Below are 72089 nucleotides of genomic sequence, written 5' to 3'. Positions count from 1 at the left end.
TCATAACTCTCTCATACAAACTCTGTTTTTGGAGTTCTAGTACTCAAAACGACCGGCTCGTCGTCCTCTTCGAGACGAGCTATAGGTCTTGAGGTGTAAGATTCAGCAAGTGCTCTCTGTTTTCACTTTTGTACTGGATTTTTTAGTCCCGAGCAGGAACTCGCGCCCAGAACACGACCCGAGATCACCGCTCCGTGACACTTGGATGTTGTTGATGTATGTGGAAATGTATTGACATTGCCATGAGTGGATGTGATGAAGGAAGCACTATGAACCATGTATTATGATATGAATGAGCATGAGTCATGCTATAAATCAATTGTAAGTCAACTCTACTCATTCATTTGAGCTTGTAACTCACGATTTTATTCCTAGAATCTAGAATGAAGTAAGGGTACCTTGGCATTTGGAGGAGAGGCCAAGGGGAGAATGTCTTGAATCTTCCTTGTCGTTAGTGCCGGGTAACGCGGTAAGGAAGAGGATTAGGTACTTGGTGGTAAAGAAATGGCCTCAACCTTCACCTTGGATGTAAACTTGGTGAAGGGGTGAGAAGTGCTTGGCCGGGAGATCGGCAAGCATTGACGCGCTTCATCGACCACTTCATTCGACTTGAGCAAACAAGCAAATCCTCTACATCGACTTCTTATGCAAAAGGACAAAATTGATGCCATAAGGTCACATGCTCAGATGGAAAAATGATTGAGGATTGATTTGCTTACAGTGGTCAAATGCATAAGGATTTTAATACTTGATTGAGATGCTTTGATTTGATTGAGATTTGGTGCAAAAAGAGGGGAGACCATGGCAAAATTTTTGCAAAATTTGCCTACTTGCAGCCAGGACAAATCCTTGAATTTCTAGGGTTTTTCAAAAGCTTTTCAAATCTGTCGTGAAAGCTCTTCAATCTACCCGAAAACCTCTTTCAAACAAGCTAAAGATCACTCAAATCGGAGTAGTATTGAGCGGTCAAAGTTAAGAGTTAACTTTCAGCTAGAATAGTTGACTGGTCAAAGTCTGTTGACTTTTTCAAATCTATTTTTGGGGATCCTTACTCGTCTCGTCAAGAGCTTCGCATCGATATAAAGATCACCCAAATCGGATAAGAATTGAGCGGTTAACATCAAGAGTTGACTTTCAGTCGGTATAGTTGACTGGTCAAAGGCTGTTGACTTTTTCAGATCTATTTTTGGGGATTCTTATTCGTCTTGTCAAGAGCTTCGCATCGATATAAAGATCACTCAAATCGGATACCGTTTGAATAGAGAAAAAAAAAATCAAGTAAGTGGTCTTTGCAAGGAGGGATCAATTACGCGCATGGAAATGACTAGAGGAGGTCAAAACAAGGGAGCCCGGAATGAAAATGATCAAAGACAACCGGAAGCAATGATGGCAACGAGTTCATCAATGAGGAATGAAGAAAGTTCAACCATAAAAGCACCATCTCCATATGAATCTCAGCCAGTGGAAATGCCTCAATCTTTGGGAACTACTCCGCTAACAGTGGACATGATGTTAATGGCTATGGAGAGTATGTTTCAAAGGATTGAAAATAACCAAACAAATCGGCAACAACAATTTGGTGAACACCTCATGGAACGGTTCGACAAGCGACACCACTACCTGGATGACGTGATGCAAAGAGGGTTAAAAGACTTGGAGAAAGCCATTAGTGCATTGGCTCCTCTCAAGCTCAACCAAGAAGCCGATATGAATGCAATGGATGGTGTACATTATGATGCCAAACATGATGGAAAGCCTTCTATGCCAGAAGAGAACAAAGTAAGACAAATGATGCCACCTCAAATGATGCCACATTCTTCTTACATGGACAAGGGCAAGAGACCTATGGGTGATGCTTCTCATGAGAGATCCAATGCCAGTATTCCAAGAACTTCATCCTTTATGCAAGATGCAAGAAGAGGGTATGAACAGAAAAGATTTAAAGATGCAGGTGATTGGCAATTGGAAGATGAGCAAATGCATTGACACTTGGGTGAAGGAAGAGGATTTGATCATCCAAGATCACGGCAGAGGGGTTCAAGAATGCATGGTGATTTTGACAATGCTGTGAAGGACAAAATCATATTTAATAAGTTCAAAGGAGAATCAAATTCTATCGAAGACTTTGAAGAGTGGGCAAACAAGATGGATCTCTACTTCGAAATCAGCCCAAGGAGCGAGATTGCCAAAGTCTACTTCGCATCACTTCATCTTGAAGGTTTTGCTCACACTTGGTGGAGGAGGAAGCAATCTCATGGTTATGTCATCACTACTTGGGAAGAATTCAAGAATGACATGGCAGAAGAGTTTACTTCTCGCATGCAAAGGGACAATCACATTGTGGAATGGGACAAGCTAGAGCAAATCACTACCGTGAAGGAATATTCTCATAAGTTTCTAAAGCTTCTATTATACTTGGACGACTTTGATGAGCATTATCTTGTTGTCAAGTATATAAGGGGCTTGAAAGCTCCTATTGGTGGTGATGTCAAGTCTCATGAACCCGTCACTTTGAAGAAGGCAATGATGCTTGCAGAAATTCATGAAGAGAAGTACTTGACAAAGTGGGCTAGCAAAGGGAATATCAAAGGGGAAGTGATCACAAGGACTGACATGGGTTCTCATGCAAACACAAGACCTAATCTTCCAAGATTTCCTACCGTGTATGGTAGAGGGTCTAATAGACTTCCATTTAAACCACCATTTATGTCCAACAAAGCTACATACAATGAGTCCAAGCCAGCAAATGGGGGTTCAAAAAGCAAGGTTATCAAGGAGGACCGTTTGCATGAAATGAGGCTCAAAGGTCTATGTTTCAAATGTGGAGAAAAATGGAACAAGGATCACTTCAAAGTATGCAAATCCAAGGATATTTCCATAAGCTACATTATCACTGAGGACAATGCTAATCATGAGGAGGAGGAATTCCTTGAATGCAATGATGCCTTAGGATGGGGAGATCCTCATGAGGGTGGAGGTTCTCATGATGATGGTTTTGATGAAGAAAATCCCGAGTTTTCTTTTGATCCGGGTGGGAAACTAAATTTTGCTCATGACAAAATGGATGATGGGATGCCTCTATGCGTGTGGAATGAAAACAATAGTGCACATACTACCTTGTGTACAATCTCTTATGATACTTATGCGGGAAATAAGGGTGCCAACACATTGAGATTGAAGATCAAGGTGAATGGGAGAACAGCATATGCACTCATTGATACTGGAAGCACACATAGTTTTGTCAATAAAAGGTCTTTGAACACTCTCAAAATGCAACCAACTTCTTTACCAAACAAGCACATGGTGATTGAGTTGGGACCAATTGACATAGTACTTGGATGTGATTGGCTGTCCACTTTGAACTCTTTTACCATGAACTTACAGAAAAGTTTCATGAGTTTTGTGCATCATGGAGGGGTTATTACATTGAATGGAATGCAAGGGTCCAAGCTCTTCATGATCAATGCTACTCAAATGAAGAAAGAGTTCAAGAAAGAGGGCTATGTTTATGTACTACAGCTTTGCAAAGAGGAAGATAATAGCAAAAAGGATTGCATCGAAAATGTGGACATGGTTAAGCTACTCAAGCATTATGAAGATGTGTTTACCATGCCAAAATCAATGCCGCAAAAGAGGAGTGTTGATCACGCTATTGATTTGGAACCAAATGCCAAACCAATCAACAAGCCGCCCTATCGTTTGTCAAAGGTTGAAAAGGAAGAGGTGGCAAAGCAAGTCAAAGAACTCATTGACATGGGATGGGTTGAACCAAGTCAATCTCCTTTTGCTTCTCCGGTGCTACTTGTGAAGAAAAAGGATGGTACTTTTTGCATGTGCATTGATTACCGTGATTTGAATAAGATCACCATCAAAAATCGTTTTCCAATACCAAGGGTGGATGATCTTTTGGATGAGTTGAAGGGTGCCACATGCTTTTCAAAGATTGATTTGTGTTCCGGATACCATCAAATAAGGATGAAAAGTGGTGATGAGTTCAAAACAGCATTTCGTACAGAAAGGGGTCTTTACCAATTCATGGTTATGCCGTTTGGATTATGCAATGCACCGGAAACTTTTCAAGCATTGATGAACAAAGTGCTTCAACCTTTCCTCTACAAGTTTGTATTGGTCTTTTTCGACGACATACTTATCTATAGCAAACATGAGGAAGTGCATTTGAAGCACGTGAAAGAGGTTTTGGAGGTCTTGAGGCAAAACAAGTTGTATGTTAAGGAGACAAAATGTACCTTCATGGCACATGAGGTGGAATATTTGGGTCACATTGTGAGCAAGGATGGCATTTGTGTGGATCCAAAGAAAGTGGAATGTATTAGGAATTGGCCGGTTCCTTCAAACACTACTCAATTGAGGGGATTTTTGGGGTTATCTTCATTCTATAGGTGCTTTATTACCCACTATGCAGAAATTGCAGCCCCAATGACGGACAAATTGAAGAAGGAAACCTTCTTTTGGGATGCCATTGCCAACAAAAGCTTTGAAAATATGAAGAAGATGCTCACATCAGCACCTATTTTGGTATGTCCAGACTTCACCAAACGTGTTATTTTCATCAAAATTGATATTTATGCATAAATAGATGCATAAAAGAAATTTTTATTATTATAAAAGTGTTACTTTCATCAAAATTGATTTTTATGCATAAAATGATGCATAAAAGAATTTTTTTATTATAAAAGTGTTACTTTCATCAAAATTGGTTTTTATGCATAAAATGATGCATAAAAGAATTTTTTTATTATAAAAGTGTTACTTTCATCAAAATTGATTTTTATGCATAAAGGGATTCTCTTTTATATAAAAGTGTTATTTCCATAGAAGTTGGATTTTATGCATAAATAGATGCGTACAGAATTTTTATATCAAAATAAGAGTTCTCTTTAATCCTATGTTTAAATCCCATGAATATTGGTAAATGAATAAGTAAATACTCTGTGAGAGAAAATTCTACCGTTTCATATTCTCTAGGATGGTAATGAGAAAACTCAGAAAAACTATCGAAGTCAGAATTTTAGATAAATGATTAATTTATTCCTCATAGAATTTTGTGATTAGTTTTGAATTCAGTTAAGCAAATACTCAATGAATGAAATTCAGTAAAGTAGTAATTGAAATATTACCCTTGGAGAAAGATAGTTCAGGGGGAGGAGAACCTTTCCAGACTCAAACCCTGATTCAGACTATGACCAAGACATAACTCCTTTGTCAGTTTCAAGAAAAAACGATGTGACCAGTTTAGAAAAATTCACTCAAATCACCCACCGAATCTGAAACTAAGTTGAGACCCTTTGATTTTGATCTGAGGATCAAGGTTACAGAATTTGAGGAATTCAGACCTACGATCAGAAAGTCTTGGGATATGGATTTAAGTTATACTCATTGTATTCAAAAGAAACTCAAAACTGAAAACTTGCATAGAAACCCTGATTTTCTTAAAGGACTGTCTTACGCCAGAATGCTGGAGGGAGCATTTGGTATATGTGTTTTTATAAGGGAAGTTCGGTTGCAACAGCTCTGGCGGGGAGTGTTCAAAGAATGACTCACGCCGCGGCAAAAAGCTACGCAGGTCTTGACCAGCCTTGGTATGGTGAAAAATGGCGTGCTTTCGGTACGATGGGCGAGGGCCGACGAAGCGGTCCTTGAGTGAAGTGCCAGGACACCTAAGGAGGATCCTAGAGGGTTCTGAATGGCGATGCACGGGCTCGCGGTATGCATATGTCGTGGAAGATATATATGTATGATGACAAAAATTTATTGTAATCTGTTTACTGGATCTCGTTGCTGACCAGTTGGTCTCGACGGAGAGTCCAGAGTGATACCTATTTTTGAGAAACAAGGAACTGGATGGAAATTTTGAGTTATGATATCTGTAACCAATAATCAGAGGCTCAGGTAAAATATTTCCTTAGCCATGATTCTGATAAGGCTAGGGTTTGTTCAGCATGTACAACTCTTTAATCATTCACCCAAAAACTTCAAAATTTCATGCCGAGTTTTTAGGCTTCTTAGCCACTTTATCCCTAGAAGTAGAATTATAGCACCTCTTTCTGTAATGAATCGTGTGTACCATGGCATGTCTCCTTCGCAGTTTCGCTTCTTTATGCATACGCGATTGAGGCAGTGACTTTGGAGCCATGATACTCTATGTATATATGAAAAACTTTTGATAATAAATGAGGTTTTGCAAAAAATAATAATAATAATTCAAATTGCTTTCATGATTATGAATATGGTTAATCTTGTTCAAGAAGTATGATGAAATAATTATCTGTTTAAAGATAAATCTCAAAAATTAAATAATCATAAATCTATTGTCAAAGTTAAGCTAACAAAAATCTCGTTTTGTTAGAGTCATGAGGCGCGCGGCCCGTGCAAGGCAATCGGATCCTCTAACTGATGACGAAGAGTTAGATATCCAGATGTTCGAAAAGCACTGCACAGATCCCAACCTGGTCCCTTCAAGGGTGAAGGGGAGCAGTTAGGTGAAGTAGTGTAAAAGTGGATTAAGGCTATGGAAGAATACTTTGATGTAACTGGCTACAATGAGAGAAGCAAGATGACTCTCGCCAGATTAAAGATTGTGGAAACGGCTAGGGTCGCATCATGGAGGAACCATTGCGAGACAAACTGTCTCGACAGAAATACCCAGACGACATGGACCGATCTTAAAGCTTACCCCAGAAAGAGGTTTTGTCCTCCGGGATTCCTTGAAACTAAAATGAATGAGTTCTTGGAAATAAAGCAGGATAGCCGGACAATTCAAGAGTACCATCAAGCTTTTGCCCTTCTCCTCAAATATTCTCCAGAGTAGCGAATGGCCAGGTTCATTCGAAGAATGAACGAGCCATTGGACACCTTAGTAAAGAATGCCAAACCTGTCTCAATGGCCGAAGTAGTAAGAATGGCAAAGGACTTTACCAAAGCCTTTGTAGTTAAGGTCCCGCGCCGAAGCTTGCACCCTCTAATTTTAAAAGATTCCAAACCCCTGGAAGTACTTCAAACTTTCCACCCCCAAAGAGGCAGTAAGGCCCAATTCAGAATCAAGATGCGAGAAGATTCAGAAGTGAAGGAAGATCCTTCCCCTAGAACACTTTCTCAAGAGCCCCACCTCTTTCAAGGATTCAGAGGAACGAGCTCAGAAGTGAGAACCGGTGTTTTAGATGCCAGGGTTTTGGTCATCAGCTGAAAGACTGCCCGACTCCTGCCATGTCAAGGGAACAGGGAAGTCAAGGACCGAGAGTGCAGAGATCATTCCCGAGTATCAGATCAGGATTAATGAGCAAGATATCCCGAAGACAGCCACCATCAATACTCGGTATGGGCATTATGAATTCACTGTCATGCCATTTGGATTGACAAATGCCCCAGCTACATTCAATTGCCTAATGCAGGACATTCTCAGAGAATACTTGGATGATTTTGTTCTTGTTTTCTTTGATGATATTTTGATTTACTCAGCTGACCATGAAGCTCATGTCAGAAAAGTTCTTGAGATTCTAAGGAAGCACCAACTCTTTGCAAAAAAGAGCAAATGCACTTTCTCTGCCAACCATGTTGAATACTTGGGCTTCTTGGTATCCAAAGAGGGATTTTCTCTAGATTCCACAAAAGTCCAAGCAATCATAGATTGGCCTAAACCAAAAATAGTGAAAGAAGTTAGGGGATTCTTGGGATTGACTGGCTGGTATAAAATTTTTATATCAAAGTATGTTCTCATAGCTTCCCCCCTAACTAATCTTCTCAAGAAGAATACCCCGTTTCAATTGTCTACCAAGTGCCAGAGTGCTTTTGATAAGCTGAAGACCGCCTTGGTAACCAATCCCGTTCTGAAGTTGCCAGATTTCTCTCTACCCTTTGAGGTAGTAAAACTGATGCCAGTGGTTTTGCCCTGGGAGGTGCACTCATGCAGGAAGGTCATGCAGTGGCCTATGAATCCCGAAAACTCAGAACGCATGAGAGGAATTATGCTGTCCATGACTTGGAACTACTTTTAGTAGTATATGCCCTGAAGTTGTGGAGACATTACCTACTGGGTCAAAGATTCACTTTGATGACAGATCATTAGAGCTTAAAGTGGATCTTCACTCAAAAGGATCTCAACATGCGCCAAAGAAGGTGGATGCAAACCCTGCAAGAATTTGATTTTGAAATCAAGTACCGCCCAGGCAAAGAAAATGTGGTAGCAGATGCCCTCAGCAGAAAAGCCTCCTTGCTGGCAAAACCCAAAAATGGTCAAAAATTGACCAAACTGATCTGGAAAATTCTAGAATCAGTTTGCTTGGTTAGAAGCTCACTTTTTTCTACAAATAGAAGCCTCCCCCTTTGTAGAATCTTAATAGTATTTTATGCACTGATACTCTACTCCTCCCCAAAGCCAAAAACTGTATTGATAATTCATTAGTTTTTGACCATTTCCTCTTCAAAAGAATTAGTGGCCACTCTTGTTGCAAACAAGATTAGTTCCCTCAAACCATGAAGCCAAAGGAAAGCTCACAAAAATTCATGTAAGCTAGAAATCCTATTTTTTCTTTATTCCATTTAATGGTTTTCTAATTTTTATTTTCTTTAAAATGAAAAATGATGTTATGCCTTGTTGGAAAGGATTTCCCCCTCTCTTCATTCTTGAATTCAGCCTTTCTTTATCCTAGATATGTAATCAAATTCTTAGAAATTAAACTTTTCATATTGTTTCTCTTTAAAAAGTGAAATTTGATTAGTTTAGAATGATTTAAACCATTTGGGATAATTTCTAAGTAACTTGAGAATGAAAAAAACTGAAAAATGGTTAGCCATACAAAGGAGGTTATGGCAAAAGTTTTTTAAATTTTGTGAAATAAGTTTTATCTTTTATTATTCAAAAAGAGTAATCCCCATTGTTTGTGTATTCTAAAAGTGTTATTTTCATCCTAGGCATAGAAAAATGCATATTATAAATATTTTTATTATAAAAGTGTTATTTCCATTAGAATTAATTTCTATGCATAGAAAGATACATATTGGAGATTTTTTTTTTAATTCTAAAAGTGTTACTTTCATCAAAATTGATTTTTATGCATAAATCGATGCATAGAAGAATTTTTTTTATTATAAAAGTGTTACTTTCATCAAAATTGATTTTTATGCATAAATAGATACATAAAAGAAATTTTTTAAATAAAAGTGTTACTTTCATCAAAATTGATTTCTATGCATAAATAGATGCATAAAAGAATTTTTTTATTATAAAAGTGGTACTTTAATTAAAATTAATTTTTATACATAAATAGATGCATAAAAGAATTTTTTATTATTATAAAAGTGTTACTATCATCAAAATTGATTTTAATGCATAAATAGATGCATGAAAGAAATTTTTTTATTATAAAAGTGTTACTTTCATCAAAATTGATTTTTATGCATAAATAGATGCATAAAAGAATTTTTTTTATTATAAAAGTGTTACTTTCATTAAAATCTATTTTTATGTATAAATAGATGCATAAAAGATTTTTTTTATTATAAAAGTGTTACTCTCATCAAAATTGATTTTTATGCATAAATAGATGCAAAAAAGATTTTTTTTTAATTATAAAAGTGTTACTTTCATCAAAATTGATTTCGGGATGAAAGCGCGTTTCGGGCGCGTTTCGACCTCCGTTTTTCAGAAAGCAGGTGATTTCAAGCACTGCGGGTAAATCATCGATTCTCTGCATAACTCTATTTTTAGAACTGCACGAAGACAGATTGGTTGTGCAGACATTGTGTGTGCTGCAAGGAGGTCAACAGTTGCCATTGTGTGTATGTATGCACATTGAGGTCACTGGTTGTGACATTTGAGTGTAGTACAGTATCACTCCAGAAAAAACAACAGTTTGTGCAGGACAAACCAGAGTGCTGTTTCTAGTAAATTTGTGTGTCTGGAAAGATGTCAAATGATGGCATAAACCAGATTGTTGCTGAGAGGCTTGATAAGAACAACTTCCATGCTTGGAGGTTCAGGTTAACAAATTTCTTGATGGGAAAGGGTTAGCTAGTTAGTAAAATGAAAAGGTTATTGATTAGCTGGAATTCCAAACGGGGTTGGGGTTTTTATTCAGTTGATTATATTTTTATATTTTTGTGAGATTTTTTTATTCAGTTGATTACATTTTTATATTTTTGTGAGAATTTTTTTTTAGTGGGTATAATTTTTGCTCATTTTTTGGCAATCGTATGCAGAGCTACATGTTATTTGTTAGTTGGAAAACTAAGAGATGTTAATAATGTGGGAGAAGAGATCCCAACGAATGTAGACAAAATCATCAGAACGAGACTGTGATTCTCAATTCCTCATATGATTTATTGAGGTGACACTCATCACTTGAAGAATTTGGCCTTCAATGATGTCCCTTTGTGGCAGTATTCTTGTCAAATATTATTGAGTAGGACTTGTTCTTGCATGCTTCTTTCCATGTGCTTTTTATGCTTTTATATATATGTAAGTGTTCTATGAAGTAGATATACATGAAGTACATGAACTGAGTTAAAAAGACTTGAATTGAGCTACTATTGAGGTAGCCACTAGTTGGTGAGGCATGAAAGAATTAAATTAACTTGCAAGGTTAACAAGGACATCTTCACATAAATTGGATATCATTGTGTGGTGAAGATACTTGTGTCCATTGGCAAGGTTTGCAATTTGAAGGAAAATTCTAGGTGATGGGTTGTACCATTGACCAAGATTTTGCCCACCATGGCCCCCCCCATCCAAAGATGTACCTAGAAGGATGTCGATGGTGACAATTTGGTGCAAATGTCCTCCAAATCATGAGTATGAATATGTACTCATGGAGCAGCTTCATAGCCAAGAGAATAGCAAGCTCTAAGATTAACAAAAATGTATTGGCTATTGAAGATCATTAGCCATTAGATGGCATGCATTGATTTTTATGATCAACTATGGTTTTCATGGATTCAAGGAGCTTCTATGCTTTTATCCATGGTTTTATTAGGATCTTTTGGATAATCTCATGTGCTTTGAAGGTAGCATTTGCCTTCATTTTTTGCAGATAATTTTGGACTATGTTCCCTATACTTTTCTACATATTCCAACTTGGATATCTATTTGCTTATGTATCTAGGTGAGTCATTTTTCTACCCTAGCTTTAGTGTGTTTATTGGGTAGTTATCATTAGAAAGGCGCCAATAATTCAAAATTCTTTTCTAATTATGTACTTGGAAAGAGTTATTCCTTGATGTGGTCTCAGGAATATAGAGATAGGTTTTAGTATGTGAAAGTCTGGGATAAGGCCATCTTATTCCTTTTATACAGGATTTTATTCATTTTTTTTAGACGGCATACTAGGGAGTTTCAAATTGTTAAGGTATGTATGGGTGGTATCATGGTGGTATGGGACGCTAGCGATCCCTGACATATATTATCTTATAGGATAATTTGGGCTCAAGATTGTTGCTTTGCTAACATCACTTAGCATGTTGACCACAACATTCAAAGACAATCTCATTTTCTAAATTCATTTAAAGTTATTGTGTGGCCATTCTCTAGATAAACTTCTTTTATCTATAGCTTGCATGTATTGATGAGTGTAATCTCGTCAGCATTTTCACTTGCTGAAATCTCTTTCTTTAGAGTTTAACGAGTTTATCTTGTTGTGTTTGAATTAAGGAAATTTGGATTTTTCCTTTATTGGCATTTCTTTCTCTAGTTCCGTACTTTAGGTGATTTATACAGTCAACCTGATGGTTTACGGATGGACATATGTGACTTATCGAGATGTTGATGACTATCTATGTTGATATATTGGGTAACTCGAGCACCGATAATTCCATGTGCAGATGTGGGTACGTCGGGGCATCGATGAATCCTTGGTTCTTGCTGTTATAATGCCATGTTTTTCTACTTTATTCCGAATGGTTTACTACGAGGAAACTACTTCGAATATAAATTCCTCTGATCATCCGTAGTCTGATGGGAAAACAGAGCGTATGAATCAGATTGTAGAGGATATGCTTCGTGCATATGTCTCAGGAAAAGCATCAAATTGGGAAAAATATCTTCCAATGATGGAATTTTCCTATAATAGTTTTAAACATATAGCTATTGGTTTTAGTCCATTCATGCTTATGTATGGGTATCAACCCAGGGCACCTATTGATGTCGGTCTTAAGGACATCGAGCTTGATGCATCGAGGGATTTCTTGCGTGATATGCAGGAAATGCTGACCGAAGCTCGGGATTCCATCAAGTGTGCTCACGATAGGGCATAGTCCTATGCTGATAGAGGATACTCAATTTGGTGTTTTGAACCAGGAGCGTTGGTTTATTTTAATGTTCCTAAAGATTCTCAGATTTTGTCAATAGGAAAATGCTTGAATTTATCTCTTAGATATTGTGGTCTATATTTTGATTTATACATCGGATTGGCACAACAGTTGCGTATGAACTAAAACTACCTCCAATTGTTAGAGTTCATCTAGTCTTTCATATTAATAGATTGAAAGGGAAACTGGGAGGTGAGGATAACATAGTTACTACTCAAGAACTCATTGAAGTCGAAGAATTATCCTATGTTCCACATGAACCTGATAAGGTACTTGAATTCAGGGAAAGGAAACTTTCTAGTGCAAGAGTGCAATGTTTTGAGAGAGGGGCATGGGTTAGGACTAACCTTAAGGATTAAGGTTAGGGTCAGGCATCACAAAGAGTCACACATGGGAAATGGAGAGTCAAGAGTCACTTGAGGGCCCTCCTATATAATAGGGGAATGGGGTACACTCAAGAGAGGCTTGGGGGCTTGGAGGCTTGGAGGCTTAGGCTATGGTCTCTTGTGTAGAGGATCATATCTACTCACCTACCATTTCACACTATAGCTACATGATATTGGATTGGAGTTATACATCTTGATGGTATGGGACATCAAGGTAAAGGTATGATGTATTTCATTATATTTCATGTGTGCACTCAAATCTTCCTAATCTAGGTCTGTATCCAGCATGAATTTCAGAGAGTCTGGTAATGGAGCTTGTCTGCATTCCTTTATTTGTGACTATGATTGGAGTCTGGATTTTTTTAATTCATAACCTACCTGTTGGCTGCTCCATGTGAATAGGGATTTTCCCATGTAAACAGGGATCTCCTGGAGATCATGGAACTCATCTAGGCATCCTTTTGAGCACCCCTAATGACTTTACCCCATTCTCTGTATCTATTTGTGATGTTTTCCAAGTCACCTACTAATATCATAGGGTAGGGGATCCCCAAGAGAGACTCAAAAGGGCTGGTTTGGAGGAGTACGAACCTGAGGCATAGACTGACACCACCTCCCATTTGTCTTTTCCATATGCTAGGAGAAATGAGACCCACCTGTTTTCTATGCCAGTCTCTTGACTTCAGTGATTGAGGCTTTAACAATCTAGTGGACTACTATCACCGTCCCTCCACCTCTATGAACGTGGGACGTGAAGTGCCATTCATAATCCAAGGCTATGTTGCTGAGGTTGGTTGCCACGGTCAGTCCTTAAGCTTTGACTTCTTGAAGACAAATCACATCAGGCCAAAGGCCCATTTGAGAGAGCCATGCCAGATCATGATAGGGCCTATTTTTTCCCGTGAGGCCCTTCATGCTATAAGACAAAATGTGGAGACTATCCATCTAAGTTTTCATGTGTGTCCCCCCTAGCCTGCCGCTTTCTCCGTGGAATGTTGTGAGATGACGGCTCTATTGTGTCTGGGCATTTTACCACCTAAGTATCCATGGGGGTGACCCTAGGGGTGGCTACCATTGAAGCCTGGGGTACTTGTAGATTGACAAGGCCTACGGTACCATTGATCCCGAAGAGTGCTTCTTCTTCCGCTTGGGAGGGCTCACCATAGTCCATAGCATTCACCTCTCTTCTTAGGACCTCATCATCTGCCTCTGCAGTTTGGTGTTAGGTACGTCCTGCTCATTCCTTGGAAGGTCTCAGTTCGGAAGGCTGCAAAGTGATTGTTATGGTTGCTGAATTGGGGAGTGCAGTGTAGCGGATTTTGTGAACTCTAAACTCAAGGGGGTCACTCATAAATATGTAAGCATAGTACGTGGGTTCAACAGAAAGGATTTTTAAAATCCCCTTTTTACTTATTTTTTACATACAGAAGGGTACCATTTAAAGGGGGTATTCACAGGTTAAACAGAAAAAGGGTGTGTTTTATTCATGAAAAAATCATAAATAAGGGATTTTTAAAGTAGGCCTAAACGCACGTAATACAATGGGTTTACATATAGTGAACCCCCTAAGACTCTAACATGCACAAAATTATACTGGGATTGCTCTGCGAGGTCGTAGTTAGAATGCATTCTTTAGCTATGATATCATCATTGTACATATAGCATGATATGATTGCATGAGGAGAATAGAGTGATATCTCTTTGATCAATATCTCTGGGGAAGGATGGCTTGCAATAACTCAATGCACACTAATGGAGTTGATATCATGGTGACACACTAATGCCAATGGTTTCTCATAGACTAGTTAATATGTTGTCAAGGATGTTCATTGTGAAGGACACTTAATCACAGGATTCCAAACTCTTGGTCGACATATTTTTTTCCTCTTCTCATATATGAAGTCAAGGACAAGGCACCCAAGATTCATCATGGACGTGCTTCTGACAAGCTGTGAATTTATTAAGGGGGCTGGCAGCATTTTTTTATTGTTGATGGATAAATTCAAAGCAGGCTAGAGAGTGCCTTCATAGCCTTTGGAAGAAAGGAAGCCAAACATTACTAGTCATTTCATGGATGAAGCACTTGCGAAATTTCTCTTGGCACCTTATCATAATGAAAATGAGAAATGTGTAGCACCCTTTGAAGGAGCATATGGGAAATTTTTTATTTTGAAATAAGGAAGGCTTCAATAAGCCTTAACACTAACCTTTAGAAAAGAAAAAAAATGATAAAAATAGAGACGCAGCGAATGCACGGGCACCTCAAAAAAGCACGCTGAAAGGAAGGAGGAGATCATCGAAGCACAGCAACTAGCCAAAAGAATTGGAGAAGGACAGTCGCTTGCATGGTAAGGTGATAAAGGAAGGGAGCTGAAGCATTGCGAGGTTGAAACCAAAGGAGAACAACAGCCGAGTTAACCTAGAAGAACCCATTGGGGTTGTGAAGAAAGGGAGAGCAGAAGAGCGCACGGCCACTCCCTTGAGAAGTTTTTTGAAAAAAACACTGTACATTCTGAGAGCGCAGCGCAGAGAGCCACTTCCTTAGAGAATTCTTTTTGAAAACTTCACATGTATGGTCTGAGAAGCCACCGTGTGCGTAGACTGCTTTTATGGCCACCTTTTAATTTTGATCAACAAGTATAGAGAGAGTGCATAGAAGGTTTTTTTTTTTTGGGAAAGAAATCACTTATATTTTCTGAGAACTGATGGGTGTGTGCTTAGACTCACCTTTTAATTTTGATCAATGTTGGATATGTCAATTCATCTATGAAGATTGATCAAAATATACTCAAGGTGGATCAAAGCTTATACAAAACATCATGAATATGAGGGACAAAAACTGGTATATGCAGAAAATTACTTTGAGATTAACACAAGAAGACACTAATTATAATTAGACATGAACCAAACTTACATAATCACTTGATCACGACTTGTACCTTATTTAGAGACTCCTCTACCCTATTTTTACTTGCATGAGTTGCATGAACAACATGCACCAACCATTTGTAGGCTTTACACACCAACCAAACTGACCACTAGCCTATCAACCACATATTTAAATTGGACTAAGGAGTTGGGATTACATTTATCCAACAATCTCTCCTTAAGAGACCTTCTTACAAGAAGATGAACAAGACTAACATACCTCCTTGACACAATGAGTAAGAGTCCCCCCTTAACAACAACATAGGGTAGTGTACTCTCCTCTACAACTCGTCAAGTTGGAACAACATAAGTCTTGACTCAACCACATACATGACATAATCTAAAAAGCATACTCATCATCTACATCTTTTATACTAAGACTAGAACAAAGATTTGTTTCTTCTTGTTGGTTGACTTCTTCAACCACATGTGCCTTTGCTAGCTTTTGATCTTTTTGGTAGTACTTTGAGGATGGATGATTCGTCTTTCCACAATACTCACAAGGATGTTTGGAGAAACAATCCTTAGTAAGATGATTTGTACGACCACAAATAGTACACTTCTTCTTTGCTGATGTCGTAGTAACAGTATATGCATAAGGATCTATCACATCCTTTGTAATCTTCTTGTCTTCTTCCTGCAAAGAATTTATGATACTTTCCAAAGAAGGGACTGGCTCCTTCTCTTTAAGTACCATCACAATTTGTCTAAAGCTTGAAGGTAAGCTTTTAAGCAGGATAGCAATAGCATCTTCTTCAGGAACAGGAGACTTAACATAAACCAATTGTGTCATTAAGCTCTTCAACCTGTTAATCAAAGCTGCCAAATTTTTATTACTCGCCATGGTTAGATCAAAGAGTTGCATCTTCAAACTGATTTTGGAATGCTTTGCCTTTGCACCAAAAGTACGTTCTAATAATTCCCAAGCTTCCATAGCTGACTCAACATCATCAATATAATGAATAAAATCATCTTCTAAAGTAGTAATGATAATACCAAGTACTTGCTCATCTTTTGCTTGAAGTGCAGCCGTTGTAGCTCTTGTAATAACTGCAGCAGAGATACCTGCTTCATCTTCAGTAAGTGGCTTGACCGTACTCCACAGATTTTTCTTCATGAGGTAGCCCTTCACCTTGATTTGCCAAGTATGAAACCCAGTTCCGTTGAATTTGTCGGGGAATTTGGAGCTCATGATGATGAAATATGATGCTTGATGTTGAAAACTTGCTCATATAGATGATTTAAGCCCAAATAATAAAAATATCATCAATATAAATCAAGATAAGTATCACCATGTTATTGGAGCAAAAACTGCAGAAAATAGGTGACTGGAAAACGTCTTCGTACAGCAGCTAAAGTGGACCATATTCTCCAAGATTTCGTATGCTGAATCCTCACTTGATGACCTTGAATCGCCTTAGAGGAATTTGGCCAATTTGTAGAGACGACGGCGAATGGTTTGAATTAGCAGAAAACGACCTGCGCTGATGGCGATGGGAAATTCGTGGAGCTGCGTTGAAATTCGCTTGTGAGATTCGTTGTAGAGCTTGCGTGGGAGCAAGGCAAGAAGACTATATCATAATTTTAAGGTATCATCACCTCAGGTGCAAGCATGAAGGCAATCTTCAGCATGTGGTTCAAACAGAGAAAAACTGGCTATGGTGATTAAGAGATTGATTAAGATTTTTTGCTAATCAACTAAACCTAATTGGGTCAAGCTCTGATACCAAATGTTGGATATGTCAATTCACCTATGAAGATTGATCAAAACATACTCAAGGTGGATCAAAGCTTATACAAAACATCATGAATATGAGGGACAAAAACTGGTATATGCAGAAAATTACTTTGAGATTAACACAAGAAGACACTAATTATAATTAGACATGAACCAAACTTACATAATCACTTGATCACGACTTGTACCTTATTTAGAGACTCCTCTACCCTATTTTTAGTTGCATGAGTTGCATGAACAACATGCACCAACCATTTGTAGGCTTTACACACCAACCACTGACCACTAGCCTATTAACCACATATTTAAATTGGACTAAGGAGTCAGATTACATTTATCCAACAATCAACAAGTATAGAGAGAGTGAACTACTCCCATAGATAGTTTTTTATTATTATTATAAAGAAATCACTTATATTTTCTGAGAAACTGATGGGTGTCTAGAGTTGTTGGCCACCTTTTTTTTTTCAGAAAATATATATTGAGAGAGCTTCTCTCGTATGCTTCTGAGGGCGCTGATTTACGCAGAATATGATTTAGTTTTTTTCTCTTAAGGAGACCAAGTTAGAGAGGGGCTGGCTGTCTTTGTATAAATTCTATGAAGGGTTGAGCTCTACATGAATGCCGAGAGGTGATCCAGAGAAGATTGGGTTGTGTGTTTGGCTTCATCGTGTTTTCTTTTGAGTTTTTTATTGTGTTGGAGCTTGTCTTGCCCTTGCATCTATTGTGGTTGCAGTACTAGAAGAGAAGCATTGAAGACTTGGAGGTTCTTGTGTAAGGGTTTTTTGAAGGCCTCCTAAGGGTTTTTTGAAGGCCTCCTATTAGAGGTTGAAGCTTTGATTGGGGAAGCACTTGATGTTTCTCATTGTGGTATCGTCGGCCATCTTGGCACATATCTCTCAGCCTTACAAGTGACTGTCTATAGTTGTTGTTTGTGGATCTCTCAGGGTTTTTTGAAGGCCTCCTATCAGAGATTGAAGCTTTGATTGGGGAAGCACTTGATGTTTCTCATTGTGGTATCGTTGGCCATCTTCTTGGCACATATCTCTCAGCCTTACAAGTGACTGACTATAGTTGTTGTCTCTCTCTCACAGTAGAGAGTTTCACATAGATCTTCTCGTTATCATCAAAATTTCAAGAAGGAAGGCATGTTATTTCCCTGAAACAGAAGTTCAAAATGAACTTTCCAATGTGCATTAGGAATTAATTGAAAATGGTATCAGTGTTGTTCCAATTTTTCATAACAATGGTTAACAAGGAAAAAAACACGGGCTAATCTTCGCCAATTGGCGGGGTTTTTCAATTTAAAAAAATCGCTCGATATCTTAAAACATTCGCCCAAATTTTGGCCATTTTGAAGGGTTTTAGAAACTATTCACCCAATTTTGGACATTTTAGGCCATTTTTTGATGCGTGAAAACATTCGCGTCAGTTTCTATAATTTTAGATTTATATAGGAGGAATAATTATCGATCCACCTACACTTATATATTCATGTAGGCATCTTTTTCTTTACTCTTATGACCAAGTGGTTTCCCCCCATTCTTCCCCTTCTTAACTTGTTGAAAGACATGTTTCTCAACCTTCTTGCCTTTGGAGGGTAGCAGTTCTGGCTATTTGATAGGGTAGTATCTGATGTAATGGTCCTTCGCCCCACAGTGGAAGCATTAGGGAGGTTCTTGTAGTGCAGAGGTTGGCTAAGGATTTCTCCCCCTCCTACATCAATGTGAATAATCTCAGGGAGATCCATAGAGATGTCGAGTGTGAAAACGGCCTATAGATGACATCCGCCGGGGTTGAACTCTTGCACAGGATGGGTTCCCGAAAGTTTGCCCAGAGGTTGGGTGATGTGTGCCACACCAAGGGATGCAAGTGCATAGGTAGGTTGGGGAAATCAACCCACACCAGGCACAACAGTAGCTTCGGGCCTTGTGGTGAGAACTTGGGTGACCATTTGAACAGCACCTGAGAGGAGAGTTCCTGAGCATCCATTGACCCGCCCCTATTACATTGAGCGCCATGTCAGCTGATTTGAATAGAAAAATAAAGTAGTTATTTGGGAGATACTGAGTTTTCTCTACCTTGGGGGTTTAGTAATTGGTTCTCATCCAATCCTTAATGCACATGCTAACCATAGCTTTGGTCTGGTAAATGCTTTGTCATTCTTGTATTAGGTCTACAGGAAGAGCAATAGACATTGAAGTGCCTATTCCAAGTGACCCTCTAGGTTCTTCCGCATTTGTAGCACCTCCTCCTTTTGATTCACCATAGCCTAGCTAACTGGGGTCAGTAGGTCCCATAAAGTGTGCTCCAGTACCCTGTGCTCCATCTGGCCCAGTGTAGTCAAAGATGGGGACAATGGGCTCTCCGTACGCTCGATATCTTGGCTTGCAGTGGTGGTGAGGTCTGTAGGCGAAGCTTCCCCCTCCACCTTGGTTACCACCAGCTGCACAGGGGAGCTCATTCCATGGTGGCAGCGGTTATAGAGGCACCTGAACTCCTTGTTGCATGTGCTCATGAGGACGAAAGTGATTAACATCTATGACAAGGAGGGAGACATTATCGCCCTATGCATTCCCACCTGTCACTTGCATGATTTCTGATTGATTACATACCAGACCACCACAAAATCCGGTGGACAAGATATCAGCTATTCTACAACAATCATTTTCTTTTCTAGCCTTTTTTTCAGTCTTGCTTCCTTCATGCCCAACGTTGCTCCTCAACCTTCTTGCCTTTTACTTCCCTCTGGAGGGCGGTAGTTCTGGGTATTTGATAGGGCAGTATCTGATGTAATGGTCCTTCACCCCATAGTGGAAGCACACATTAGGGAGGTTCTTGTAGTGCACAGGTTGGCTAAGGATTTCTCCCCCTCCTACATCTATGTGAATAATCTCAGGGAGATCCATAGAGATGTTGAGTTTGATAAGGGCCTGTAGATGCCATCTGAGGTTGAACTCTTGCACAAGACGAGTTCCCGAAAGTTTGCATAGAGGTTGGGTGATGTGTGCCACCAAGGGATGCAAGTGCATAGGTAGCATAGGTAGGTTGGGGAGTTCGACCCACACCGGCGGTGGGCACAACATTGGCTTCGGGCCTTGTGGTGAGAACTTGGGCGACCATTTGAACAGCACCTCAGAGGAGAGTTCTTGACCATTCATTGACCCGCCCCTATTGCATTGAGCGCCATGTCATCTGATTTGAATAGAAAAATAAAGTAGTTATTTGGGAGATACTGAGTTTTCTCTACCTTGGGGGCCTAATAATTGGTTCTCATCCAGTCCTTAATGCACAGGCTAACCATAGCTATGGTCTGGTAAATGCTTTGCCATTCCTGTATTAGGTCTACAGGAAGAGCAATAGACATCAAAGTGCCTATTCCAAGTGACCCTCTAGGTTCTTCCACATTTGCAGCACCTCCTCCTCCTTGTGATTCACCATAGCCTGGGGTCGTCCCGTAAAGTGTGCTCTAGTATCTTGTGCTCCATCTGGCCCAGTGTAGTCAAAGATGTGGACAGTAGGTGCTCCGTATGCTCCATGGCTTGGTCTGCAAGTTTCGTGGTGGTGAGGTCTGCACAGGTGAAGCTTCCCCCTCCACCTTGGTTACCACCAGTTGCACAGGGGAGCTCATTTTGTGGTGGCAACGGTTGTAGAGGCACTTGAACTCCTTGTTGCATGTGTCAAGAACGAAAGTGACTAACATCTATGGCAGGGAGGGAGACATTTTCACCCCATGCATTCCCACCTGTCACTTGCATGATTTCTGATTGATTGCGTACTGGACCACCACAAATTCGGATGGACAAGACGTCACCTATTATGCGACAATCGTTTTCTTTTCCAGCCTTTTTTCAATCTTTCTTTCTTCATGCCCAACGTTGGGCCTCCATCTCTCTTCCTCACCTCGCGAAGCACCTCCCGCATGCGCCTTCCCTGTTGTTGGCGATGCAGGGGCAGCTCTCAATACTTGCCTCTTCCTTCCACTTCCCCCTACTTACTCAACAAAACGAGCTTGCCTCAGAGCTTGTTAGATATGAGCGTGTTCAACCTCGAAACATGTAACCTCATTAAAAAGATTGTGGTATAGAATTGTTTCTATTTATAAATGCAAGCCTTTACATAGTAAAAGAATCATCATTTATTTGCATTATGTGATGTGACTATTATCTCCCACGAGGAAAAGCACAAATGTAGTGGTCCTCATGGTGGGCCTATGCAATTCTTGGCAATCTCTCAAAGCAGAAGAATAAATGTTTGAAATAAGTGCATTTGGGTGGGAAGGACTTGCTTTGTTGGAGCATCACTCACTAGCTCACTTTCAAAAGTAAAATAAAATGGCAAAGAAATTAAAAATAAATATATATTCTGCGCGCACCAGAGGGAGGCTGTAGCATCCGCTTGGTTTTGTGTTTTGCTGAGTGATGATGGAGCGCGAACCATTTCAAGAAGCAGGCGCCATGGCTATCCGCCGGCGCATCGAGAACCCCGCCGACCGGCAGGTGACATTCTCCAGGCGTCGCACAGGCCTCCTCAGGAAGGCTTACAAGCTCTCAGTGCTGTGTGACGTCCAGCTGGCGGTCATCGTCTTCTCCCCTACCGGCCGGGTCTCCGAATTCGGCAGCCCCAGGTAGGCCTGCCCCCCTCTCAACCCCCCCGCCCTCTGCTTTTATTATTGAGTGTAGAGAGAACCTGGGGTCCTGGCCTCCTCTGCCGCTTTCTTTTAACTGTCTGTGTCAGTCTCTATTTATTTTGTTTGTTTTGATTGTTGTGGTGGTTTGTTTGGTGCCTCCAGCATCTCTTCTCTTCTCTTCTCCTGTGCATATTATCTTAAGGAAGAGTTTCACAAAGGTGCCACGTGGTAAGATTTTGGAGGTTCCTGAAGGGGAGAAGGAGATTTGAGGAAGTTTGGGTAGAATTTGATTTTGAAAACTTCAAAAGACATGCTTCGCAGGGGTTCCCAACTAGTACTATTTATGGACTATCTTCTTCCATCAATATATAGGGATACCGTCTCCTTCACCTTTCTTCTCCCAAAAAAAATCATCACCAAGGTTTTTGGCCTTGCTTTTATTTTAGCACCAAATCATCCATTTTAAACACTTGTTTCATGCATTATTTATTGTCTTGTTCTCTCCCTCTCCTCACATCTCTCGTTCTCTCTCTTCACCTCTCCTTGTTTTTAAGCTCACTACTCCACTCTCTCTCTCTCTTTTGTGAGAATAACATAATAAAGTGTTCACATTAAATCATAATTAACAACTAATCATAATTAATGCTAATGAATGGATGTGACCCCTTCAAAGGGTGCAATTACTCTAGTCTACAAGCTTTATAACATTGTACTCATCAATCAGTATAATAACAACTTTCATGGTAAAGCTTACTCTTGTGTATACATGAGTTTGAAGGGTCGCTTTAAAACCTTTCATGGTATGAAAGCTTTTAAAGCTCCACAGCCATGATCTTGGCAAATCGACAAGCCAAGCCACTTTCGATCGCCCACCCACTGTCCACTCGATATTTCGTGCATTCAACCCTCTTTCCACAACATGCGACGTTTATTTTTGAAGAACTCTAAAAGTGCCATTATCAAGCTCTCATGGGTGTAGTTTGCCATTCGGCAGAGCATTGAAAAGATCTGTGCATTATCAATGCATATAAAGAAAACAATTGTTGATCTTCAAATCTTTAGATTGTCATTTTCGAGCAGAGGTGTATCATCACATTTTTCATTAAAGCACTACCTCTCTCGAGGTCTTCTCCCTTAAACGATTAGGAGAAGATCAAAGAGCATCTCTAAACCATCACATTATCAACATACCTGCAACTTATGCAACACTAGTATTCAACGACGAAGCCGTAGCAGAAATTGTCAAAAATCACCATCGACGGTCTTTGCAATTCGAACCAACACAAATGAAGTTAAAGATAATTTCTTATAAACTTTGCTAACATGCTCCTTTATACATTTATTAAAACTACTAATTATTAAATTAATGGCCTCTTTATGCAATTCTAGGCTCAATGGACTCTCCATTCCCCAATCATGCATCAAAATGAGATATTGCATAAACATTTTAAAAAAAGAGTTTATACTCATAAATAAATAATGACTTTCATAGCCCTCCTCTAGCCTTCGAGCTCTATAACATTATATTTATCATCAACTAATAAAAACTTCATGTTGTTCAATCACATTGTCTCTTGCATAAAGCTTGTTGTTGTGTATACATGAGTTTGGAGGGTCTCTTTAAAACCTTTCATTGTTCATTTGCTAAGTTTGGTTAATTTTCTTGCTATTGTTTATCTCAAGCTCAAGTGCACTAAACATCAAATCTTTAGATCTTGTAAATGATTGTAGCCTGGTCAGCTTCCAAGGGGTGGGGGGGGGCATCTCAAACATTTGCAAGATGACACACATTAGCATTATTAACTCTATTTCAAGTCCTAAGTCAATCAAGAGGGAAAGATGGATGGATGAGATTGCTATATACCATACATCATAAGCGAGTTACTAGTTATCATGGTACTTCTCATCCATTACACCAATTGCAAAAAACATTTTCTCTATTTAATTACTAATTTTGCAATGCGCATGCCTTTTACACTAATGGGGCTTGAGAGAAGTTTTATCGATCCAATTCTAGGTCTTTCATTTACCTTGTTACCTAACCTCCATAAACAGAGAAAGCTTTTTTAGCAATCCAATTCTAGCTCTTTCATTTACCTTGCAACCTAACCTCCATAAACATAGAAAGCTCTTTTAGCATTAGTATCCAAGATTGTACTTGTCAACACGCGATGAGAGTATGAGAAATCTCAGCTTCATTATGAGATTATATCCATTTTCCCTCACCCACCGATCTACTTAGGTCTACCTAGCTTGGTCCAAGCTAGCATTGCACAAGGTCTTCTCCCTTTCACTCCTTGCCATATAAAGGTCTTCATTGACTTGAGAATTTAAGTCTAGTGTTTTCCTTTACAGTACAATTATGGAGTATAGACGCGGACATAATCCATCAAGATGGTGTTCAATATAATAATTCTAGAATGAAAAGGCAAATGCGCATTGTCTCATTTTTTGAACTAATTATCAGTCTATCTATTAGCCAATCTAGCAAGTCCTTTATCAATGCCCTTCATCCTATATTGGTGGGTAGCCAAGGTGTTTGAAGTCCTTATTGGTGGCCCTTATCTATTATCTAGTCTATCAAGTCCATATTGTTGGGTAGCCAAGGTATTTGAAGACTTTGTCCTTGTTTGATAACCTAACACATCCCATATAGAAGCATAAAATGTGTCATCTTTAGGTAGCTAGTGAGCCTATATTTTTGTATAAAGCATTTGTACTCACACTTCTAGAAAGCATTGTACAAGGAGTAAAAAGCTCTTTTAACATTTTCATACGAAGCTTCCAAAAACAACATTGAGTCACCAATAAAAGATTATAATATGAAACATTGATCACAATTGTTTAAATGTAGCTTTACAACTTGCCTCTAGTTAGCATCTAGGCCAAAGTACACAAGTAGATGGCAAGATATAGAAACACAAAACAATGGGGACAAGGGATCCTTGAGAATAGATCTTTTCTATAAGGATGAGCCAACCATAAAGCCATTTAACATTAGGTATGACTTAATTTTAAATGTGAGAGCGTAGAAGATGTTTGAGATGAGGTATCTACTTACAAATTATCCTTGTTACAAGAACCATGTGGTGAGAGATAGGGAGTTACTTTGTACGTTTGATCATTTCAATTTAATAATGCATAGAAATGTTTTGATTTATTTTATTGGAGGAGTTATTTGTGATTACAAATATTTGTAAAGAATTTTAAAATTTTTAACTTATCAATGACATGCTCATCTAGAATAGTCTTATGAATAAATGTTTCTCCTTATTTAATATTATAGCTCATGATTTATTGCTTTTGTTTCTTTTAGTACATGTGAACTCTTAAAAAGATATCAAGAATCAGTTGGAAGGACACAAACAAATGGAAACATGATCCATAATCGAGAGGTAAGGTCATATTATTCAAATTATTGTCCACATTACTAAGATTAGGTTGTGATAAAATGCTATAAGTAGTTGTTTATGGGTATGTTCACGTGTAGTTATCCCATCATTGGCCCTTGTGTCTGTTTGTATATCTCTCTCTCTCTTTGTGTGTGTGTGTGTGTGGAGTGCTTGGGTAGTGATTTCAAGTATCGATCTTCTAATCAAGCGCCATGCTTGCACTTTGGTGCCATCATATGAATTTGATGTGATATTAAAACTATTATTCCTACTCCCTCTCTCCTCCTCCTCTCTCTCTTCCTATATATGTATGTATGTGTGTGTGTGTGTGTATGTATATGTACATGTACATGTAAATGTATGCATGTATACATGTATGTATGTCTATATATGTGTGTGTGTGTGTGTGTTTCTATCTCTCTATATTTCTATCTAAAATTTAGACTAGTTTCTCTTTGGTATATTTTTTAGTAGTCCTTTACTTTCTTCAAATTTGTTCATGATGAGACGAGCTTAGTTTGTATGATAAGATGTTAGAAGATGACACACACACACACACACATATACATATATATGTACATATCTATATGTATACATATGTGTGTGTGTGTGTCCGTGCACCTAAATGTTGGAGATTCTTCTTTTGCATATTTTAGTTAGTATTTTACTTTGTATCCTCAAATTGAAGAATAGTTTTTGGATGAGACACATACATATATATGTGTGTGTGTGTCTGTATACGCACACACACACTCACACTCACATACATACATACATACATACATACATACATACATATATATATATATCATTCGAACCATATCAAGACATAAATATGTGATGGTAAGACCTTGTGCAAATGAGATCGTGTATGTAAGGTGCATGACTAGATTACAGAGGGATTAGTGTTTGTAATTGGTTGCAAACTCTTCTACACCCTCTTACAACTTCCCTCCCTCCTCCCTCTGAATGAAAGTAGAATAGCAAAAACAAACTTGTGTACCCCACCCCTCCCACATCATCCCTTCCCTCACATCTCCTCCCTTCCCTCGCCTTCCCTCTCCTTCCCCCCACCAAAGACCTTAACTCTAGTTAATATTATAACACATCATATATTTCAAGTGTGCATTTCTAATTACATTTGTTCTTAAAGGTTTGTTCACTTGCCATCAATCATTCCTCTAAATCTTTATACCATATATGGTATGATGTCATAGTAGGTATAACATATTTTATAACTTTATGTATTTTGATAAGTTGTGATACATGGCATCTCTTTATATCTCACTAATAGATATTCCCTTTTTTGTTCCCATATTGATAGATAGTTCATTATAGATTCTTAGTTGTTCCAAATCATGTATCAAAACTTTAAATCCTCTTGATTCAATAAAAATATAACCATGCCAAGTAATATTATTTTATCAAGTCTCTCAAAGTGAGCTCCATCCATTCTCACATCTTAACAAGCCTAGGCCAAAAAAGGAAGATTATGCATGACTTTACTTGATTATTGTCCCTAGATAAGGATTACATAGTTTCAACTTTACTTGATTATTGTCCCTAAATAAGGAAGAATGATGGTTATCTTATGGATTCATGCCAATTAATCCTTATTCGCATTCATAATATTTAATGAATAACATACTCAAATGTGTGTCATTGCATAGGTATTATAATGAACACACACACACACACACACACACACACACACACACATATATATATATATAGAGAGAGAGAGAGAGATTAACATATGTGGTGAAAGGCCAAATGACCTATGATACTTGATACATAACTAAAAGACCATTATGTCTTGAGCTAAATCCATGATCCAGAAAATAAGACCATTATGTCTTGAGCTAAATCCATGATCCAGAAAATAAGATCTTACATGAAAAACATCTTATTAATCCAGTAGCCAAGATGCTATTCAAGCATATTGGCTACTTATGTCTTGAGCTAAATCCATGATCCAGAAAAGAAGATCTTACATGAAAAACACCCTATTAATCAACTAGCCAATATTCCATGCAAGCATCAAGTACAATCACCTTTGTTAAAAATATATTCTCTTTTTTTGGGTATTGTCTTGGGTTTTTATTTGGGTCAAAAGTCATCAATATTGAGGGAACTACCTTCATGATAGACTACCCACTTGCCCTCTTTTTAGCTACTCTAACCTTGGCTAATTTTGTATTCTTTTGCTTAAGTTGCATGAGAGAGAGAGAGAGAGAGAGAGAGAGAAGGGTGGAAAGAGAGAAGTCTTTTGTTATGCATCTTGACAATTATGATGTGTTTTAGTATGTACTTGTCTTGCTTATTTTATAATGTGGTCATTGTGAACCATATATACATAATATTTTTGTAGATTTGATAGGATTTGTTTTTGTACTTTATTTCTTCTTTTATATTTGGTCATTGAACAATATATGTATATAATTATAGTTTTTATAAGGACTTTTTTAAAGTAAATAGATTCTTACAATTGATACAATAGATATAAATTGAAGAAGTCACTATGATTAACAAGAATAATGAAGATGAGATGAAGATGTTCTAGTTTATGTGTAGACTTTAGAAAGAGACAATTCAAGTCAACATTTCTATTTTATCAATGAATACTAATCTCCTCAATATGTTTATATGAAAATACTTGTGATAGTATTGGAAAGCCAAAGCTCTTTTGTTACAGAAGGAGTTTCAATACTTACACAATCAACAAAGGTAAGAAAACATTTTGAGATTTAGTTGTATTATGAAAAGTTCTTTTCACTTACTAGACCTTGGAAAATACAACAAGGCTATATGTATTTGTAAACATTTCACCTCAATACCTCTTCTTTTATTTCTACTGATTTCTAATGGGTGAAAACCTCACATCTTTGCATCTAAAAGAGCTTGAGTTTCTTGAATCAAAGCTTCATGTTATAATCAATAAAATAAAAGAGAGAAAAGTGAGTATATTTAAAATCAGTTTTAGGAACTTTATTACTAGAACTTTTTTTTAAATCATGTCGTAAAGCACTTTATTACTAGAAAGCAATGCGTTAAAATTCACAATCTCTCTTATGTTTTAAATGTGGATTTAGATTCAAATATTTGAAGTTCAAGCCAAAGAACTTGGCAAGAAGGTACATTTCTTAATATCTTGTTAGCTTGATTTTTTACTTTTGATAATATGTCAATATTTTGATGTTTCACATGGGTACCATTTTTTACACATAGGTATATGAAGGAAACACAAAATTATTTTGAGAGTCAAGTGATGTGGCATTTTTAAACAAATTAATACTTTAAGAAAATTAAATACTCTTGGAATTATACTCTCATATCACACGTATGTGGATATTTTAAATGTATACTTATGCATACACAACCATGTGTGCATGTAAACACCCACACCCATGCACATGTGCATATATACAGATGTGATCACTCATACGTGCATATGTACACAAACATACATGCATGTTGACTCATACGTGCATATGTACACAAACATACATGCATGTTCACTCATATATAAATATTAGCAAGCAAGATTGTAGTAGGCTATAAATGTGTTCACTCATACGTGCGTATGTACACAAACATACATACATGTTCACTCATACAAAATAACTGGCAAGTGAGATTGTAGTATCAATAATTTTCTTTTGGTGTCAAACACTCTAGGATTGGATAGCACCTAGGCTAGTCTAACATGGTTTCTTCTAATGAAAGGGTGGTTAAAACATGAATAAACTAAAGGATGAACATAAGATAATGTGAGAAGAAGAGCATTGATTTCTAATAGACATCCATTATGTGTATTACAAAAGATTAGAGAAGCCTTTTTTCTTTTACATGTAAATATATTACGAGGGTCCGTTTCACTTAAGAATTGATATTGCACTTAATAATGACACAACATACTAAATTTTTAGAAAGAAATATTTTTAAAAACTTTTTAATGGTACCTAAAGCCTCATATCTTCACTTTAAAATATACGTGAAATATCCACAATTTAAATGAAACATAAACATAAAGGATACTTTCCACAAGATTAACACATCATAAGATCAATACACATGTGCAAGAAAGGGCTCCCAAAAATTTAATTATTTATGTTTATCATCTTTGAGAACATTCCCTTGTAAGAGCTCATAACCTATTGATCTCCCCCAAGCTTCAATATGACTCGTAAAGCACCTACCTAGGTCTTGCCATAGTGGTAACTTGTCTTATGATCTTGCCATAATGGTAACATGTCTTAGGATGTTGTTAGGTCATGGGTTACAACAATACATTTTTAGAAGTCAACATGCACTGGAGTGACATGTTGATGTGTGGTGGAAGCTTATCCCAAAAGTCATAATCTTGCATCGTGAAACACCCAATAGGTTTTATTGTGTTACTGTCTCGATAAGCTTGACCATAAGTCTTGTTCCTAGAAAGTGGAGGGGGCTTCCCCACCAGGTCTCTCAATAATCGATTATAAATCCTTGGTGATTATGCTAACAGCAACACCGCCATCCAATATTGTAGAGATCATCTTGCCTTTATAAATGATAGGTATCATGATGTTCATTTCATCTCTTTCTTCAAAGTAGTTTCCTAGCTTGTTCATGGTAACTTTTGGCTATCCTTTTGTTTTGGGTATGGAATGAGAGCTCGCAATGTGGCACATCTCATCCTCCTTCTCTTCAAGTTCAAGATTGTGGGCTCTTGAGCTCCTTGTCATGTATTTGGATCATTCTCTCCAAAGTTAAGAATTTACTTGTAAAAGAGATCTGATCTCAAGACTTTAACTTCCAAGGCTATGAGGCCTACTATTTCCCTTGTGTAATATCCATGCTCAATTTGCTCGTACTCGCTCGGAGGTGTGCTTGGGCCTACCAATGTGTGGGGGATATACAATGATCCTTCCGTAGGAGAGGTGGTTGCTTTGATGGGGTTGAAATGAAGTCGTGTCCTATCACATTGAAGAAAATATTATGGTGACTATGATGACCCATCTATGGCCAAGTTTTACCTCCCACTAAGTTGGTTGCATTTCCGTGGGAGTTGGTTGCTTTGATGGGGTTGAAATGAAGTCGTGTCCTATCACATTGAAGATAATATTATGGTGACTATGATGACCCATGTAAGGCCAAGTTTTCCCTCCCACTAGGTCCTCCTACAATGTATCTAGCAAAATAAAATCTGCTTGGATTGGTTCTAGAGGAAGAGACTCCAATATTTTCCTTTTGAATACTCTCAGGTTATCTTATTGGTTCTATGTTTGACACTTGAGTAGGGTATGAGATACATGATCAAGTGGGATAAGTGGTTTGTACTCGACCACTTTCTTAAGTATTAGATCTAGTTCAGCCTCTAGCTTACTTATCAGTGCTTGGGTTTTTTCATTCAGCACAGGGTTGGGATACTCTTTTAGTTTCTTTGGAAGGTTTGCATAGGCAATGGGTTTATTCTCTTTGGGAAGAGTTGGTCTTTTAGTGGGAGATCCATTGTTGTCTTTACGAGGAAGTTATCTTGGAACTATCATCCAAACCAATGTTAGTGTCACGACATCGTTGCTCTTAAAAAAAATGATCATGTGTTGTATTTTTGCATGGTGATCTTAGAGGTTTTCTTCTTTTTGACCTTTCAGTATTTTAAGGGGCTACTATAGCCTTTGTTGGGGCTTATGCCTCATGCTCTTTGGTTGCTAGCTTTGAGGTTGAAGTCTGAGCTTTTTTCTTCTCTTAATTGCCTTGGATGTTCCCTTGTTGGTAATTATCATCACCTTAGTTTGGATCCTTGCGATGACATTAAGGGGGATTTTATGAATAAGCCTTCCTTGTACATAAAATAAGTTAAGGCGCACCAAAGTGGCTAATGCTCCTTTGACTAGGGTGATTGTTACTTTGTTGGGAAAATCATTGAAAGCATGTTAAAATCCACACACATTTGTAACATCTACCTTTGTATGGAATGCCATTAGGTTTTGGCATTGGATTTGAAGATGGAGCTAGAGAACTTGTGAGATGGCTCTATGAGGACACTCAAAAACACAGTGCATGCCTTTACAATGAAAACATTGAAGAGGTGGTTTGCATGACATGTTATTGAAGTCTCTTTCCCTTTATTGCACCATATCCTCGAGCAAGAAGGCATAGTCAATGGATGGGGTTGTTCTTTTCTAGATATCCATATGAATTGTACTATTTATATGAATTGTATTGCTTATATGACTCGTAAATTTTCATTTTGTAATGTAAGAGTCCACTAGCAAAGTCATCGAGTAGTATTGCTGCACCTGTTCAATTTCAGGAGTAATCAACTAGGGTGTGATAATATGAGAGGTGGGTATGGCATTGGTGGTGGTTTGTAAATACCTCGATATAGGATTTTGAAAAATGAACACAAGTTTATGGGCCAATTGAGAATCATTTTCTATTGGCATTAGGGCTAGTGTGGTTGCTAGGTGGTGGTGCCATGTTTCCTTGGTACCAATAATGGATTATATCATGGTTCCCATGGCAATAACAATGAGGACAATACTGTTGTTGTCGAAGTCTTAGTAGTGGACACTCCGTGCTTGTATGGTTTTGGCAAAAAAAAATTGCTGAACCATATCTCTTGGTGGAAATAAATGTGGGAGCAGATTTCCTCTGGTTTGTGAAAGAGAACAGGGGCTGTGTGAAGCAAGATTTGGAAAAATGGCTCAGGACACCCTTGGCTGATGTGTCCTCTATCTCTTGGTTTGGGTGGATGACTTCTAAATCCTTATCTTACAAAGTTCATTGCCTCGGGGGCATACTCATCCAAGATGTACTATCTAGACCTATAGAAATTGTCATGAAGTCTGTTTCTCTTGATGCTAATCATAAAAATTGATGAATGAGCAATAAGTCATCTAGTCTCTTGTAGGGGGTTGCATCTAATGTGGGGATACTCAAGTGGTTCTAGTAATGTAATCCTAGATTCTTTTATTCTCCTCTTGCTTGAGGTTATAGATGTATGTGATAGTGCTCTATTTAACTCCATTGGGAAAGCATCCCATAATGAATGTGTGTTACAAGACCAAATAGCTAGCCTTTTTATGTGGGTTTAGAGAACTAAACCATTGGCCTTTTTGGTCTTCAAGGAAAAGCCTGAATGAGTGAATCTTGGTGGGATTATCAATCGTTCCCATGATCTCCCAAATTTGATCAAACTTCTCAGATACTAAATGGAATCTCTAGTTCCATTAAACTTTATCCAACTTCTCTAGATACTGAATGGGATCTCTAGTTACACCAAATTTGTTCATCATCCTTGAGATGTGGATCAGATTTGTTTTGCCCAAGTTTAAGCCTCTAGTAGGTAATATGGTAACCCCTATTCCCATTTCAAATGCCATCCTAAGCATATCTTTTGCATATTTACAAAAGGAGGTTGTGAGATCCCACTGCCCCCTCTGCGCACCGGATTCCCAGATATGGTAGCAGCGGAAGTAGCTTCCTCTTGCGCGGGGCAGGGTTTCTCACTCGGGGCCTCGCCCAAGAATGTCCCGGCACAAGACTAAGCTGGTGGTCATTCCAAAAACTAAAACCGGAAAGATTTCCCATGCCCGGAAAGCGGGGACGATTCCACCATTTTGAATTTCTTTACGAATTTTTCTAACGAAGTCAAGACTGATTTAACCTTCATCTAAATAAACCATATAGAAGGGAAATTATAACAAACTTAACTTGAAGGAATCAACGCTTTTTTCCTAATTGAATTAGTGACTTTTATCCTATTTGGATTTCATGCATAGAGGTATGCATAAAAGTTGATTATTTTATTATAAAGTGTGACTTTTATCATATTTGGATTTCATACATAGAGGTATGCATAAAAGTTGATTATTTTATTATAAAAGTGTGACTTTTATTATATTTAAATTTCATGCACAAAAGTTGAATATTTTATTATAAAAGTGTGACTTTTATTATATTTGAATTTCATGCATAAAGGTATGCATAAAAGTTGATTATTTTATTATAAAAGTGTAACTTTTATTATATTTGGATTTCATGCATAGAGGTATGCATAAAAGATATTCTTTTTTTATACTAAAAGTGTGATTTTCATCATAAATGGATTTTATGCATAACTTAGATGCATAAGAGAAATTCTTTTATTCTAAAAGTTTAATTCCTACCAAATTGAATTTATGCATAAGAAGATGCATAAAAGATTAATTTTTATTTCGAAAGTGTTAGTCTCCTTAAATGGAATTTATGCATAAATAAATGTGTAGAGAAATCTTATATCAAATATAAGAATTCTCTTAAAAAAGATATAAAATGTGATAAGATGTGATAAGAGGTGTATGAGATGTGATAAGATGTGATAAGATGCGTATGGGAAGTGATAGGATGTGTTAAGAGGTATATGAGATGTGAGAAGATGTGTATGAGATGTGATAGAATGTGTTAAGATGAGTTAGGATGTGTTAAGATGTATATGGGATGTGTTAGGACGAGAATGGATGTAATATGGTTGTATGAATGTGATGTGGATGTATACATGTAGATGTATATGTATGAATGTGGATGTGGATGTGGATGTATGGATGTAGATACGGATGTGTATGTATGTATGTGGATGGGGATGTATGAATGAGGATGTGAAAATGGATGTATGCATGTGAACGTGGATGTATGAATGTGAATGTGGATGTATGAATGTGAATGTGGATGTGTGTATGTGAAAATGGAAGTATGGATGTATGAATGTGGATGTAGATGCGTATGTATGAATGTGAAATTGGATGTATGATGTGGACGTACGAACATGGATATGTATGTAGAATAATGAATATGAAGGTGTATGTGAGATAATGTGTAGTCTATATGAGTGAATGGATGAGAACGAGTACACATTGAATGGAATGTGGAATAAGTAATGTAGTCCGAGAGTGGATAATATGGAAAGACGAGAGTTCGTTATAGAAACTGTATTTTGTGACTATTTGTAAATGACTGTTTTATGTCAAGAATGCTGGGGAAGCATTTTGATCATCTTGAGGATTAAGGTCATGAAGACCGAACTGATAAAGTTGCAACTGCTGACGGAGAGTCAATGGAGGACGTCTCGCGTAGCAAGCTCGATCAAGGTCTTGACCAGCCTCGGTTCGATTTAAATGGTGAGCTTCCGGTATGGTGGATGAGGGACCAAGGAAGCGGCCTATGAGTGAAGCGCTAGGTCACCTGCGGAAGATATTGGAACAAGAAGTAAGAGTTGTTTTCTGAAACCGGGCATGGATCTGGTTGATTAACCTTGTTGGTCCTCAACGGATGAGTCCATGGCTCTTTTATATGGATCTGTGGGTTGATCTTGCTGATCTTCCACGGAGATTCCATTTTATTATATGAATATATTGCCGATTACTATGAGCTAGGAACTATGGAAAAGGCCCCTGAGTGAACAGGTGGTGAGCGTTCTGGTTGCCAATGATGCCATAAGTACACCAATGAATGAATGACGGGAAATAAGGATTCAACCAGAGACTTTGAGGATTGTCATCAATGACATAATGGTTTCATTAAAGGATTGTTTGAAAGTTAATTGATGCTGAGAAAAAGGCAATTTCATATTGGGTGGTGTGACTAGTTTTATGTTTGTATGAACTTCCGGCTAGGGGTCCTAGGAACTCTTTTCCCTGGTACCCGGGACAAAACCTAACCAAGTTCCTAATTGGATCCCATCACTACAGTGGTTGGGAGGTTGGCTAACCCATGGGACTGGATGGGGTTAGGCTGGACTGATGGATCCGTAAATCGAGATTTAATTTCTATTACTACGATAGATGAAGTAAATCCTGGATAGTAATTGTTCTATGGATAGGAATCAACGGCTGTGCCTCTTGATGGGGAAAAAAGTGTTGATCCCAATGATCCAAGTGCAAGTTTCTTCCTTGATCTAACCAAGTACCGTTAGAGGTGCAGTCGGATCAGTTTGATCAGTAATGATCTTGACTACGTTAGAGTAAAGAGTTATCCTGGTGGAATCGCCCGTGCTTTCCGGATAAGGGAAGTTTTTCCGGGTTTGTTTTGGAAAAACCGACGGATTAGTCTCTTGTCCGGATATCCGTGGGCGAGGCCCCGAGTGTGAGACCCTGACCCGCGCAAGATGTTTTACTTCCGCTGCTAGCACCCCGAATTCGTTGCGCGGTGGGAACAGGGACCTTACAGCCTCAAAGGCCTATGCAGGTGCAAAGGGGAATGTTTTATGTGCCTTTTGATTTTTTCCAAAGTTTTTATAAAGCATGTGAAGGTGGATGAAAAGCAGGTGAAGGAGCAAAGTGAAGGTGTGTGTTTGATGAATGATGTGGATGTAGCTAAGGCTTTCCCTATTGATGTTGCGATTAAAACTAAGAATGTGCATGTTGAAAAGCACGATGAGGAATCTGGGTCAAGGTTTGAGACTTTTGTAGATGAGGAGTTGCCAGTGGATTCTTCTTTGGATTGGGACGTCATGGCTCTACATGACAGTGATTTGGAATGCTCTATTGAAGATCATTTACATTCGGATCTGGATGACATGCATGCACATGGAAGCAAAGAGGATGATGCCTTGGGATTGGCTGATGATAAGGAGGAAGAGGAGTTGGATACAGAATGTTTTGAGGATGATTCTTTGCCAGATTCTATAAGGGAGGAGGATGGGGTAGAGACCTGTGATAAAAGAAGTGAAGACGGTTTACAATGCGGATGTGGAGAGCATGGAGGATGTGAGATCCCAGTTTCCACCCGCAAACGGATTCGGGGTGCTAGCAATGGAAGTAGCCTTTCTTGCGCGGGCCAGGGTCCCACACTCGGGGCCTCGTCCACGGATATCCGGACACAAGACTAATCCATCGGTTTTTCCAAAACCGAACCCGGAAAAACTTCCTTTATCCGGAAAGCACGGACGATTCCACCAGGATAACTTTTTACTCTAACGTAGTCAAGACTATTACTGATCAAACTGATCCGACTGCACCTTTAAAGGTACTTGGTCAATCAAGGACGAAACTTGCACTTGGATCATTGGGATCAACGCTTTTTTCTCCATCAAGAGGCACAGCCGTTGATTCCTATCCATAGAACAATTACTATCCGGGATTTACTTCATCTATCGTAATAACAGAAATTGAGTCTTGATTTACGGATCCATCAATCCAGCCTAACCCCATCCACAGTCCCATGGGTTAGCCAACCTCCCAACCACTGTAGAGATGGGATCCAATTAGGAATTTGGTTAGGTTTTTTCCCGGGTACCAGGGAAAAGAGTTCCCAAGCCCCCTAGCCGGAAGTTCATGCAAACATAAAACTAGTCACACCACTTACACACCCAATATGAAATTGCCTTTTTCTCAACATCAACTAACTTTCAAACAATCCTTTAATGAAATCATTATGTCACTCTGATGATAATCCTCAAAGTCTCTGGTTGAATCCTTATTTCCCGTCATTCATTCATCAGTGTACTTATGGCATCATTGGCAACCAGAACGCTCACCCCCTGTTCACTCAGGGGCCTTTCCATAGTTCCTAGCTCATAGTAACCGGCAATATATTCATATAACAGAATGGAATCTCCGTGGAAGATCAGCAAGATCAACCCACAGATCCATATAAAAGAGCCATGGACTCATCCGTTGAGGACCAGCAAGGTCAATCAACCAGATCCATGCCCGGTTTCAGAAAACAACTCTTACTCCTTGTTCTAATATCTTCCTCGACGCACGTGTGGGTATCTTTGGCGACCCAGAGCCCGAGCACCATATGGTCAGCACCCTCTAGGATCTTTCGCAGGTGACCTAGCGCTTCACTCATAGGCCGCTTCCTTGGTCCCTAATCCACCGTACCGGAAGCTCACCATTTAAATCGAACCGAGGCTGGTCAAGACCTCGGCCGACCTTGCTACGCGAGACGTCCGCCATTGACTCTCCTTCAGCAGTTGTAACTTTATCATCATGACCTTAATCCTCAAGATGGTCAAAATGCTTCCCCAGCATTCTTGACATAAAACAGTCATTTACAAACAGTCACAAAATACAGTTTCTATAACGAACTCTCGTCTTTCCACATTATCCACTCTCAGACCATATTACTTATTCCCTATTCCATTCAATGTGTACTCATTCTTATCCATTCACTCATATAGACTACACATTATTTCACATAAATCCATGTTCGTACGTCCACATCATACATCCAATTTCACATTCATACATACGCATCTACATGCATACATCTATTTTCACATCCTCATTCATACATCCACATTATACATACATCCAATTTTACATTCATACATACGCATCTACATGCATACATCTATTTTCACATCCTTATTCATACATCCACATTCACATACATACATCTACATCCGAATCTACATCCATACATCCACATCCACATCTTCATTCACATTCACATCCATACATACATCCATTTTCACATCCTCATTCATACATCCACATCCACATACATACATACATCCGTATCTACATCCATACATCCATTCTCGCCCTAACACATCCCATATACATCTTAACCCATCAGACACACTCTCTACCTCGTCCCATACACATCTTAACACATCCTAACTCATCTTAACACATTCTATCACATCTCATACACCTCTTATTATATCCTATCACATCTCATACACATCTTTTCACATCTCATACACCTCTTATCACATCCTATCACTTTCCATACGCATCTTATCACATCTTATCACATCTCATACACCTCTTATCACATCCTATCACTTTCCATATGCATCTTATCACATATTATCACATCTCATTTAAAAATCAATTTTTTATGCATCTTCCTATGCATAAATTCATTTTAAATGAAAATGACACTTTTGAATTAAAATTCCATCTCTTATGCATCTTCCTATGCATAAACTCAATTTAGATGAGAATTGACATTTTTGAATTAAAAATCCATCTTTTATGCATCTTCCTATGCATAAATTCAATTTGGATGAGAATAACACTTTTGAATTAAATTTCCATTCTTTTATGCATCTTCCTATGCATAAATTCAATTTAGATGAGAATGACACTTTGAATTTAAAAATCAATCTTTTATGCATCTTCTTATGCATAAATTCAATTCGGTAGGAATTACACTTTTAGAATAAAAGAATTTCTCTTATGCATCTAAGTTATGCATAAAATCCATTTTATGATGAAAATCACACTTTTAGTATAAAAAGAATATCTTTTATGCATACCTCTATACATGAAATCCAATATGATAAAAGTAACACTTTTACAATAAAATAATCAACTTTTATGCATACCTCTATGCATGAAATCCAAATATGATAAAAGTCACACTTTTATAATAAAATAATAAACTTTTATGCATACCTCTATGCATGAAATCCAAATATGATAAAAGTCACACTTTTATAATAAAATAATCAACTTTTATGCATACCTCTGCATGAAATCCAAATATGATAAAAGTCACACTTTTATAATAAAATAATCAATTTTTCTGCATACCTCTATGCATGAAATCCAATATGATAAAAGTCACACTTTTATAATAAAATAATCAATTTTTATGCATATCTCTATGCATGAAATCCAAATATGATAAAAATAACACTTTTATAATATAATAATTAACTTTTATGCATACCTCTATTAAGAAAATGATTAGAATGATTAGGGATCATTCTAATTACACATAAAATAATTATTTTCTTAATTTATTTTGAAGAATAAAGCTTATCATTAAGAAAATGATTAGAATGATCCCTAAAATTGGATCATTAACCCAATAATGGGTTGAATCATCAATATTCATGAAATACATAAACTAAAAGCATAGAAAAAAGCCATTAATTTGACCTCAAGCATAGATTAATCTTGGATTAAGGAAAAGCTTTATGAAAAGCTTCATTTGGATTGAGAATGGGTCATGAGTATGACCATTTCTTGAGTGTGAGAGAGAAATTACATAAAAACCATTAGAATTAAGCATAAATAGAAATTTATGTAATTCTTAACTATCATTAATCAATTAACTTCTATAGCATTCATCAAATTATGTAACTCTTCACTACCATTCATCAATTAACTTCAATAGCATTCAAAACCATTCCAATTAAGCTTCTCAAGCTTGAGAGGGGTTGAGAAGAGAGAAACATTGAGAAATTATAGAAAATGATGAAAATTCACTAACTACCTTACAAATTGCTTGATTCTTTGTTCACGGTAGAGGTCCCCAACCAATCAATTGGTTAATTATGTTGATGGAGCCACCAATGGGGATTGAAGAAAGAGGGAAGCTCCAATTTCTTCAATTTGGAGAGAATTTTAGAGAATAGTAGAAATTAGCATTATTTCAGCATAACTCTAGTATAGTAAAATTCTTCTATTTTTTTTCAAAGGACTCATGTTCTATTTATAGGAGAGGGAAGCTCTAACCAAAGCTAACTGAATTCTAGAATTTTCCAAATTCAGTTTGGTTGAATTTGGACTAGATTTGGATCTAGTTTGGTTCCTTTTTGATTCGGTTTGGTTCCATTTTGATTTGGTTTGATTCAAGAGAGAGGAGAGATAAAAATATCACATTAATTTTGAGTTTAAAACTCATTCAAGCATGTGAAATATGCACCTCCTTTAATGGACTCCCCTTCCTTACATATGTGTCAAAATGGAATTATTATACCCAAAATATCTCATATTTTTAATATTGCTCATAGTTTTTTACTAATAAACCTTGTACATTTTCAACTCTTCATCTTATGTGAGCATTTACTCATTTTTTAGTACCCAAAATATCTCATATTTTTGATATTACTCATAGTTTCTTACTAATAAACCTTGTACATAGTCAACTCTTCATCTTATGTAAGCATTTACTCATTTTGGGTATCTTCTTTTACAAATTGGATTTATCTCCTCCCTACACATGGATTGATGCTATTGGCCCAAAGGAACCTTAATTGGACCATAATCTAAAATTTCTGAAAATCTAGACCCTTAGGCTAAGGTTATACCCATTTCCAATTAATTCGAATTGCACATTGGAAAATTCTTTCTGAATTTCTGTTTCAGGGGAATTCATTTTAATAAGATGATATATTTTTCTATCCAAAAATATTCAAAATCGGAATATTCTCTCTCTAGAATATTTTCTCTCTCTATGCCAAAAAACAGGCAGAGACAAGATCTCTTATATTTCTGAAGAGGGAATTGATTACAGGGGAATATGCTGGATATTTTGAGAGGCTGGGGAGGAATCTTACAGAGGAAGATCCTATTGTTATGGATTTTCTTGGACAGCTTGATGGTGGTATGGTACCTGCGACGATGAATGATGTGGATGTTTTTCCATTTGATGCATTATGTGATGGGGAGTCTTTGGACGATGATACTAGGGAGGTTGGCAACACTCAAGAAGATATGCATGTAGATTGGCCTGATGAAGAGCGTTGTGATGTGAGTATTGTGCTTGAGGATGATGTTTGGGAAGCTGCTAGCCTTGATGAACAGGAGCCAGAGATAGACATGGATGCAAATATCGTTGAGAATGTAACGCTTCTTTGCATGTTGCTGAAATGCTACAGCCAAAGTCCATGGATGACAAACATTCTAAACCAGTTGAGTTATATGGTTGTGATGAAGAGATGCCTATTTTACAAGAGTTGGAAGTGCTTGTGGACACTGCTGTTGGAAAGGATCTGGATTTTTGTGTGCATAAAGGTCAAAATGTTGGAACCTGGCCTTCACTGGTATTGATGAATTGGATGCTAGATGTTGCAATGCCACAGGTTTTGAAGACAAGGAGGTTTGTTGTGGGTGAAGTGTTCTCTCATGGTTTATTTGAAGAGCGAAGGCTTGAGGGTGATGCTACATGGTCAGAGTCTATGAGTGCTTATCAAATGATGGATGAAAATGATTTTGTGACACATATGGTTGACGTTTGGTATGTAGTGATGCAACCATTGTTTTTCACAGGTGTTGGGAAATGGGATGGTGAGTTACAGCAGTTTCCATTTGATCCTGGTGGATAGCTATTGGACTTTATCTTTTTGTGCTCTAGCAGGCAGGGGGGTTGGTAGTAGCCATGTTTGCACATGGAACATGTGTCATTACAGATATTGACATATGGCACAAGTGCATTGGTCATGTGAATATACAACAACTGAAGTCTATGTAAGCCCAAAATATTGTTGGTTTGCCAAAGTTTAAGGTTGATGGTATGCACATGGTATGTGAAGCATGCTAGCATGGTAAGCAGGCCAAACATGTTTTCCCACATGAAAAGCGTGTCACTGTAAGGCCATTATATGTTATACATTTAGATGTATGGGGACCGACCAAGACTGTAACAATTGTAGGTTGTAGGTATTATGTTACATTCACATTAATGATCACACTAGAGAAGTGTGGATTTATTTCATGAAAGAGAAAAGTGAGGTGTTTGCTCACTTTCATAGATTCAACGCCTTGGTCGAGAAGGAAAAAGGTATACAAATAAAATACCTAAGATGAGATGGTGTGGAATAATATTTCTCTAATGAGTTGAGTGATTTCTTGAGAAAGTAGGGAATCAAGAGACAATTTACATGCAAGTGCACTCTGCAACAAAATGGTGTTGTTGTAGAAACAAAAACTAGGCACATTGCAGAAGTGGCACGTGCCTTAATGGCTAAAAAGAATATGCTACATTATTTTTTGGTAGAAGCATTAGCAACTATTGTGTACATTATGAATAGGACACCCACTACAACTTTCCATGGTATGACACCTGGACAGAAATTTATAGGCATAAAACTGGATGTGTCTCACTTGAAAGTGTTTGCGTGTATTGTATAGCATGTTCCCGATGAAGTGAGAAAAAATTTGGATCCAAAGGAATATATGTGAGATCCCCCTGTTCCCACCGAGCAACGGATTCGGGTACTAGCAGCGGAAGAAGCACTTCTCGCACGGGACAGGGGTCCCACATTCGGGGCCTCGTCCACGGATATCCAGACAAGAGACTAATCCGTCGGTTTTTCCAAAACCGAACCCGGAAAAAACTTCCCTTACCCGGAAAGCACGGGCGATTCCACCAGGATAATTTTTTACTCTAACGTAGTCAAGATCATTACTGATCACGCTGATCCAACTGCACCTATAAAGATATTCGGTCGGATCAAGGAAGAAACTTGCACTTGGATCATTGGGATCAACGCTTTTTTCCCCGTCAAGAGGCACAGCCGTTGATTCTTATCCATAGAACAATTACTATCCGGGACTTACTTCATCTATCGTAATAACAGAAATTGAGTCTCGGTTTACGGATCCATCAGTCCAGCCTAACCCCATCCGATCCCATGGGTTAGCCAACCGCCCAACCACTGTAGTGATGGGATCCAATTTGGAATTTGGTTAGGTTTTGTCCCGGGTACCAAGGAAAAGAGTTCCAAGGCCCCCTAGCCGGAAGTTCATGCAAACATAAAATTAGGCACACCACTTACACACCCAATATGAAATTGCCTTATTCTTAGCATCAGCTAACTTTAAAACAATCCTTTAATGAAACCATAGTACCACTAATCACAGTCTTCCAAATTATCCGGTTGATTCTCAAATTTCCCATCATTCCTTCATCATCAGAGTATCTATGGCATCATTGGCAACTAGAACGCTCACCACCTGTCCACTCAGAGGCCGTTTCCATAGTTCCTAGCCCATAATACTCGGCAATATAATCATTTATCAAGATGGACTCTCGTTGAAGATCAGCAAGATCAACCAACAGATCCATATAAAAGAGCCATGGACTCATCCGTTGAGGACCAGCAAGGTCAGTCAACCAGATCCATGCCCGGTTTCACAAAACAACTCTTACTCCTTGTTCCAATATCTTCCTCGACGCACGCGTGGGTATCCTAGGCGACCCAGAGCCCGAGCACCGTATGGTCAGCACCCTCTAGGATCCTTCGCAGGTGACCTAGCGCTTCACTCATAGGCCGCTTCCTTGGTCCCTCATCCACCGTACCGGAAGCTCACCATTTTAATCGAACCGAGGCTGGTCAAGACCTCGGTCGACCTTGCTACGCGAGACGTCCTCCATTGACTCTCCGTCAGCAGTTGCAACTTTATCAGTTAGGTCTCCACGACCTTAATCACAAGACGGTCAAAATGCTTCCCCAGCATTCTTGACATAAAACAGCCATTTACAAACAGCATTTACAAACAGTTTACAATTACAGTTTCTATATTAACTCTCATTTTTCCACATTATCCCTCATAATCCACATTACTTATTCCACATTCCATGTATATGTGTACTCATCCAATCACCTCCTTTTCCATCTCTTCACTTTAGATTCCTTCACATCACATATCATATATTCACATCCATATCCACATCCACATCCACATTCACATCTATACATCCACATCTACATGCTTATCTCCATTTTCACATCCTCATTTATACATCCACATCCCATATCCACATTCATACATACACATCCATATATCCACATCTACATCCACATACATACATACATCCACATCCACATTCCACATTCACATCTATACATCCACATCTACATTCACATTCACATACATCCACATCCACATTCCCATACATCCACATCTATACATCCACATTCCACATTCACATCTACATTCACATTCACATACATGCATCCACATCTACATGCTTACCTCCATTTTCACATCCTCATTTATACATCCACATCCCATATCCACATTCATACATACACATCCATACATCCACATCTACATCCACATACATACATACATCCACATCCACATTCCACATTCACATCTATACATCCACATCTACATTCACATTCACATACATCCACATCCACATTCCCATACATCCACATCTATACATCCACATTCCACATTCACATCTACATTCACATTCACATACATCCACATCTACATTCACATTCACATACATCCACATCCCCATTCCCATTCACATCTATACATCCACATCTACATCCACATACATACATACATCCACATCCACATTCCACATTCACATCTATACATCCACATCTACATCCACATTCACATACATCCACATCCACATTTCCATTCACATCTATACATCCACATCCATTCACATCTATACATCCACATCTACATCCACATTTACATCTATGCATATACATCTTCATGCATATATCCATTTTTCATGTTCATACATCCACATTCCCATCTCCATATCCACACATCCACATACATACATCCATCTTCACATTCCCATTTATATAACCCCATATACTTTCACATCTAATCTTTTACATCACATCCATTCTCGCCCTATCACAACCCATATACATCTTATCCTATCACATACACTTCTTACCTCATCCCCCCATACACATCTTAATTCATCTTATCACATCCTAACTTATTTCATAAGCATCTTATCACCTCTTATCACACCTCTTATCACATCCTATCACTTTCCATACGCATCTTATCAATTCTTATCACATCTCATACACCTCTTATCAATTCTTATCACATTTCATATCTTTTTTTTTAAAAAAAAAGAGAATTATTTTATTTGATATAAGATTTCTCTACACATTTATTTATACATAAATTCCATTTAAGGAGACTAACACTTTCGAAATTAAAATCAATCTTTTATGCATCTTCTTATGCATGATTTCAATTTGGTAGGGAATTATACTTTTAGAATAAAAGAATTTCTCTTATGCATCTAAGTTAAGCATAAAATCCATTTATGAGGAAAATCATACTTTTAGTATAAAAAGAATATCTTTTATGCATACCTATATGCATGAAATCCAATATGATAAAAGTAACACTTTTGATATAAAAATTTTTCCTTTATGCATACTTCTATGCATGAAAATTAAAAATGATAAAAGTAACACTTTTGATATAAAAATTTTCCTTTATGCATACTTCTATGCATGAAAATTAAAAATGATAAAAGTAACACTTTTGATATAAAAATTTTCTTTTATACATACTTTTATGTATGAAATAAAAATGATAAAAATAACACTTTTGATATAAAAATTTATCCATTATGCATACTTCTATGCATGAAAATAAAAATGGTAAAAATAACACTTTTGATATAAAAATTTATCCTTTATGCATGATATTAAAATTCAATTTCTCCATGATTGTAATGAAATTCTTTCAATTAATCTAGGATGATAATTCCTAGAATATGGTAGGAATTCCTCTTTTTATGCTTTGAATGAGATTATTTTATGCATAATTTTTATAAAAATTTTGCCATAGCTCCGCTGCTATGACTGATAAATCTCAATTTTTCTAAGGGATAATGCTTATCATTAAGGAATAATTAAAATAATCTCTAATTGGATTATTAATCCATAATGGATTGAATCATTAATATACATAAACTAAAAGCATAGAAAAAAGCCAATAATTTGGCCTCAAGCATAGCTTAATCTTGGGTTAAGGAAAAGCTTTATGAAAAGCTTGATTTGGATTGAGAATGGGTCATAAGTATGACCATTTCTTGAGTGAGAGAGGGAATTTACATAAAAATCATTAGAATTTAAACATAAATGAAAATTAACTTCAATAGCATTATGTAACTCTTCACTACTATTCAAACTTCATTAGCATTTAAAAAAAAACCATACCAATTAAACTTCTCAAGCTTGAGAGGGGTTGAGAAGAGAGAAACATTGAGAATTTATAGAAAGATCAATATTCACTAATTACCTTACAAATTGCTTGATTCTTTGTTCACGGTAGAGGCCCCCAACCAATCAATTGGTTAAGTATGTTGATGGAGCCACTAATGGGGATTGAAGAAAGAGGGAAGCTCCAAAAACTAGTGAATTATTAAATGAATTCACAGTTCTTGGCTTAGGTGGAGTAGAGTAACGATGCATAAACACTATATATTTTTCAACAAGGGGGAGGCTTCTATTTATAGGAAAAATTGAGCTCCTAACCAAACAAACTGATTCTAGAATTTTCTAAATCAGTTTGGTCAATATTTGACCATTTTTAGGTCAGTTAAGCTAACTTTTTGGAACTAGACTTAAATGAGGAGAGAGGAGAGATGAAATATCTCAATTTTTATGAGTTTAAAACTCATTCAAGCATGTGAAATATGCACCTTCTTTAAAGAACTCTCTTTCCTTACATGTGTGTCATAATGGAATCATTTTAATATTGCTCATAGTTTTTTACTAATAAACCTTGTACATTTTCAACTCTTCATCTTATGTGAAATATGCACATCCTTTAAAGAACTCCCCTTCCTTACATATGTGTCATAATGGAATCATTTTAATATTGCTCATAGTTTTTTTACTAATAAACCTTGTACATTTTCAACTCTTCATCTTATGTGAGCATTTAAGGGACTCCCCTTCCTTACATATGTGTCATAATAAAATCATTATTCCCAAAATATCTCATATTTTTAATATTGCTCATAGTTTTTTACTAATAAACCTTGTACATTTTCAACTCTTCACCTTATGTGAGCATTTACTCATTTTTGGGTATCTTCTTTTTTACAAATTGGATTTATCTACTCCCTACACATGGATTGATGCTATTGGCCCATAGGAACCTTAATTGGACCATAGTCTAAAGATTTCTGAAAATCTAGACCCTTAGACTAAGGTTCTTTATACCTATTTCCAATTAATTCCAATTGCACATTGGAAAATTCTTTTTGAATTTCTGTTTCAGGGGAACTCATCTGAATTATAAGAGATATTTTTCTATCCAAAAATATTCAAAATCTGAATATTCTCTCTCTAGAATATTTTCTCTCTCTAGGCTAAAATAGTTAGTAACAGGGTCTTTATATTTCTGAAGAGGGTTGATTACAGGGGAAGATACTAGACATCAAAAAGGGGTTGGGGGAGGAATCTTACATTCTACCCCACTTAAAAAACACGAGATGTCCTCATCTCGCAACTTGTGATAATTTCGCAAGATTCACGAATATGAGACTTAGAGAAAAATTTTAATCAAGATTAACCACCAAGAAAAGTCTTAAAGAGAGCAAGATTCAAAATAAGAACAAGATTTAAACTTTATTCATTCACGGAACTTATACAGTAAAGATAGAAGAACTCTTTACACTTCCATAAGCCCGTCCATCATATGATCACAAAAGCAGTCCTCACAAGCTGCACAAGTATAAGGTAACTCATCTATGGGAATGATTCTGTGGGTTATTGCTGCGCCTATCTCAGTGGTATGAGGTGTTCTAACAAAAGGACCTCTGAGAGGCAAGCCAAAAACGGGGTAAAGGCATATCTTCTCATGAGGAAGAAAACACGCCAGTAAGAAGACCCGCTCAGAAAACCCAGGATGTCTTGATCTCATGACGCAGTAGTATCGGGGACCCAAACCCAAAGCTTCAATAACCATGGCCAAGCGGACATTGTTACGGAAGTGCTGCTGACCCCAGGGTGTTACCCTAGTTATGTCTTGATAGGTCCGCCATTTGGTCTGCGCTACAGAAGTTCCCAAGTGAGGGAAAAGTGAGCGCTCATACTGTTCTATAAAATCCTTCTTCACAGACTCACTTGCGTCTTGAAGGTGAGGAATCATTATGAATAAAACTAATTCTTGTTGCCAAGCCATGAAGGAGATTAGGAAGAAAGGAGATCGCTGGGAGTAAGATTACTGTGAGCGACAAGTAAAAGTTACGACTTATATAAAGGAAGGAGCTAGCGTAACTTAGAAGCCAACGGTAGCTTGCCACTGAAGTTTTACCATCTTTCCATGATTTGGGTTTGGTACAATTTTCTATAGAAGGCATTAAGAACTTTGAGATGAGGAGATAAAAGAAGCTCGTAAGCTAAGTCACTTACTTTCTTTGAAGTCAGATAAGGCTCACAATATCTGGGGGATAACTTCTTAAACTCCCCAATAGATAAAGAACTTCTTTTGTGCCGTACTCGAATGAAGACCAAAACCTTGGTATCCAAAACACCGATTTTCACTTCTGAACTCATTGTTCTGAATCCTTAAAACAGCGTGACTCCTGAGAAGTATTCTAGGGAAAGGGTCTTCCTTTTTTTAAACAGAATCTTTCTTTTATTTTTGAGAGGGAATAATTTTAAGATCAAAAAGGGAGATTCTTACTCCTGTATGCCTCGAAGGCTGGGGAGGAATCTTACATTCTACCCCACTTAAAAAAGTGCGAGATGTCCTCATCTCGCCAAGTAGAGGACAACTCTTTTTCTTAAGATCCAATTTATTCTAGGGTTCCTTATATTCTGGTCAACCCAACAGAATACGGGGATAAATATCCCTTATATAGAACTCATTATTAAATAAATTCATTTCAGATCATATCATTCATATCTTTAACACGATAATGGTCCATCAGATCGAAATTTTTTCTTTCTGAACATTCCTCCACGGGAATTTCAGTCAAGCAAGTTTTCAATTTGTCATCCCTTAACTTGATATACCGAGTCAAGTGTTAACAGTAGTACTTTGACAGCTCAATCCACTAATCTCATAGTGATTTGTTGAAATCATTATCATCATTTATCATTACAGGGACTCGTCCCATTCATCCTCATTGCGGTTTTGCTCAAGTTATTATATTTCAACTAAATTTCAAAAATCATCATTTTTCAATCAGAATCCCAATCAATTCATCAGTTCCCAAACAGAATTAAAAATCATATCAACCACATTCAAATTCATCATCTGGATAGCATTAATGCTTATAATTTCAAGTCTTAGATTTACTCGTATATACTGTCAGTAAAGAGCTGCAGTTATACTCTCAGTATATACGGATAGTCACGGCCCTTGGAATTATAAGGTAAATACCATCATGTCTAGGCCTCAAGCAACTGTGAGATCCCCCTGTTCCCACCGAGCAACGGATTCGGGTACTAGCAGCGGAAGAAGCACTTCTCGCACGGGACAGGGGTCCCACATTCGGGGCCTCGTCCACGGATATCCAGACAAGAGACTAATCCGTCGGTTTTTCCAAAACCGAACCCGGAAAAAACTTCCCTTACCCGGAAAGCACGGGCGATTCCACCAGGATAATTTTTTACTCTAACGTAGTCAAGATCATTACTGATCACGCTGATCCAACTGCACCTATAAAGATATTCGGTCGGATCAAGGAAGAAACTTGCACTTGGATCATTGGGATCAACGCTTTTTTCCCCATCAAGAGGCACAGCCGTTGATTCTTATCCATAGAACAATTACTATCCGGGACTTACTTCATCTATCGTAATAACAGAAATTGAGTCTCGGTTTACGGATCCATCAGTCCAGCCTAACCCCATCCGATCCCATGGGTTAGCCAACCGCCCAACCACTGTAGTGATGGGATCAAATTTGGAATTTGGTTAGGTTTTGTCCCGGGTACCAAGGAAAAGAGTTCCAAGGCCCCCTAGCCGGAAGTTCATGCAAACATAAAATTAGGCACACCACTTACACACCCAATATGAAATTGCCTTATTCTTAGCATCAGCTAACTTTAAAACAATCCTTTAATGAAACCATAGTACCACTAATCACAGTCTTCCAAATTATCCGGTTGATTCTCAAATTTCCCATCATTCCTTCATCATCAGAGTATCTATGGCATCATTGGCAACTAGAACGCTCACCACCTGTCCACTCAGAGGCCGTTTCCATAGTTCCTAGCCCATAATACTCGGCAATATAATCATTTATCAAGATGGACTCTCGTTGAAGATCAGCAAGATCAACCAACAGATCCATATAAAAGAGCCATGGACTCATCCGTTGAGGACCAGCAAGGTCAGTCAACCAGATCCATGCCCGGTTTCACAAAACAACTCTTACTCCTTGTTCCAATATCTTCCTGGACGCACGCGTGGGTATCCTAGGCGACCCAGAGCCCGAGCACCGTATGGTCAGCACCCTCTAGGATCCTTCGCAGGTGACCTAGCGCTTCACTCATAGGCCGCTTCCTTGGTCCCTCATCCACCGTACCGGAAGCTCACCATTTTAATCGAACCGAGGTTGGTCAAGACCTGGGTCGACCTTGCTACGCGAGACGTCCTCCATTGACTCTCCGTCAGCAGTTGCAACTTTATCAGTTAGGTCTCCACGACCTTAATCACAAGACGGTCAAAATGCTTCCCCAGCATTCTTGACATAAAACAGCCATTTACAAACAGCATTTACAAACAGTTTACAATTACAGTTTCTATATTAACTCTCATTTTTCCACATTATCCCTCATAATCCACATTACTTATTCCACATTCCATGTATATGTGTACTCATCCAATCACCTCCTTTTCCATCTCTTCACTTTAGATTCCTTCACATCACATATCATATATTCACATCCATATCCACATCCACATCCACATTCACATCTATACATCCACATCTACATGCTTATCTCCATTTTCACATCCTCATTTATACATCCACATCCCATATCCACATTCATACATACACATCCATATATCCACATCTACATCCACATACATACATACATCCACATCCACATTCCACATTCACATCTATACATCCACATCTACATTCACATTCACATACATCCACATCCACATTCCCATACATCCACATCTATACATCCACATTCCACATTCACATCTACATTCACATTCACATACATGCATCCACATCTACATGCTTACCTCCATTTTCACATCCTCATTTATACATCCACATCCCATATCCACATTCATACATACACATCCATACATCCACATCTACATCCACATACATACATACATCCACATCCACATTCCACATTCACATCTATACATCCACATCTACATTCACATTCACATACATCCACATCCACATTCCCATACATCCACATCTATACATCCACATTCCACATTCACATCTACATTCACATTCACATACATCCACATCTACATTCACATTCACATACATCCACATCCCCATTCCCATTCACATCTATACATCCACATCTACATCCACATACATACATACATCCACATCCACATTCCACATTCACATCTATACATCCACATCTACATCCACATTCACATACATCCACATCCACATTTCCATTCACATCTATACATCCACATCCATTCACATCTATACATCCACATCTACATCCACATTTACATCTATGCATATACATCTTCATGCATATATCCATTTTTCATGTTCATACATCCACACTCCCATCTCCATATCCACACATCCACATACATACATCCATCTTCACATTCCCATTTATATAACCCCATATACTTTCACATCTAATCTTTTACATCACATCCATTCTCGCCCTATCACAACCCATATACATCTTATCCTATCACATACACTTCTTACCTCATCCCCCCATACACATCTTAATTCATCTTATCACATCCTAACTTATTTCATAAGCATCTTATCACCTCTTATCACACCTCTTATCACATCCTATCACTTTCCATACGCATCTTATCAATTCTTATCACATCTCATACACCTCTTATCAATTCTTATCACATTTCATATCTTTTAAAAAAAAAAAAAGAGAATTATTTTATTTGATATAAGATTTCTCTACACATTTATTTATACATAAATTCCATTTAAGGAGACTAACACTTTCGAAATTAAAATCAATCTTTTATGCATCTTCTTATGCATGATTTCAATTTGGTAGGGAATTATACTTTTAGAATAAAAGAATTTCTCTTATGCATCTAAGTTAAGCATAAAATCCATTTATGAGGAAAATCATACTTTTAGTATAAAAAGAATATCTTTTATGCATACCTATATGCATGAAATCCAATATGATAAAAGTAACACTTTTGATATAAAAATTTTTCCTTTATGCATACTTCTATGCATGAAAATTAAAAATGATAAAAGTAACACTTTTGATATAAAAATTTTCCTTTATGCATACTTCTATGCATGAAAATTAAAAATGATAAAAGTAACACTTTTGATATAAAAATTTTCTTTTATACATACTTTTATGTATGAAATAAAAATGATAAAAATAACACTTTTGATATAAAAATTTATCCATTATGCATACTTCTATGCATGAAAATAAAAATGGTAAAAATAACACTTTTGATATAAAAATTTATCCTTTATGCATGATATTAAAATTCAATTTCTCCATGATTGTAATGAAATTCTTTCAATTAATCTAGGATGATAATTCCTAGAATATGGTAGGAATTCCTCTTTTTATGCTTTGAATGAGATTATTTTATGCATAATTTTTATAAAAATTTTGCCATAGCTCCGCTGCTATGACTGATAAATCTCAATTTTTCTAAGGGATAATGCTTATCATTAAGGAATAATTAAAATAATCTCTAATTGGATTATTAATCCATAATGGATTGAATCATTAATATACATAAACTAAAAGCATAGAAAAAAGCCAATAATTTGGCCTCAAGCATAGCTTAATCTTGGGTTAAGGAAAAGCTTTATGAAAAGCTTGATTTGGATTGAGAATGGGTCATAAGTATGACCATTTCTTGAGTGAGAGAGGAAATTTACATAAAAATCATTAGAATTTAAACATAAATGAAAATTAACTTCAATAGCATTATGTAACTCTTCACTACTATTCAAACTTCATTAGCATTTAAAAAAAAACCATACCAATTAAACTTCTCAAGCTTGAGAGGGGTTGAGAAGAGAGAAACATTGAGAATTTATAGAAAGATCAATATTCACTAATTACCTTACAAATTGCTTGATTCTTTGTTCACGGTAGAGGCCCCCAACCAATCAATTGGTTAAGTATGTTGATGGAGCCACTAATGGGGATTGAAGAAAGAGGGAAGCTCCAAAAACTAGTGAATTATTAAATGAATTCACAGTTCTTGGCTTAGGTGGAATAGAGTAACGATGCATAAACACTATATATTTTTCAACAAGGGGGAGGCTTCTATTTATAGGAAAAATTGAGCTCCTAACCAAACAAACTGATTCTAGAATTTTCTAAATCAGTTTGGTCAATATTTGACCATTTTTAGGTCAGTTAAGCTAACTTTTTTGAACTAGACTTAAATGAGGAGAGAGGAGAGATGAAATATCTCAATTTTTATGAGTTTAAAACTCATTCAAGCATGTGAAATATGCACCTTCTTTAAAGAACTCTCTTTCCTTACATGTGTGTCATAATGGAATCATTTTAATATTGCTCATAGTTTTTTACTAATAAACCTTGTACATTTTCAACTCTTCATCTTATGTGAAATATGCACATCCTTTAAAGAACTCCCCTTCCTTACATATGTGTCATAATGGAATCATTTTAATATTGCTCATAGTTTTTTTACTAATAAACCTTATACATTTTCAACTCTTCATCTTATGTGAGCATTTAAGGGACTCCCCTTCCTTACATATGTGTCATAATAAAATCATTATTCCCAAAATATCTCATATTTTTAATATTGCTCATAGTTTTTTACTAATAAACCTTGTACATTTTCAACTCTTCACCTTATGTGAGCATTTACTCATTTTTGGGTATCTTCTTTTTTACAAATTGGATTTATCTACTCCCTACACATGGATTGATGCTATTGGCCCATAGGAACCTTAATTGGACCATAGTCTAAAGATTTCTGAAAATCTAGACCCTTAGACTAAGGTTCTTTATACCTATTTCCAATTAATTCCAATTGCACATTGGAAAATTCTTTTTGAATTTCTGTTTCAGGGGAACTCATCTGAATTATAAGAGATATTTTTCTATCCAAAAATATTCAAAATCTAAATATTCTCTCTCTAGAATATTTTCTCTCTCTAGGCTAAAATAGTTAGTAACAGGGTCTTTATATTTCTGAAGAGGGTTGATTACAGGGGAAGATACTAGACATCAAAAAGGGGTTGGGGGAGGAATCTTACAATATAAATGCATCTTCATTGGTTATGCTTTGGAGCAGAAAGGTTATAGATGTTATAACCCTACCACTTGTGAGATGTGAGTCTTTAACAATATGAGTAGCTGGTATGAACCAACAGTGAGCCAAGAGAAGATGCAGATGTAAGAAGTGTTGATGCTGCACCATGTGTAGAGCAAAAATCAGGTGCTTAGTGGACCTGGAGAGTCCTCTAGTAGTGGATCCAGTTTTAGCCAAGTTGAGGAGGACAAATGCAAGTACACATATATCATACAAAGGGAAGGAAAAGGTAGATCAACCTTTTGTGCCTCATCTGTCAGCATGTCACTCATATGTGGATGGTGACTCTAGTGACTTTGAGAGCAGAGCTTTGATGAGGAGCTTGCGTTAGGAACAATTTGGACTCAAATTGGGTCCTTTAAAGATTTCTACACATTCTCTCTCTTTATAAAAATCGACGCATGGTAAAATTTTTACAAATAAAATCATAAGTGAATAGATTTTAGACATTTGGAGTCTACTCTTTGTTTGAGACCTTTCCAATGATATATAGCATGATGGACAATTTTGCATATTCAATAAGTCCCCAAATTTGGTGACATTGTGAGAGGAATTCTCAGCCCAATCCAAACATGGTGTATAGGTAAAGATAATGTATATATGGAGGTGTGAAGTGGATCCAAGGTGATAAAAGCCGTGTGGGAGCCATGGCAACGGTGGAGATGCACAATTGTGAAACAAGAAAGGAAAGTGTATGGGCAAATGAAGGAATCAGGCAGTGCTACATTCTAGAAGAAAGCAAGGCAACCGAGTTGAAGAGGAGAACAATTTAGTTTTTTGGGAGAAAGAAGGGAGGGCGAGAGGAGAGGGACTACAGTGGAGAAGTTTCCTATAGGTCAGTTTTCTTTGTTGAAGTTTGCAGGCTGGAGACCCTGCATTTATTTGTGGTTGTAGACACATGCAGTAAATAGTGTGAGTGGTTTTGGTTTTGCCAGAGCAGAGGGAGTGCTGAAGACCAGAGGATCAACTAGGATGTGGCTGCCTTAGGATCTCTGTGTAGCATCTCTGTTAGAGACTTGGCTCAACCTAATACATGCTCAACTGTAGTTGCTGAAGATGATGCCTTGAAGTGATGTTTGGGATCTACCTATATGTTGAAAAATAGGTAGAGGGAGAGGAGACACACACAGAGGAGCAAACCCTAATGTATATTGCAAACCCTAACCATAGAGAGAAGCCATCTCCCTTCTCACACAATGCATAAAGCCATAATCCATAATACACACAACACACTATGAGACGTGTCCACTCACATCTAACCCTAGCTAATGTCCACACACTATGACCAGCCGGACGCGGTCATTTATGTCTCACACATGCTGCTACCTAACATGCCAGCACATAGCATAGCTGGCACACACTAACATCAAGCTTTAATCTCAACAGCCCCTCTCAAGCTCATGATGTACTGCCATAGATGAAGATGTAGATGAGCTTGGGATATCAAAGCTCTCAACACTCCCCCTCACGCTCATCCCATGTACTCCCAACATAGTATGGAAGTACTCAGACTTCTCCCTGCTAAGTGGCTTTGTAAAGATGTCTGCCACCTGCTCGTCAGTCTTCACATACTGTAGATCAACTGTACCATCCAGCACCTTCTCTCTCTGACAAAGTGATAATGGACCTCTATGTGTTTGGTCCTCGCATGAAATACTGGATTCTTTGCCAACTGTATACTGCTCATGTTGTCATAATGAATGACAACTTTGCCATCAATAGGCTTACCCAAATCTGCCAAGAGATTCTTTAACCATACTGCTTCACAAGTAGCAATGGCTGCACCCCTCTGTATTGGATAAAGCAACTGTAGGTTGCTTCTTGCTACTCCAACTCACCACGACACTTTCAAGTGTAAAGGCATAACCACTAGTAGACCTCCTGTCATATGGGCTACCTGCCCAATCAGCATCTATGTAGCCATGTATATCCAAGCCTTTACCGTGCTCATAAAGAAGACCATAATGTGCAGTGGTCTTTACATATCACATAATGCGTCTCACTGCATCCAAATGAGGTTTTCTAGGGCTTTGCATAAACTGGCTTACTAGCCCCATAGCATAACTCAAATCCGGGAGTGTGATAGTCATGTAAATGAGACTACCAACCATCTTTCTATACATAGATGGATCATCCAACTCCTCACTAAAATTAGCCTGCAACTTCACATTTTGCTCCAAAGGTGTACTCATAGGCTTACACCCTGTCATGTCATATTTTGCCAACATATCCAATGCATATTGGCATTGCACTAACCATGTACCTGCATGGTCTTTGATCACTTCAATTCCAAGAAAGTATCTCAACTCACCAAGGTCTTTCATGTCAAATTTCCCATTCAATGCTTTCTTGACCTGCATCACATCTGTAACATGATCACCTATCATCCACATAGATGACGAGTAAAACAATGCCATGATCTGTTTTCTTCACATAGAGTGAAGAATCTGCGGTAGAAACCTGAAACCCAAGAGAGATAAGATATATGCTCATCTTATCACTCCAGGCACAAGGTGCTTGCTTCAGACCATATAAAGCCTTTTTCAATCTGCATACATGAGTGGGATATCTTGGGTGTACATACCCTTCTGGCTATGCCATATAAACCTCTTCTTGTAGATCTCCATTTAGAAATGCATTTTTCACATCCATTTGATGCATTTCCCAACCATTAGCTGTAGCCATAGCAATGACTGCTCTCACTGTTCCCATCTTTGCCTCTGGACTAAACGTTTCATCATAGTCCAAGCCTTGGGTTTGTGCATAGCCCTTAGCTACCAATCTTGCTTTATGTCGCTCAATGGAACCATCAGACTTGCATTTCACTTTGTAAACCCATTTACAACCAATAACATTTGGGTCCTCTGGTAATGCAACCAAATCCCATGTGTCATTATTAACCAATGTGTCCATCTCAACATCCATTGCTTTCTCCCATACATGCTTTCCAATAGCTTCTGTATAGCATGTAGGTTCCACATGCTTCACCAAAGAAGTCATAATTAGGGAGTGCTCTTATGAGTTGGAGCGGTAAGAAGTAGCCAACAGTTGTCTTGTCGAGTACAGAGGCAGAGTATAGGGATGTTGCTATGGCAGCTTGTGAGGTAGCTTGGTTTTATAAGCTACTAGGTGAAATGGGTGAGCCCATGGATAGCCCTGGAAGTTGTCATTTATTGTGAAAACATAATAGGATATGGTTGGCCAATAACCCAGTATACCATGCTAGAACAAAGCACACTGGGGTGCATTATCACTTTGTGAGAGGGAGAAGGTTCTAGTAGGTGATGTAGATCTGGTATATGTCAACATAAAGGTTCAAGTGGCTGACATCTTCACGAAGGCATTGGACACAGGAAATCTCTATAACTTTAGGAGATTACTTGGAGTGCAGTGTGTGGAGTTTAACTCGAGAGGGAGTGCTAAGATATCAAGCTCAACTAGTGTTGCGGGCGGACATTGATGACCTGCCTGGGTCATAGCATTCGCACGTATTCCACTAGCATGGTTGGTGAGATTATGGTTGATATGCCGCTGTCAGGCAAAATCTTGTAAGGTGTTTTGGGCTTGTGTACATATGGGATGCATGGCATGTAAAAAGACTTGGCCCTGAATGCCCTGGCAGGTGTACAGAGTGGATGGTTTGGTAGTAAGCTAGTACATGCATGGTTTTTTTTGGAAGCAGGTGATTGAGGTTTGAAGTTTTTTTCATTGTAGCTGTGTGTGGCCTTGAGGAAAGTTGGTCTCCAATGTGTGGAAAGCTTGCGGAAGGCTTTTGATGTTGACAGCCTTTGGGCTTTGATATATGTATGTTGGAACAACAGGGTGGTTTTATGCTTTTTTATGAGCTTTTGGTAATGCCTCCACGTGAAAATACATGGGAACCCCAAATGTGATGATGGCTGGTCGATCGTGGGCTGATTCTAGATGCAGTCCATGGCGCTCCATTTTTAGCAAGCATGTGATGATGATCGGCAGTGCATGGCATCGACTGCAATAGCCATGTTTTGGAAAATTATGGTGTAGCTAATGAAGAGTGGGTGGCAGCTCTAAAGGGTGTGCTGACGAAGGAGATTGAGAGGGAGCAGACTACAGGTTGTGTTTTTTCGTGAGCTGCAGCGGTGTGGCTGGTGGCTCGGTGATGCCAGCGAGAGTCTTTTACGTGTGGGTTTGTGGTTGAGTTGCTGGAGCAGTTCTATGTAGCAGGTGATGCCAGCGCAGTAGTGTGTACCTGGTGGAGTTTCCGCCAGTTCTCTGTATAGCGGGTGATGCAGAGAGAGTCTTTTACGTGTGGAGTACCTGGTTGTGGTTGCTGCTAGTAGCGCAGCAGTGTGAAGTTGCCTTGTCAAATTGCCAACTAGAAGAGCTGCGTTTCTTTTGTTTTTTTTCTATGATGCCATGAGTGATTGGGCGGCTCTCCAGGAGGGTGGTCATGGCTATTGTAAATACATGATTGCTGCAGTAGTGTGGTTTTTTCTCAGGGGATTAACAATGATAGTATTGCTACTTGCGGCCGGTGTCTGATAGAGGAGAGAGCGTGTGGGCTACCTTGTTGAGTTGCTTCCTCTGAACGTAGAGAGTGTTTGTGTGTGTCGCTTCATTGGCCTGCTGCCGGCTCTAGAGGGTGTGTTGTTGTTTTTTTTTTTGCTAATATTGTTCCTGCTGGTAGCAAGCAGAGCTGTGAAGTTTTGCAGGGTGTGGGTGGTGTGGTGAATCATGTGCTGGTGGTGCCCCACGCTCGTGGTATTTCCAAGGCTGTTGGATGGACAGCTATAGAGGTAGGTGATTCCGTGTCTAGAATTTCTGACAGCTTTTTGGTGCCCCCACTGAGGAGGACCAAGATCTTGCCTACAAGGGTGTATGCCCCAGAGTAAGAGATTGAAGGAAGGTGTTTCCAGCTGTTTTTCTTTGGTTTGAAGGTGAAAGCTAGACAAGATGATGTCGTATCTGAAATTTTTTGGTGGACCCAACAAAGATGTGATAGATTTCTTTAAAAAGATGGAGGTGGCTTGCATAAGTAATCATATTGAGGAGCCTGCTCAGGTACTCAGGCTATTGAGCATCTACTTAAAAGGGGATGCAAGGACTTCGTACAGAACTTATGAGGAGTCATTGAGAGTTGTTGTTCCACGTATCGATATGACTGAGAATGGATTGAAGACAGCGCCTAGCAACAGGTTTAAGAAGGTAGAAGACCCCGACAAGGTTTGGCATGAGGTGCAAGCTTTGACACAGGGTGAGTTGGAATCGATTTGATGATTATGTGTAAAAAAATTTTCTTTGTTATGGGAGACTTTGTGCAGGGCTTTGGGGGAAGACCAAGTGCCCCCTGACATGATGAAGAAAAATAGGTTTGTAGCCGGGCTTAAGAGGAGTATTCGCTGGAAGGTGGAATTGAAGAAGCCCAGGTCTTAGCGATAGAGATTGCTAAGACAAAAGATTGGAAGTTGCAACGAATGAATCAGCTGGGGATGATTCCAGTTGTAGCACAGTCGGAGATTCGTAGAGTGGAGGCTACACCTATGAATGCAGTGATTGAGAGAATGAAACCCGCTGAAGCCCAGGCTATGCAGACGGTACCTCAAGTTAGTCAAGGAGTACCGATGGTTCCTATAGGTTTTGATGAGGGATTGCGACAAGATATGAAACAGATGGTTGATCTTATGAAGAATTTGAGCTTAAGTGTAATGGGAAGTACAGGTGGTGGACGTGGTAGAGGTAGAGGCAATAATCAAGAAGGGGGAGATGGACAAGCAGGGTATGGACGTGGTCGTGGTAGGGGCCGTCGTTTCATCCCTACATGTTGGAATTGTGGTGAACTTGGACATCTAAGTACAGATTGTGTGATAAGCCTTAGCGAATGGGTGGTGATATGTACCCACTACCTTCACAGTTACCTAACAGGTCAAACGACTATGGTATTGATATCAGGGATCAGGTGGGTCCCAGTGGAATCACATCAGAGGAGAAGGGGAAAGCAAAGGTTGTGAATGTTGTTACTCTGGAGAATGTTCAAGTGAAGGAAGAAGGGGATGTGATGCCTGTTGGCAAGCGCACAACGGATGAAAGAGAAGGAAAAGGAGTGGCTGGACCCAGTCGTAAGAAGGGGAAGCAACAGGAAGGAGAAGATGTGAAAGCTAAAAGGAAACGGAAGCCTCGTAGAAGGTTCTAGGTGTCAGACTTTCCATTGGGAGATGGGCAAACCAGCTATAGCCTGAAATCTGATATGGTGAACAGGAAGGCTAACATCACCTTGGGGCAATTGGTGGAGATGGTGCTAAAATTGAGAAGGTAGTGGAAGGGACTTGTGAATCCAATGGAAAAGGAGTAAAAGAAGAGGTCAGTCAAAGTACTATTTTTAGAGGAGCTTCCAGATATTTGCCCTATTATGGAGGTGTGGAGTAAAGGTAGGAACCTTGGTCAGGCATATATAGATGGAGGAGCTCAAATCTGTGTGATTACTCAATCATGTGTGGAGGAGCAGTTAGGCTTGAGAGTGTCTGGGGTTTCTGGTTTTCGAATTAGGATGGCTAACCATCAAAAGGTAAAATTTCTTGGCATGGTAAAGGAGCTAGAAGTTGAAGTCTTTAATGTCAAAGCTATTGTAGATCTCCATGTAATGCCTGCGGGTCTTGGTGCATTTCCAATTATTCTTGGACGACCTTGGTTGCGAGTGGTTGGTGCAGTACAAGACTAGAGGTATGGGACTATTTCTTTGCATAATAAACGAGGTAATAAAAAATATTTTGAGATGCATAGTAGGAGATCTTTGAACGATGTGTGGGAGAGGCAACATGATTCGAGTGAAGAGGAGACTACCACCAGTTCTTCTGAATTGGAGGCAAATTCATCGACTACTGCATCTACCAAAGAAGAGGCAGATGTGGCTTTCTTAGTATCATAGCAACAAGGTAATGAGGATGAAGAAGTGTATGAAGTGGGTGTTGAGGGAGAAGATACTTTGGGGTTGTATGAAGTGATCGAGGAATTACTGCAGCCAAAGATAGAAGTGAAGAAGAAACAGGAGCTGATTGAAAGAATGCTGAGTCCGGATCTCTCGAATGGAGAAAAGGTTAGGTATGTTAATATGCTGTCTCATTTTCCAGAATTGTTCATCACCTCTTATAAGGAGATTCGGGGATTTAAAGGGCCAGATTTGAGGATTGAATTGAAAGAAGGTGTAAAAACAGTTAGGCAAAAGCTTCGCAGGATGGGACGAGAGCAAATGCAGGCCTTGAGAGAGGACGTTGATAAGTTGTTGAGTGCAGGTTTCATTACACAAGTGGACACGGCTGAGTGGGTAAGTCCTACAGTGGTGAGTCCAAAGAAGGATGACAGGTGGCGTATATGCGTGGATTTCAAGCCTTTGAATGCTGCTACAAAAAAGGATCCTTACCCCCTACCCTTTTTGGATGAGATCTTGGATACTGTAGCTGGAAAATAATAGTAAGCAATAAGCTTAACAAATATATAGTGGCTATTGTGTGATATGGCTTAATCCGTGATGAGGCTTAAATCATGGAAGTGCAAGTTCTTAAGCTGTGAGATGGAATTACTTGAATTGTAATTACGTGAGATGGAATTCCGTGAATTTGTAGATTTTGACACTCTAAGTCATGGTTTGCAAGCAACAGCTTCTTGTGCGCTCATTTCTCACTACCAGAGGGGTGACAAGAGCATTGTTATTTTGTTCTTGATGTGCTCCTAAGTCTCCGTATTTGATCTTAAATTTGTTGTGAAAATGATGTCGAGGCAGCAGGAAAAACTGCTAATTGTTTGCTTGAACAGACAAGCTCTTGTGTTGGTGCTGAAAACACGAGAGTGGTTGAGTGATTTGCTTGCTGTAAGCTCTTGTGTTGGTGCTGAATGCACAAGAGTGGTTGAGTGATTTGCTTGCTGTTGCTTGGGCCTCCATTTTTATCGGACTTTAGGTAAAGTTGTTGGTGTTGAAGTCGGTGGTGAGGTTTTCTTCACATTGTTCGATTTTGGCAAGCTTAGGGGACTTTGTGATGCGCTTGGGGACGCAAGCTTTGATATTTCTTTGGTAGTATCCTTGTGCTTGCAGTAGTGTTTTTGGTACCCACACTTGTTGCATTGGTGGAGTTCTTTGAGTAACTCGCATAGGCTTTTGTGGACAATGTTGTGGAGTACTCTTCTTCTTCCTTGGCTTTCAAGTGCTTCGTTGAGGAAGAATTTTTGACTGTCGAGGCACCTAAATTTGATTGGCACCTTCATAGTAGCCTTGAGCTACAAGTAGCTGCTTCTCCATCCACATTTTGATACTATTAAGATACCTTGATTGTGGTTGTCGTGGTGGAGTTTTCTTTTGGGGTGATGTGGAAGGTTTGGAACCCTCCTGGGATACGGAATTAAGATATACTCATTGTATTCAAAAGAACATCAAAACTAAAAACTTGCATAGAAACTTTGTTTTCTTTAAGGACTGTCTTACGCCAGAATGCTAGAGGGAGCATTTGGTATATGTGTTAGTCGGGTTGCAACTAGTGCGGGGAGTGTTCAAAGGACGGCTCACGCGGTAAAAACCTGCCCAGGTCTTGACCAGCCTGGGTATGGCGTAAAATGGCGTGCTTCCGGTACGATGGGCGAGGGCCGACGAAGCGGTCCCTGAGTGAAGTGCCAGGACACCGATAAATGGCACAAATTTATCTAAGGCTATGATGAAGTGGGTGATTGAGTTGTAGGAGTTTACTTTCTCATTCTTGGTGGAACAGAGTACCAGGGCTACCTTAGCGGATTTATTGACATATAAGGAGAGTCCTCTTCTTATAAAGGAGGAGACCATCAAGAAGCCAGTTGAGGATGTGGTTGAGTTGGTGAATGCACACTTATTGTATTTTGATGGTTCCTACAGGAAAAGCCATGATGCAGCTTCAGGAGGTTTGGTGCTTTATGATCCACAGGGTTGCCTCATTTTTAAGAAGGGTGTTAAGGTGGATGCACATAGCAACAATGAAGCGGAGTATTTGACTTTGGAAGTTGGATTGCAAATATGTTTGAAGCATGGTGTACGCAAGATTCTCATTCGAGGAGATGCATGGTTTGAAGCATGGTGTACGCAGGATTCGCATTCGAGGAGATGCATTGCTTGTTGTAAAACAAGTGTTGGGAGTTTGGAAGTCAAAGAATGTTTCACTCAAAGAGATGTGTTTCAAGATTAAAGGTTTGTTGAAGGAATTTGAAGCTTAGAGTCTTAAGCATGTGGATCGAGGCCATAATGAGGAGGCTCATGAAGCGGCTCAGGGAATGATTGGTGAAGTTTTTGTTCTTAAAGCTCATGCACCATTTTATCATGGGGCAGAGAAACAGAATGTTGAGGAGTTTTTGTAAACATGGATGATACCTAGTAGTATTGAAAAATCAAAGAAATATGGTTTCATCAGGAAAGCTGCAAAGTATGTGATGGTTGGTGATGCTTTGTATATGAAGGGAGTTGATTTGATAATGCGACGGGTACCTTGGAAGGAAGAAATCTACAAAATTCTTAAGGAAAACCATGAAGGAGCATGCGGTGGACATTTTGCCTTGAAGATTACTTTGCATAAAGTCTTGCAGGAAGGTTATGTATGGCCAAGTGTACATAAGGATGTTAATCATTGGTGCAGGTCATGTAAACAATGCCAAGCTCATGGTAGACGGATATTAAGGCCTGAAATAAGGAAGACAATTCTTGCTTATGATGTTTTTGAGAAATGGGGTATTGATGCTGTAGGACCATTGCCTATTACCAGCCGAGGGAAGTGCTATATCTTGACTGCGGTTGATTATCTTTCTAGATGGGCGGAAGCAAAGGCAATGAAACAAATTACTGCTAAGGAAGTGGCAAATTTTGTATATCAGGATATTTGTTGTAAGTTTGGTGTGCCATTGGAATTGCTTTCTGATCAGGGTCCAGGTTTCAGGGCAGAGCTTATGGACTATTTGTGTACAAAGATGAAGATCAATCGAGCAGTTTTACCACACCTTACTATCCGTAGTGGCATCAAGATTTACATGGTGTAAACTCCATAATCATGATCGTGATTATGCAAGGAAAACCATGCTACATTTTTAAAAATCTTAAAAAGTAAATAAATTAAGGGACATTGATTACAGTCCTTGTTATCCATTTGTTGTTGTCATTTGAATATTCATGTTGCAAACAAGGAATCAAACTGAAAAAATTAAGTTTTGCACCCCTGAATCATAGATTCTTGTTCAACACCTGTAGAATCACGCCGCCTGTTGTGATTTTGCAGAGACTGCAAAATCACGTCCATGATTTTCGTTCACGACCTAATTTCCTGAGAAACTTATCTGTTGTGCAATTTCTAGGATTTTGCATTAAATGCACCTTATCTCTCAAAGACTCCATCTTATCCAATTATGATCATGGTGGCTAACAAATCATGCTGTGATCATCAATACGTTTTGGTTTGCACATCAATGTGGGATAATTCCCATTGCTTATGTGGCTTCATGCTAGAATTTTTCTCTTGCTTGGCTACTCATTCTCACTCCCTACCTTACTTGTGCTCCATGGCATAACATTTCTCAACACGTACTGATATCTTCAGATTCAATATGAGAATTGTTCAAAAATATTCCTAAGGGCTTCCTGACACCAGAGGAAGTTGTGAACAGTTGAGTATATCCTATAAAATTATCGTGATTTTTGATCATATTCGTGATTTTTAATCTCGATCGTGATCCTGTATACATATATCGTGATTCTATAGAAACCTACCACTTTGTAGATTTGATAATTCCAATTGTGTGCAATTCTAAAATTTTGGCGAGTTAAAACCAATTCGTGCACTTAAGGTTGAGAAGGCTTGTTGGTGATAACATCACCCCTGACGATAGTGCATCTTACCAATTAGGATCCTCCTACCAGAGAAGCTTAGAGTCAGCTTGCACGGTCAGCACACACAAAGGAGTTTATTTGCTTTGCATAGGTTGAATTATTTTGAGTCATCAAGTAGTAAGGAATCCATGGAAAATTCTCTTAATGAGGAAGTGGCAGGGGAGAAGGGGGGGAGAACGTAACTTCTTCTTCAAAACTATCTAGAGGGTTCATAGGCTTAGCCCAAGGAATCCTAAGATATGGATAGGATCCTGAAAGGGAAGCTCTACATGTTGCCAAAGCACAACCAACCCATTAAGAAGTGAGCACATAGGACAACCAACTAAGAGGGTAACCATCACCAAGGATGAGCAACCCTTAACCCACAGTACAGTATACTTCAAGAATATGAAGGGATCCTATAAGTGCCCAAAGAACGGGGGTAGTATACTTCCCCACTTACAGAGAACTAGACATTGAGAAAAGAATGAGAGAAGCCCAAACCTAACTTAGAAGGCTCGCACAGGAAAAGACTAGCATAGATCTTTGTAGGGAGATGACCGCGAGAGATGTGCTTTTGATATGGCAATACCTAGAGAATATTCTTCTAGTCATAGTAGGGAGGATGAGGCATGAAGAGAACTTAGTCACATGAGGTAGTGCGCTAGAGAGTTTGAACTCGAAATGGATGAAGGTATGCTACCTCTAGTATTTATTTCAAATGAGCCTAGGGATGACCTAGTTGCTCTTGCAACACCTCTCTCCTCACAGACTGAGGAACGATCACAAGTAGAGTCAGAGAAAACTTACAAGGCTGAGTTAGATATAATGTTAAGAACCCTAGAGTTCTAGGAATACATGAAAGGCATGTGTTATGCTACTACTCCCTGCTTGTGTCACTTGCCTCTTGCTTACCTGCAAAGCATGTTCTATAATTTGTCATCCTAGGTTCACAAGTGGCATGAGTAGCATGGTTGTTGCTGATGCACTAGACTAGGCATCAGATGCAATGGGAGTATTCCAAACAAACAAAACACATACAAAAATTAAAACTCATAAAATATTATTCACTACTATCACTTACCTCATTTGTAACCTCAGGTTCTACTTGGCAGAAGTAATATAGACTTATATCGTTCAATCTCTTCATCTAGAGCTGAATTTGTTTCCATGTCCAACCACCATGGGAAATGATCCCTCTTAATACTATAAATAGCCTTTACATAGACCTAATAAGCATAAGAATAAATAGCACACTCTGGTATAATAAGGACTCAAAAGGTCACACACTTACTCTTCCCAACAACTGCAAGTCTTTATACATATATGAGGGTGTCATTACAAGCCCATATGGTTGCAAGAGGAGGCACACTCTCAAGTGAGCCCATTCTCACAAGATTTAGAAGCCACCCGCTTATTACATAAGACGATTTCGAAATGAGCCTATAATGATAAATTTAATAAGTCAAGAAGCAAATAGAAAGAAGGTAACCTATACATAATACGTTGTGTAGACTTATGTAGACTGGGCTGATGCTCAATGTCATTTTTGAATCTTACGCTTCCTTGATGAGTGTTGAAATCCTTTATAAAGTACTTTCTTTGATTGGTCATGAAAAACTACGTGTACACATTGTCATTAGGAAACAACACTCTATCTGCATTACATATTTCATACAATAATCTAACCCTCAATTGAGAGATTTGAAGCCGATAAACAAACATGTGTAGCCAATCTCTTATCTTCCTTTTGTCATTAGGTAAGTACTCCAAGGTGCGTATAAGAGATTGGAAATTGTCAAACATCCCACAAGATAGGCCTTATCTTCATCTTTAATATAGGCAACACCAATCATGTTCAATTTCTCCTATGTGGCCATATGTTTGTTTGGCTCATGCCACGAAAAGAGCGTAAAGTATGCCAATAACACTTGCCATTGCGAGGATCTGCAAGCCTTGCATACTTCCATTATTTTCCTCTATATAACACCTCTACCTCTCTTATGACCTCCAACTATGCCCATTGGAAGTTGAATATGTGGATCTGGTGCATCTACAAGGGTTTATGGGAGATTGTTCATGGCAGTGAGAAGCCTGAGCATCCTCAAAAATCGAGTAGGTGGACACAGGATCAAGAGGATGAATTCCTTGTGGAATTACAAGACTAGGAGAATCGTGACTCGACAGTGCTACTTGTGCAAACCATTACAAATGCAACCGGAATCTTATTCTAGGAATTGATTGTGGAAAGATAGAGAATTAATTCAATCATAAAAACCATTGCTTGTAAGCTTCAACTAAATCAAAGCAATTGAAAAATTAAACACTTGAACAAAAATACTTAGCTCCAAAAAGACCATATTGGGTGCAATCTTCCCCCCTCTTGTGCGTGGCCTCTCCCCACACAAGAGTATTTCTTTATTAGCTTTCCTTTTCACCAAAATTAGGCCATAGCCCCCAAAATACAAGATGTGCTTTTTAGAGAGCACGGCACTCTTCTTTAACAAAAATAGAGTGTCAAATTGGGACTAGGGTAAAGCCATAGGCTTTAATAAATTCCACAAAAATAAATGTATCTTTCCTAAAGTTCAAAATGGAAAAATCATTTAATAAGATTACAAGCTACTATGCTTGCCAAAAATGAAATGTGATGATCCAAGACATTTCTTCCAAAGTAAACTCTTCAATTCCCATAGTCTTCATCACCTGAAAATATAAGCCCAATTAATTAATAAATTAATCCCACAAATATTAAACAGGCACAAATCATCACCAACTCATGACTACTAGGCGTAAGTACCCCAGGAATCACCCTGCCATACAAACCTAACTGAAATAATCATAGGTGGCCTCAAACATACGTCATATACCGCACGTATTAATATTTATAGTGGTATCACCCACGATATTAACCTAGCCGGCATGACACAAGAGTAATCTAGGCGTCCCCAAATTACTCAAGAGGGGATGAATAATATTTTTCTAGAGGACTTAAAATATATTCTCATGACATCCCTCTTGCTTGAGTTTGCAATTGTCCTCAATTGCGGATTTGCTGGGTTTGAAAAGAATGAAGAATTTCAGGGTAAACTCGGAAAAATTTCTCAGGCATCCATTTAGCATCTTCTTGTGGATGATTTTTGAAAGTCAAAAGATACTTGAAGTATTGATTACCTGTCCTTGTTGTTGTTATCTCTTGGTCAATGATAGCATCAGGAACTAGTACTTCTTCCTCTCCTTCAATAAGAGGTGATTCCTCATATGTTGGGTGAGTAGGAAGTGTTCCTCGAAAAGGTTTCAAGAGATGGATATGAAAAGAATTGTGGATATTCCAATTAGATGGAAGCTCTAGTCTATAGGCCACATCATTAATCTTTTGAAGGATTTTAAATGGCCCATAATATCTAGGCGCTAGCTTCACTGCAGGGAATTTTTCCACACTCTTTAATCGACGCTTTTCAATTCTCAAAAGTACGTAATCACCTTCTTGAAATGAAAAATCTTTGCGCTTCCTATTTTCTTGAGATGTATACTTCTCTTGAGCTCTTTGAATACAATCACGCACTTCAGATAGAATGCGATCAAAGTCTCTAACATATTGGTCGGTTGCTTCAATCTTATGAGAGAGTCTAGTAGCCGGAATAGGCAATGCTCTGCCATAGATAATCTCAAATGGTGCTCGACTTGTAGCAGTATGAGGAGTATTATTATAAGCAAATCGGAGTAGGTGTATGTACTTATCCCATGCACTAGGTTGCTGGGAAACATAGGCTCTAAGCATATCTAAGATAGTGCTATTTGTAACTTCGGTTTGTCCATTCGATTCCGGATGGAATGCCGTGGAAAAATCTAACTTAGTGCCTAAGTTTGAGAAAAGAGCAACCCAAAAGTGACTACAAAATTTAGAATCTCTATCAGAAACTATCACTTTGGGTAGACCATGATGAACAAAAATTTGCTTAACAAATATGTTCGCGGCTTGCTGAGAAGTTAGTGTCTTTTTACATGGAATGAAATAGGCTTGCTTACTAAATCTGTCCACTATTGTCCAAATTATATCATGGTGACTGGAAGTAGTAGGGAAGCCAGTAATGAAATCCATAGACACTTGTTCCCATGGTCTATCAGGAATAGGTAGAGGCATAAGCAATCCTAAAGCTTTGCCTTTGTAGCTTTTAATTGTTTGGCAAATGTTACATTCAGCTACAAACTTAGCTACATCATTCTTCAAATGGGGCCAATAAAATTCTCGAGAAACTACTTGATGTGTTGCGGAAACTCCTCTATGTCCCACAAATGGTGGTTGGTGCATCTCTTCCAAGACAAGTTGTCTATAAGGTTGAGTAACACACAATCTCTTCTCAAAGAAAAGATAGCCATCATTATGAGAATAACTTCCTTGAGGTGTCCAATTGTTTTCACGCAATTTGATCCATATTTGAGAAAAATCTGGATCAACTTCATAAGTTTCTTTCATGAGAACAAATGGTTCACTTTCAATTATAGAAATGTTGTTGATATTTGGTCTTCGACTCAAAGCATCGGCAACAACATTTTCTTTTCTAGGTTGATATTGAATCATAGGTTGGAAACTTTGAATGAAAGCTACCCATTTGATATGCCTATCTGAGATAAGAGGTTGCGTAAGCAAATGCCTAATGCTTTGTTGGTCTGTCTTGATAAGAAATTCAGAGCCCATTAGGTAATGCTTCCAGATCTTCAAAGCATGCACTACTGCTGCTAATTCCTTATCATAAGTGCTATAATTTTGCTCTGCAGGCTTAAGCTTTCTACTTTGATATGCAATAGGATGGTTATCTTGCATAAGAACAGCTCCAAATCCTTTGCCACTAGCATCAGTCACTACTATAAAGAATGGTCTTTGAAAATCAGGTAGTGTTAGAACTGGTGCTTGTGTTAAAGCATTCTTGAGTGTTGCAAAAGATTTATCTTGCTTATCAGTCCAATTGAAATTTGTAGCTTTCTTAAGGAGTTCAGTCAAAGGATTGACAATACAAGCAAAATTCTTGAGGAACTTCCTATAATAACTACATAAGCCAAGAAAAGATCTAAGATCATGTATGTTTCTAGGCGTAGGCCAAGAAGCAATACACTCAATTTTCTTAGGATCTACACGAATCCCTTCGGCCGATACTATATGTCCTAAGTATTCAATCTCCTCTTGAAAGAAAGAACTCTTTTCAGGATTGACATACAATTCATTTTCTCTCAAAAGATTGAACACTTGTTCCAAGTGTTGTTCATGCTCTTGTCAATCCTTGCTAAAAACAAGAATGTCATCAAAGAACACTATAACAAAACTTTGAAACTTAAGGAATATACGATTCATCATACGGCTGAAAGTAGCTGGAGCATTGGTCAAACCAAATGGCATAACCAAAAACTCATAATGACCAGTTTGGGTTCTAAAAGCTGTCTTGAAAATGTCAGATTGAGTCATACGGACTTGATGATACCCAGACTTTAGGTCAATCTTGCTAAAGACCTTTGATCCTCTAAGCTTATCAAGAAGATCATCTACCCTAGGAATAGGATATCTGTTCTTGACAGTAATCTTATTCAATGCACGATAGTCTACACACATTCGGTAAGTTCCGTTCTTCTTCTTAACAAGAAGTACTGGAGCTCCAAAAGGTGAACTACTAGGTCGAATAAGGCCTCTCTCTAGCAAGTCTTCTATTTGGGTTTGGATTTCTCTTTGCTCTAAACTGTTAACTCTATAGGGAGCTTTACAAGGCGGGAAATTTCCAGGCAATAGATCAATACTATGATCCTCTGGCCTAGACTTAGGTAATCTTGGAGGCAGATCTTCCATGAAACAGTCACTAAATCTGGAGATAAAAGAATCAAACTTTGGTCTTTTGGATGTGTCCAACTCAGCATCAAGCTGGTTAACCCATACCATATAAGTCTTGTCTCTTTTTCTTAGAGCTCTCTTTGCTTGAGTGTGACTCAACAAAGGACTCATTTCTCCTTTGACTTGACACTGGAGGATAATATCTTTATTGTCCTTCCTTAGAGAAATACTATGAGTGTCATAGTCAATAATAGGATTGTATTTGTGTCTCCAAGGCATACCCAAAATTATATCTACCCCTTGTAAAGGTGCAACTAAGAAATCCCTCTTTTCTGTTAAAGGTTTGATGCATAAATCCAAATCTTTCACCACTTGCATGCAATTATACTTTGTTCCAGTAAATGCTGCTTTGACTTTATAGTGCGTAGGTGAAGAATGAAGATTTAGTGCTCTAAGTACCTTTTCAGAAATGAAATCATGTGTACTACCATCATCATGCAAAATAAGAACTTCATGTCCATTTATCGTTCCTTTTATTTTAAGCAAAGAATGAACATGAGGTTTACCTTCCTGTTCTGAGTAATCTGGATCGGAATTACCCTCTTGCTTGAATGATTCTTCTTCATTGTCATCTTCTTCAATCATATTGACTCGAGCTGCTGCTGCTGGTGTCAAATTCTTGGTACGCTCCGGACAGTTCGGTGCTACGTGACCTTCTTTGTGGCACTTGAAACATTTGATAGGAGATGTCTTCGGTTTGCCACCATTGACTTTCTTATTGGTACTCATGTTGCCTTTAGCCTCGTCCTTGCCTTTGTCATAACCTGGTTTATACATCTTCTTTGAAGCATAAAAAGATTTAGTAAATGGTTTAGAAGAAGTACCCTCATGTGCTTTAATCTCTTTAGGAAAACCATTTTTACGTTCTGAATTAGTTGCCAAGGATATAGCAGAAGATAGTGAATGAGGTCGAAACATATTCACATCGGCCCTGATGGTAGATCTAAGGCCCGATATGAACTTCCTTTTTTGATCCTTCTCGCTAACTCTATCCACAACCTGCACCTGTAATAAAGTATTCCAGAACTTTT

At 38.3% G+C, this 72089-nt stretch overlaps 1 protein-coding gene across 1 annotated transcript; it reads left to right on the top strand.

Annotated features, from left to right (window-relative positions):
* The first annotated feature begins 21743 nt into the window (after positions 1–21743).
* Positions 21744–22389, top strand: LOC147637445 (MADS-box transcription factor 50-like). Its single transcript, XM_086798885.1, has 2 exons — positions 21744–21997; positions 22163–22389. Exons 1-2 carry the CDS (start codon positions 21792–21794, stop codon positions 22230–22232), a joined length of 276 nt encoding a protein of 91 aa, XP_086655011.1. The 5' UTR covers positions 21744–21791; the 3' UTR covers positions 22233–22389.
* The last annotated feature ends 49700 nt before the right edge of the window (positions 22390–72089 follow it).

Source organism: Cibotium barometz, chromosome 6 (assembly GCF_041138505.1).
Source record: "Cibotium barometz isolate CiBa-2024 chromosome 6, ASM4113850v1, whole genome shotgun sequence".
Taxonomy (NCBI): Eukaryota; Viridiplantae; Streptophyta; class Polypodiopsida; order Cyatheales; family Cibotiaceae; genus Cibotium; species Cibotium barometz.
Note: the sequence above shows the minus strand (reverse complement) of the source record. Positions and strands in the feature narration are given on the sequence as shown.

Bases quoted from the DNA above. Each gene is read 5' to 3' on its own strand.
- LOC147637445 (XM_086798885.1), top strand. From the start codon at position 21,792: ATGATGGAGCGCGAACCATTTCAAGAAGCAGGCGCCATGGCTATCCGC. The intron at 21,998-22,162 runs GTAGGCCTGCCC...TGGTGCCTCCAG, and splicing joins TCCGAATTCGGCAGCCCCAG to CATCTCTTCTCTTCTCTTCT.